Source organism: Mauremys mutica, chromosome 15 (assembly GCF_020497125.1).
Source record: "Mauremys mutica isolate MM-2020 ecotype Southern chromosome 15, ASM2049712v1, whole genome shotgun sequence".
In the NCBI taxonomy this organism is placed as follows: Eukaryota; Metazoa; Chordata; order Testudines; family Geoemydidae; genus Mauremys; species Mauremys mutica.
In genome coordinates this window covers 30117439-30173500 of record NC_059086.1, presented here as the reverse complement: position 1 = coordinate 30173500, position 56062 = coordinate 30117439, and the positions used below count along the sequence as shown (strand labels likewise).

Below are 56062 nucleotides of genomic sequence, written 5' to 3'. Positions count from 1 at the left end.
TGTCGAATAGAGGGGAATGATCACGTCCCTCGATCTGCTGGCAATGCCCCTACTTATACAGCCCCAAATGCCGTTAGCCTTCTTGGCAACCAAGGCACACTGCTGACTTAGCCCCAGCAGCAAGATGGGCCCCAGGCCTCTGGCCTGCTGTGCTGTTTGAAGTGGCTTGTGGGTAAGAAGTGGGGGTTGACCCCCCCTGCTCCCCAGCACAGCGGGTAGCTCCTCCCTCTCTGTGCACTTCTGCGGCTGGCTTAGAAACCGCCAAGCCTTGTTGGTGGGTGTTCGCTGCCCCGGGGCTGCCCAAGCAGGCCTGAGAGAAGGACAGATGTGCAATGGTGGAGGGGTAAAGCCATAATATGGGCTCATGAGATGCAACTGCTGCCCCCTCCTGGCTAGGAAGGGAAGGGCTGATCTCTGGTGCCAGGGTGAGACTCAAGTAGCCAAGAGGGGGCCCAGCTGCCTGGAAGTGGGGGATGGGTGTCCAGCCTCTGGATGAGTCACTGTTGCCTCTTCCCCTGCTGCGGAGCTGCCTGGGGCTCAGCATGGAGGGAGAATTCCCCATCAGAAGGAAAGTGTAGGGCGGGTGGGTGGCCTGTTCCTACAGCTGCCTGGCCTGTGGCAGCCAGTTCTGTCTGCATGTAATCTGCAGCCTGGGTGCTGCAGCAGCTTCTGTGGGGTCCTCTGCCCCTGTGTGCACCCTCGGAGGGGAGAGAGTGGAGCCAGCTGCACTAAGGGGGTGGTGGCTGGGGGATGTTTGCAATCTAAGCTCCTTTACCTGCTTCCTGCAGGTTCTGGGCCCTGCTGCCGACCCACCTTCCAGGCACCCTGGAGGACTGCCTTTGCTCCTCTCTGGCAGGGTGTGGACTGAGCTCTGATATGTGCCCTTGCCGAACCAGCACCGCGTGGGCGCCTTGGTGGGGGTGGCCATCCCTGTGGCAAGGAGGCTGCTAAGAAGCTGGGATCGGGCCTCCTCGCCAGGCCTGAGGCAGTGTGAAATGTTGTCTCCCCATGTCCCACAGGGGCTGAGCCATGGTGGCGGGGGGCTCGGTTCCGCATGGAGCAGGGCTGGCGGATGAGACGAAGGGGTGGGGGCTGTGAGGGCAGTTTCCTGCCCAGGAGCAGGGAAGTGTCACTTTGCTGTCCTGTTATCCCCCACGCTGGGCTGTTTGTGCTGGAGCCCCGCTTGCAGATGAAGTGATTTCCCCCCCCTGCCCTGACTGGGCAGCCCCTTGTCCCCTTTTCCTCACTGGGCTGGGGCTCCAGGGGTGCTAAGGTTGGACGGGATGGTTGTGATCATCTCGTCCCATCGCTGGCCAGCCCAGGCTGTCACGCCGCCGCTCCCCTGGGTGGCCTCTGGGGAGATGGGGGTTGGCCCTTGCATTGCTATGGCTGGTGTACTGCTTGTGTGTGCAGTCCTGATGCAAGGAAGGCCCAGTCCCTGCCCAGCGGGGCTTTTAGCCCTATGGATCCAGAGCCCTGGGGACCGCTGCTGTCACTGGGCCCTGGGATGAGGCTGTGTAGCAGCCAGGGGCCAGGTTGGGTGAGTGGGAGTACGGCCGCCCCAGAGGGATGCCAGGACCTGGTAGGGAGCCACATGCTTCAGAGGGCTGTGTGGGGAAGGGCCAGGGGATGACCCAAGAGTGTATATGGCCCAGGGACCACTTGGGAGAGGAAATGGGGTTTATAAGCCCCCACCTTGGGCAGGTGCAATGATCATGAGGCGAGAGGAACCAGGGGAGGGGGGTGTCAATTTTGATCCAGCAGTGACCCTGCAATAACAGCGTTTGGTTCCTGCAGCTCCCCACCCCCCATAGCCTTGCCCCAACTTGTCCCTTTCCCCCCCACTACCAACCCCACCCTGCTTCCCACACAATCTCCTCAATTGGGCTCCTCCTTCCCACCCTGCCCCCTGCTTCCCACACACATTTCTCAGCTGGGCTCCTGCTTCCCAGCCCTACCCATAGTCCCACCTCAACTTGTCCCCTTCCCCCCACACTCAGCACCCCCCACTAACCAGCCTCCTGCTTTCCACACCTTCTCAACTGAGCTCCTGCTTCTCCCTGCCCCCAGACCCCCTGCATCATAGCCCCACGCAGTCCTGTCCCCTTGACCCATTTCAACCCCCACTTAACCTGCCTCCCTGACTGACTGTAGTCCAATCCAACCACCCCCGCCTTCTCCAATGTATCCCCTGCCCTCACCTCCCTGCCATCCTGCCACCACCCCCTTCCCCTCTGCTCTATCCAGCCCCTTCCTCTGCCCCACCCTCCCCCAGACTTCTATCAGCTCCCTGCCCAATGCACCCCAGCTTCCGCACCCCTCCCCCTGCTCCCACTCCACTCACATCCCAGCCCCTCCCTCTGCCCCACCCTAGGATTGCAAGGTGTCCGGTTTTCAAGGGGAACTCCTAGTCAGAAAGGGACCCTGGTAACTCTGGTCAGTACTGCTGACTGGGAAGTTAAAAGCCCAGCTGGTGGTGCAGCAGGGCTCCTGGGAAGTGGCTTGCATGTCCCTCTGGCTCCTACACATAGGGGCAGCCACAGGGGCGTCATTTGCTGCTCCTGCCTGCAGGTGCCTCCCTGAGTGCTGGCTCCGCAGCTCCCATTGGCTGGGAGCTGCGGCCAATGGGAGCTGAGGGGGTAGTGTGCCCAACCCCTGGGTTGCCCCTCCGCCTAGGAGCTGGGGCCCGGAGGGACATGCCCGCGCTTCCTAGGAGCTGCCTGAGGTCAGTGCTGCCTGGAGCCCTCACTGGCTCCTGCACCCCAATCCCCTGCCCCAGCCAGGAGCCACCTCCTGCACCCTGAACCCCTCATTTCTGGCCCCGCCTGGCTCCAGCACCCCCGCTGGGGTGACCAGACAGCAAGGGTGAAAGGTGGGGGTGGGGGGTAATAGGAGCCTACATAAGACAAAGCCTGAAATATCGGGTCACAAGAGCAGGGCATTGGGTCACCCTACCCAGGTCAGAGCCCGCAGCCCCTCCCCCAGCCCCGGGAGGGGGATGGAGCGAGTGGGGGCGGGGCCTTGGGAAAGGGGCGGGGTAGGGGGCGGGGCTGAGGGTTCGGTTTTCTCCCATTACTAGGGTGACCAGACAGCAAAGGTGAAAAATCAGGACCGGGGTGGGGGGTAATAGGAGCCTATATAAGAAAAAGACCCCAAAATCGGGACGGTCCCTATAAAATCAGGACATCTGGTCACCCTACCCATTACAAAGGTGGCGCCTCACACTCCCCCCGGCCCCCACCGGCTCCCCGCCCACCCGCCATCACCCCCAATTCTGCCCCCACCCGCTCAGCCCCTCCCCGTGTCTCTCCTGCTGGGGGCGGGGCGCTAGAGCGCGGGGGTGCCTCTCTAGCCCGCCTCTCTGTGCTCTGCCGGGGGGCGCTCTGCACTTGCTCTCGATGGTGACTTCCGGGAGGGGGAAACACACACACACTCTCTCTCTCTGTGGTACCCGCGGGGGCGGGGCTCCGCCCACCACCACCGTCACCTGACGCCCCGCCCTTCGCGTGCTCTGTGACGTCATCGGGGCGAAGGCGGAAGTGAGAGAAGGAAACAGACTGACCGAGAGCGGCGGCGGCGGGTGAGACCCGGGGGGTCCCGGGAGGGGAGGGGCCCTGGGGGTTGTCTCCGCCTCCTTCATTTCCGTGGGGCGCGCGGGGTCAGCGCTGCCCCCCCCCCGACATGGGGCCCTCGCTGGGGGAGTCCGGCCCGGGGCCGCAGGGCAGAGCGGGTGGGGGGTTGGCCCACAGTGGTTGGGGGGGTGCAGGGAGGAGGAGTGGCGCATAGTGGGGTGGGGTGGGGTGGAGCGGGGGGGCTGGGGCGTAGGGCTTAGTGGGGGTGGGTGTAGGCGGGGGGGCAGGGTGCAGGGCAGAGGGGTGGGGAGGGTTGGGATATAGTGGGGGGGGGGTAGAGAGGCGGGCTCTGGAGGGATCAGCTGTGGGAGGGGACCAGGTGGCTTAATTGAAATCACCTCATGTGAAGCCTCTATTAAAACCATCGATTTTAATAAACTTTTCTCTTTGGGTGCCAGTTATTTTCCAAAGGGGGGAGGGATAGCTCAGTGGTTTGAGCATTGGCCTGCTAAACCCAGAGTTGTGAGTTCAATCCTTGAGGGGGCCATTTGGGGAACTGGGGTAAAAATCTGGGGATTGGTCCTGCTTTGAGCAGGGGGTTGGACTAGAACCTCCTGAGGTCCCTTCCAACCCTGAGATTCTATGATCTACCCCAGTTGGGGTCACTAGACCCATTTACACATATCAGTTTACAGCCAATGACAGAGCTTGGACACTGGAAGTGGGACATGTTTGTGCTACCTAGGAGGGCTCCCTATAATCATATACATTTAAGTAACTATGTAGCTTAATACTCTCAAATTCTTATGAATTAATTGGTCTTTTCCACTATGTTAGCAAATAGCAAATGCCAAATTGCTTATCTCCTAGAGAATTAACTGTTCACTCAGGATTTGTGTCAAGCTGCATTTGGATGGTAACTGGAGTTTAACTGCCTGCACAAAACATCTAAAATGTACTTTTATTAACCAAAACAACCCTAAATGCTTTAGATCCATAAATATCTCATATCAGAACAGTTTTCATGATTACCGCAAAATGATTCATTATTAACCGGAGGGTTTAATTGTCCTCAGTGAATTAAACCGATTATTTCAAATCATCCTGGGGGGAAATTTTCAGATGTCCCCAAGTGAAAGTAGAGTGAGCTTAAGTTCCTACTTCCCTCTCTTGAAAATGAGTCTCCTAAATAGCTGGTTTCAGAATAGCAGCCGTGTTAGTCTGTATCTGCAAAAAGAACACTGAGGAAGTGGGTTCTAGACCACGAAAGCTTATGCTCAAATAAATGTTAGTCTCTAGGGTGCCACAGGTACTCCTGTTCTTTTTCCTAAAGAGCTAGCAGCAAATATCTCCAACGGCTGGTGATGGGACACTACATGGGTAGGGAGTTACTACAGCAAAATCTTTCCCTGGTGTCTGGCTGGTGGTTCTTGCCCACATGCTCTGGGTCTAACTGATCGGCATATTTGGGGTTGGGAAGGAATTTTCCCCGGGGCCAGATTGGCAGAGACCCTAGGGGTTTTTTGCCTTCCTATGGGGCATGGGTCACATGCAGGGTTAAACTAGTGTATATGGTGGACTCTCTGGAACTTGAAGTCTCTAAATCATGACTTGAGGACTCCAGTAACTCAGGCAGAGGTTAGGGGTGTATTACAGGAGTGGGTGGGTGAGGTTCTGTGGCCTGCAATGGTTCCTTCTGACCTTGAAGTCTATGAGTCTGTGATTACTTTGATTGAGCCATTGGGCTGTATTTATAAAGCTTGACCTCAGGTGTTTGGTATCTCCCCCCCCCCCCAATTCTTTGTGTAGAAAAACCACCTTGAATGCAATGTTTTTGGCAGAGGCTCTTGGATTCAGCATAATTACTTTATATTTAAGCATTTGAAGAGATTATCATAAGTTCAGGCCTTAACATACTTGGTATTAAATTCAGATTTTGTTTTAAAAAGAAAAATATATAATAATTTATTATAATTATATTTTAACACAAAATAAAACAAATTCTGGTTTAAATTAAAAAAAAAATCTGATTTCAGCAAAACGTATTGGTTTTTATCCAGCCTGGCTTGGGGGTTTGGGGCCTGGAGCACTTTGATGGGAGCAGGGGGTCTTGGGGGCATAAGTCTTCCTAGGCCACCGAGGCTGTGCCTTCTCCTGCAGTGGCACTGGGCTCCATTCCCTCTGGCAGCGTGTCCCGCCAGAGCAGTGCCCCAAACCCAGGCCTCAGCGAGACCTTCCCATCACCACTAACCTTCCCCTCCTGTCTCTGCAGCTCGCTCTGTGTGTGCGTACTTGACTCCAGCGTTTCCTGCCTCCTCCAGCCGCCACTCCCTGTAACGAGCCTGCTTTCTCCCCTGGGTGAGTACTGTGCTGGCTGGCCCTGAGTGCCTCCCGGGGTTGGGGGTAGTGATTCCCCTTTGTTCTCGAGGGCAGTGCTGCCAGCAGCTGGGATCAGCTGTGGCCCCCAATCAATGGGGTGGGGTCTGTGCCCGGCTCGGCTCCTGCAGAGCAGGTTGTCCTGTCTGTGGAGGTGCGTGAATGGAGCATGGCGGGGGAGGGTCTCCCTGAGGTGAGGTCCAGGAGGTTCCCTCCCTCCAACAGAGCTGCCTGCTGCTCTGACACCTCTTCTCCCTTAGAGCCCCCTTCACTGTGCCTCCCCTGCCCAGGCTGGAGCAGGGGCTGCCTGGGGTTGTGCCCTGCCTTGCGGCGTCGCCAGGCAGGTCCCTATTGCATGTGCAGCCTGGAGTTGGGTCTGGCCCCTCTCCCAGGAGCCGCTGGGCCTGACCCCGGGACTGGCACAGCAGTGCCCTGGGTGTGTCGGGACAGGCTGGGATGCTGGTGGGAAATGCACAGAGGTTGTGGCAGGGTGGACCCAGAAAAGTGCTGTGGGAGGAGGGGGGAACGGGATAGAGGGAGCCGCCTGTGCACCCAAGACAGCCGTAGATGATGGAGCCAGCCCCACAGATACTCCTGCCTTGTTACCATTGCATGGCCTGGAGGGGGACAGCCTGGCCCAGCCAGCTTTGTGGGGAAGAGTCTGGGTCCAGAGAACCCAGATCTGAGCCCCCAAGGGGGTAGAGCTGCCCTGCCCCCTGGGGTGTGGGGCGGAGCCTAGCCCTGACCAGCTGCCTGCCCCACTCACTGTCCGATCCAGAGGATTCGCTCCCCATCTCCCAGCCTGGGCTGCTCAGGGCTCCCCTAGCTGTCCCCCTCCTGGCAAGTTCCTGAGCTGCTGCTGTCCCCCACGGCCACAGGCCGCCCCTTGTCCCGCTCAGCATGGATCTGCTGTTCGGGCGCCGGAAGACGCCGGAGGAGATGCTGCGGCAGAACCAGCGGGCCCTGAACCGGGCCATGCGGGACATGGACCGCGAGCGGCAGAAGCTGGAGACCCAGGAGAAGAAGATCATCGCCGACATCAAGAAGATGGCGAAGCAGGGGCAGATGGTGAGCGAGGGGCAGGGCCAGGGGGGAGCATCTCCAGCTTGAGCCCAACCTGCCCCCCCCCCCGCATGGCGGGGTGAAGGTTATGAGGGGCAGGGGGTGTCTCCAGCTGTAACCCACAGTGAAGGGCGTGGGGAAGGAAGGGTACATGGGGGTGTTCCTCGCTGTAACCCATCCCCCCAGCAGGAGGTGCTGAAGAGCAGGGGGGATGAGGGGTCTCTGGCTGTAACCCATCCCCCCCAGCAGGACGCGGTGAAGAGCAGGGGGGATGAGGGCTATGGGGGGAGGGGGTGTGGGGTCTCTGGCTGTAACCCATCCCCCCGGCAGGATGCGGTGAAGATCATGGCCAAGGACCTGGTGCGAACCCGGCGCTACGTCAAGAAATTCATCATGATGCGAGCGAACATCCAGGCCGTGTCGCTCAAGATCCAGACCCTCAAGTCCAACAACTCCATGGCCCAGGCCATGAAGGGCGTCACCAAGGCCATGGCCACCATGAACAGACAGGTACGTGGGCTTCCGCCAGCCGGGCCAGGCAGCGGGATCAGCTGTGGCCCCAAATCACACAGGTGGGGTCTGTGCCCGGCTCGGCTCCTGCAGAGCAGGTTGTCCTGTCTGTGGAGGTGCGTGAATGTAGCATGGCAGGGGAGGGTCTCCCTGAGGTGAGGTCCAGGAGGTTCCCTCCCTCCAACGGAGCTGCCTGCTGCTCTGACACCTCTCCTCCCTTAGAGCCCCTTTCACTGTGCCTCCCCTGCCCAGGCTGGAGCAGGGGCTGCCTGGGGTTGTGCCCTGCCTTGCAGGATCGCCAGGCAGGTCCCTATTGCATGTGCAGCCTGGAGTTGGGTCTGGCCCCTCTCCCAGGAGCTGCTAGGCCTGACCTAGGGACCATGGGGGAGCTGGCTACTCCAGCCAGGCCTCTCCCAGCAGGGGGTGCTGTGGGATGCGGGGCAAGGTTCTGAGCCATGTGTGGGTCCCTGGCTACTTCAGGCCCACTTGTCCCAGCAAGGGGTACTGTGGGGAGCAGGGGTACTGTGTGTGCTGGCCATGGTGTCGGGGCTCCTGGCTACTTCAGCCTGGCCTCTCCCAGCAGGGGGTGCTGTAGGGCCAGTCCACTCGATTTCCCCAAGGCAGTGACTGTATATTCCCCTTCCCCCTACCCCAGCTGAAGCTGCCCCAGATCCAGAAGATCATGATGGAGTTTGAGAAGCAGTCGGAGATCATGGACATGAAGGAGGAGATGATGAATGACGCCATCGATGACGCCATGGGGGACGAGGATGATGAGGAGGAGAGGTGCGGGGAGCAGGGCAGGGGCGACTGGTTGGCTGGGGGTGGGGGGGCAGGGAACGGGACACGTGGCCTTTCCCCCTCTACGGGGTGCCGGCTCCCATCTGGTCCCAGGGCCTATCAGCAGGACAGGTGACAGACTGAGCCCCCAGGGGGGGTTCCCCAGGCCGAGCGACACCCTTGGGGTGGGGATGAGCTCACCCAGCTGGTGCCCGCTCCAGGGATACACCCGGCACATTGTCCTGGCACGTTTCCCCAGGTGTGTGGGGACCCGGCTGCTGGGTGTGGGGCGCTGGCTCCTCTCTAGCCTGGTTATCTGGGGCGTGGCTCTTTCCTCTCCGGGTGTGGGGGGGCTTGGCCGTGTCCCTGCTCTCACCTGCCCATCTCTGCCCCCCAGCGATGCTGTGGTGTCCCAGGTGCTGGATGAGCTGGGCCTGACCCTGACGGATGAGCTCTCCAGTGAGTATCCCAGCTGTGGGTGTCGGGGGGGGGGGGGGGGGAAGGGCTCTGGCAGGCCCGGGGGGCTGGGAGCCAGGTCCCCTCTGTGGCTGGGCAGTGCGGGGGAGGCCTTTGCTGCCTGACCCTGCCAGTGCCTGGGAGATGGGGGGGCTGTGGGGTGCTCTGGGTGGACTGGCTCCCCCCCCGCTGTCCTGCCATTGACGGGGGCCTCGCTCAGTGGGGGGCTATGGGGTGCTCTGGGCGGGATGACCCCCCCCTCCCTGCCATCCTGCCCTTGACGAGGGCCCCACGCAGTGAGGGGCTGTGGGGTGCTCTGGGCGGGATGACCCCCCCTCCCTGCCGTCCTGCCCTTGGCGGGGGCCTCACTCAGTGGAGGGGCTGTGGGGTGCTCTGGGCAGGCTGATCCCCCTTCTCCGCAGACCTGCCCTTGATGGGGGTCCTTGCTCAGCGGGAGATGTGGGGGCTGTGGGGTGCTCCGGGCATCCTGACCCCCCTCTCCCCGCAGACCTGCCCTCGACTGGGGCCTCGCTCAGCGTCACGGCCGGGAAGAAGGCCGAGCCCTCCGCGGCGCTGGCGGATGCCGACGCCGACCTGGAGGAGCGGCTGAAGAACCTGCGCCGGGACTGAGGGGCTGGGGCTGCCCCTGTCCCTCCCCACACTGTGCTCCCCCAGGCACCCCACCCACCGCTGGCCTCTGCTCTCAACACCCCAGGGGCTGCGACTGCTGCCTCTGCCCTTCTCTGGGTACTTCCCCTCCCCCCACCCCTCTGCCTATGTGGGGGGCTAGATGGTGGGGTGGAGGGTCCCAGTTTGGGAGGGCAAGTCCCCACCCCAAGTTAATGGGGGGGTTGGCTATGGGGCTGCTGCGGCTGTCCGGGGGGCAGGGGAATCATTTCTGTGGGTGGGGGCTCTTAACCCTTTAGCTTCCAGCTCAAGTACACTACAGGTGGGGGTGTCTTTTCTGCAATGGCCGTCACCCCCCAGGAGCTGCCAGCTCAGGCTGGATTCATCCCCCCACAGAGAGGGGGAGGCTGGCTCTGGGGAGAAGCAGATTGGAAGATGCACCAGCCCAGGGATATATATATGTGTGTGTGTCTGTGTCTGTGCTGGTGCGGGGGCTGGGCTTATAGGATGGGGGCAGCTGGGCGCACTCACTAAAGCCTGGATCTGGGGGGCACAGGTTGGGAGCCCCCCTTCTCCCCTCCTGGCACAGAGCTCTCCTTCCTGTGCACAGCGATGGGGTGGGGGGGCTGCGCTCAGGCCCTCCTGCCTCCATCTGCTGGCTGGCTGGGGGAGGGGCTGTAATAAAGACTGTAGATTTGTATCCATGGTGCCTGCTGGCTGATTCTTGCCCCATAGATTGGGGGAGGGGGCAGAGGCCCTCCCCCATCTCCTCTGTGGTGAGCTGGGGGCTGAGGGGGAGCTGTCCTATGCGGTTGCCTCCCCCTGGCTTGGAACAGAGGAAGGGCCATGGGGATCTCCTGCTCTGCTGCTGGCTTCACCACATCTCCCTCCTCCAGGGGACCCTGGAGCCCTGCCCCCCTGCAGCTGGATGCATCATTGTTCCTGGGGGGAGGTAGGTGCCCCTTGCCTAGTGCTGGGCAGGAAGGGATTGACGGGGATGGGTCAGGAGTGGTGGCTGGGCTGAATGGGGTAGGAGGTTGGTGGCGGGGGCACTGGAGGCATGTTATGGGGGAGTGTTGAGTGGGGGTGGTGTATGGCTGGCATTCACTGATCACGCACACCCAGCCCAGGTAAAATGCTGCCAGTTTATTACCCTGCCCCCCCATTCTCCTGAATCCAGAGCAGCTGCCCCCTCCACGGCCGCTGGCGTGTCTTGGTGGCTCTTCGCCCTCACAGCCGGGCTCCCCTGGGTGACGCTGCACCCACTGGCCACACCAGCGCCTGCAAGAGAGGAGCAACCGCTGAGCCTGGTGGGAGGGGAAAGACCCTGGTCCCTTCATGTTCCCCATCTCTGCCTGCCACTTGGCTGGAGCGGCCCTCAGGGCAGGGCAGTGCCCTCCCCCGCACCAGGCCCCCTGCTCCCCACCACCCCCAGCCTGGTGCTCCGTTTCCCAACTCCCTTTAACCACAACGGGGCAAAACTGGACCCTGGGCTAGAAACTTGGGATAGAAAATGGGGGAACAAAATAATACAAAGTGTGAGACTTGGTCTAAAAAGAAAAATCCCTTTCTGCCCCCAAACAAGTCTGTGTGAACACACAGGAATCCAGCGCCGGCAGCTGGAGAGGGACGGAGGTTGCTCTGACTACACCTTACACGTGTGCATGAGGACTTCAACTTGTCTAGTCCTTCTCTGCACTTCCACACCATGTGGATGTGAACTAGGGGGTATAAATGTGATGTAGGGGTTTGTGTGTGTGTGTGTGTGTGTGTGTGTGTTTGAGAACCAGGGACAGTTGTAAGTGGGACCCAGGGGGTGTAAATTGAACCAGGGAGTATGGATGTGAATGACGGGGTGTGGCTGTGAATCACGGGTGTAAAGTCAAACTGGGGGTGTGGATGTGAGTGAGGGGGTGTGACTGTAGCTGCCTCTTAACGATTAAAAAAGTTAAATCAAAAGCAAATTGTCCCTTTAACACACAACGGTTCTCTTGCAAACTGGCACTCTCTCGGTGCAGCCAGCGGGACCAGCAGCCACGTGCCAAGCAGCTCCATTACCCGGGTACCTCCAATGCCATCACTGCGGAGACGGTCACCTGGCAACTACTGCTGGGGGCCTGAACCCACTGGGGTGCGGGAGCTGTCCTGCACCTCCGGGGGTGGGGGGTTGCTTTGGGGAGGCCAAGCCAAACTCAAGTACAGGCTGCTCCGGGGCAGAGAGGGGACCCAGCTGTGGACATGGGCCCTGGGCTGAGGCCGTGCCCCTGTGGGGCTGCCCAGAGAGGCAGCTGAGAAAAAGCAGGGGCTTACGGGTGTAGTGCAGGGTGGGGGACACAGCACTGCCCCCCTGCTATCCCAGCCCTGGGCTCCCCATGCCCCCATGAGGCTGGGGGAGGGGAACTCACCGTGGGGGAGGGCTGCTAGACCTTGATGCCCAGGGCACGGAGACACTCGTGGTACGATTCCATCAGCTCCTTGCACGACTCCTCCCCGTTCTCACGCACACTGCGAAGACATGGGGGGTGTCATTAAATGGGGAGGGGGACCTGCCTGGCTCTCACCCATGGGCCGATCTAGCCCAGTATCCTGCCCCCTCCCTGACCCCTGGATCAGACCCCCGGGCCCTTCTACCCTGGTATCCAGTCCCCTCCCTGGGTCAGACCCAAGGCCCATCTAGCCCAGTATCCTTTGTGTCCACCTCCCTAAAAGCTGAACCAAGAGGCTGGGAAACTGATAAGCCCCTCTTGTCTCAGCTCTCCCCTCCCTCCTACACCCGCCTCCCTCCAGTCAGACCCTTATCTGCAAGGGGTGCGTATGGGGAGGGCTGGCGGGTGGGTTAGATTAGTCAGACACACCCCACCCCCTGCAGCCTGTCCAGGGGTCCGGCATGGTGCCCATGTGGGGCTGGGGGAGCCGTGGTGCAGGGAGAGTGACAGGCTCGGGGTGCTGCGCACGGAGCAGGCCAGGGCCACGCGAGGACAGCAGGGTGCTGGCGCCGGCAGAGCTGGAGATGCCCCATTGCCAGGGCTGGTGGGAATGGGGAGCTTGGTGCTGCAAGGGGTGCCCCATGTAGGATCTTCTTGCTCCGTGCAGCGGGGTCCCTCCATGCGCCCCTGTTCCCTGGCTGTGAGATCCTGGCCCATGCTCAGGCTGCTGGGGGTTGGGGGAGAGGAGAGATCCTACTTCTGCCATAATACACCTAATAAATAATGTACAGTGCCTAGCGCAGTGGGGTCCTGGGCCATGACTGGAGCTCTTAGGCACTACCGTAATACCCCTAATAAATAATGTACAGCGCCCAGCACCAGGGGGGGCCATGACTGGGACTCTTAGGTGCTACCATAATACACCTAATATATTATAATAATCATAGTTTAGTGAGAGGCAGTATGGCCTAGTGGAGAGAGCACAGGACTGGGATTAACCTGCTGGGTGACAGTGGGTAAACCACCCCTGCCTCAGTTTCCCCATCTGTACAATGGGGAATAACTGACCTCCGTAAGGTGCTCTGAGATCTGCTGGTGGGCGGTGCTGCGCAAGCCCTAGGGCTGATAAGAGGGGACCCAGACCTGCAGGTTGGGTGAGCGGGGGCAGGCCGGGTTCCTTTTCATCCCAAAGCCAGGCTGCTTGGGAGGTGCGGCTGCCCCACCAGTCGGTTAGGGCTGCAGGTTGCAGATAAGGGGCAGCTGCAGAGCTGTGGGGAGGGGGAAGGGAGGTCACAGGGCAGGGGCGGGGTGCCGAGGAGCCACAATTGCAGGGGGCTGGAGCCTGGTGCTCTTTGGAGCTGATACAAACGCCCCCCCTCACCGTGCCTGCCCCCTCCCCCCAGCCATGAGCCAGGCTGTGCGGTTAAAGCCCTCAGCTGGGGCTCAGGACGCCAGGGATTGAGCCCCACTATACACATGTGTGGGGCCCGGGGATGGACCCGGGTGGGAATCAGGGAGTATCCAGTTGCCATCACCTCTGGGGCTGGGTGGGTGATGGGCCTGAATTGCCAGTGTCTCGGTTAGTGGTGGGGGAGGGCCAGAGAGGGGTTAATGGAGGGTGGAGGAGTGTTTCCACCCCAGCCACTGAGGGGTTAATGCCTGCCATGTGCCCGCACCCCCTTCCCGGCCTCCCCGTTACTCCCGCCTGGCTGCCCCGGCGGCTCCTTTCTCCGCAGCTAATGAGGCCGGGGCTGAATCAGCAGCACCGCGCCCTCCTGCCCCACGTCTGCCCGGCCCACACGCCCCAGCTCTGCTTGGCCCCACCAGCCCGTACCTGGGGGGCTGGCGAGGGCTCCAGTCACTCTGTAGGGGTAGTGGGGTGAAGGAGGTGTCGCTCTGAGACACTGGGGGGCAGACAGGGGTGGAAGGGGTGTCCCTAAGGGTCACTGTGGGGGTGGAAGAGGGGTCTCTCGGGGGCACGGTGGGGCAGGTGGGGGAGGAGGGGGTGTCCCTAGGGGTCACTCTGGGGCAGGTGGGGGTGGAAGAGGGGTCTTTTGGTGGCACCGTGGAGCTGGTGGGGGTGGAGGAGGTGTCCCTGAGGGTCACGGTGGGGCAGGTGGGGGTGGAAGAGGGGTCTCTCAGGGGCACTGTGGGGCAGGCAGGGGTGGAAGAGGGGTCTCTCGGGGTCACTGTGGGGCAGGTGGCGATGGAAGAGGGGTCTCTCAGGGGCACTGTGGGGCAGGCAGGAGTGTAAGAGGGGTCTCTCGGGGTCACTGTGGGGCAGGTGGGGGTGGAAGAGGGGTCTCTCGGGGTCACCATGGGGCAGGTAGGGGTGGAAGAGGGGTCTCTCGGGGTCACTGTGGAGCAGGCGGGGGTGGAGGAGGGGTCTCTCGGGGTCACTGTGGAGCAGGCGGGGGTGGAGGAGGTGTCCCTGGGGGTCACTGTGGGGCAGGTGGAGGTGTAAGGGGGGTCTCTCAGGGGCACTGTGGGGCAAGCTTCCATTCCCTCCCCCTCCTCTGGCATGCCCACTCCCTGCTGCCATGGGAACGGGGTGGCAGAGCTGAATGTAGGTCATTGGCAGCCGTGCTGGTAGCAGCTTAGCCAGCCCCACGTGTCCCGGCGGGTGCCAGCCGTAGGGGGCATCTGCCCCGTGGGGCCGTGTCTCAGCGTAGCCACTGCACCGGGGTCAAGGGGTTGCTGACACCAGGGATGGGGTGGGAGCAGTGTGTGTGTGTGTGAGCAGGAGTGGCCGTGGGTGGGGGCCTGGGAGCCAGGACTCCTGGGTTCAATCCCTGGCCCTGGGAGTGGGGTCTAGTGGTTAGAGGCAGGAGGGCTGGCAGCCAGGACTCCTGGGTTCTCTCCCCTGCTCTGGAGAGGAGGGGATCTAGCAGGTGGATAGGCAAGTGGAAGGCCGGACTCCTGGGTTCTATGGTGCCCCCGTCTCCCCTGTGTCCTTGGGCACATCCCAGGTGGAGCTGTGGGGATCAGGCCGGATGGGAGGAGGGCGCGATGGCCTCGCTAACCCCCTCGCACTAATTAACCAGCCTCCTCAGCGCCCGGCAGAGCAGGTGGTGCCAGGTGCTGGGTCACGGCACGCCCCTGTCAAGCTACATTAGCCAGGGCTGGGAGATGGAAGGTGCTGCCGGGGGAGGCATTGCCCAGTGGGCTCTGCGGCCTGCGTGCCAATGTGGGGTGGGGCGCAGTGGGGCGGAGTGTGGTGGAGTTGGCTGGGGGCACCCCATGGGGGAGAATGGGGTATGGCCTGGGCATAACCAGGGGGCACCCGGGGGTCACGCACAGCCTGTCAGCTGGATCAGCCCAGCCGCAGGAGACGTGAGCGGGAGATTTATAAATCATAGTAATAACTCCTGGCAGCACCGCCAGCAAAGCGCCTTACCCTGCGGGGGGCGCTCAGCCCCAATTACAACCCAAAGGGGGGGGCACGCACATGCCCAAGGTCACACGGGGGCAGAGGTAGGGAGAGAACCCAGGAGCCCTGGCTCCCAGCCTCCCCTGCTCTAACCACTAGCCCCCATTCCCCTCCCAGAGCCAGGGAGAGAACCCAGGAGTCCTGGCTCCCAGCCCCCCAGCTCTAACCACTAGACCCCATTCCCCTCCCAGAGCCAGGGAGAGAACCCAGGAGTCCTGGCTTCCAGCCCCCCCCCCGCTCTAACCACTAGCTCCCACTCCCCTCCCAGAGCTGGGGCCAGAACCCAGGAATCCTGGCTTGTCTCCCTGTGGGTCTCCACTGTTACTCTGGGGCCAGGAGAGGGGCACCTCATCTGCTGTGCCCCCCCTGTCCCACGAGGCCCTGGGCTCTGTTACCCCCTCATCCAGCACCCATAGGGTAGGTGTGTCCCTGCTCTAACCCCCCATGGCAGCTTTAGCTGTGGAGGTATTTGGGGGTGAGGATCTGGCAATGGGGTCTGCTCCCCTGCGGGGGGAGGGGGGAGCAGGGACGTGCTGGGGCCAGAGCTGGGCACGGCAGCCCAAGGCCAGCTGTGGGGATGGTGCCAACTCTTGGGGCGGAGGGTGAATGGGGACAGGGCATGGCTGGGGGGTGACAGCCACTGCACTGGGCTCGGGACCCCGAGGGACTGACTCCGGGGGATGGGAACGCCCTCGGTAACTGCCTGAGCCCCCTGCCCAACCCCCACAGATGCTCCGCCTCACCCCCACTGAGCCCTCTGCCCCACCCCCACTGAGCCCCCTGCCCTCTGCCTCACCCCTACTGAGACCCCTGCCCCCTGTCCAACCCCCACTGATCCCCCTGCCTCACCCCCACTGAGCCCCCTTCCCCCTGCCAACCCCCACTGAGCCCCCTGCCCAACCCCCACTGAGCCCCCAGCCCCTGCCCCACCCCCACAGAGCCTCCTGCCCCCTGCCAACCTCCATAGAGGCCCATGCCAACCCCCACAGATTCCCCTGCCCCACCCCCACTGAGCCCCCGCCCCCTGCCTCACCCCCACAGAGCCCCCTTCGCCCTGCCAACCCCCACAGAGGCCACTGCCAACCCCCACTGAGCCCCCTGCCCCCGCCTCACCTGGCACTGGGCTTGTGTCCCCGAGGGACTGACTCTGGGGGATGGGAATGCCCTCGGTAACTGCCTGAGCCCCCTGCACCCCTGTCTAACCCCACAGAGGCCCCTGCCCCACCCCCACTGAGACCCCTGCCCACCTGTCCAACCCCCACTGAGCCCTCCACCTCACCCCCACTGAGACCCCTGCCCCCTGTCCAACCCCACTGAGCCCTCTGCCGACCCCCACTGAGCCCCCAGCCCCTGCCCCACCCCCACAGAGCCTCCTGCCCCCTGCCAACCCCCATAGAGGCCCATGCCAACCCCCACTGATTCCCCTGCCCCACCCCCACTGAGCTCCCGCCCCCTGCCTCACCCCTACGGAGCCCTCCACCTCACCCCCTGCCCCCGCCTCACTCTGCACTGGGCTCGGGACCCCGAGGGACTGACTCTGGGGGATGGGAACGCCCTTGGTAACTGCCTGAGCCCCCTGCCCCCCTGCCCAACCCCCACAGAGGCCCCTGCCCCACCCCCACTGAGCCCCCTGCTCCCCTGCCTCACTCCTACTGAGCCCCCTGCCCTCCCTGCCTCACCCCTATTGAGCCCCCTGCCCCCTGCCTCATGCCCACTGAGACCCCTGCCCCCTGCCAACCCCCACAGAGGCCCCTGCCAACCCCCACTGAGCCCCCTGCCCCCTGCCTCACCCCTACTGAGCCCCCTGCCTCATGCCCACTGAGACCCCTGCCCCCTGCCAATCCCCACAGAGGCCCCTGCCCAACCTCCACTGATCCTCCTGCCCCACCCCACTGAGCCCCCTGCCCAATCCCCACTGAGCCCCCTGCCTCATCTCCACTGAGCTCCCTGCCCCTGGCTAAGCTTCCTCCCACACTGAGCCCCCTGTCCAATCCCTACTGAACCCCCAGCCCCACTGAGCCCCCTGCCTCCCACACTGAGCCCCCTGCCCCACCCCCACTGAGCCCCCGTCCAACCATCGCTGAGCCGTTCCCCACTGAGCCCCACCCCCATCTCTAGTTGACAGTGGGGTGGGGAACCAGTAGGGGGTGATGGGACTGACAGCACCTGGGGGGGGGGTGACCCACCCATCCCCATACACATCCCACCATCCATCCCCATAAACACCCCGCCATCCCCATACACACCCTGCCTCCATCCATCCCCATACACAACCCTCCGTCCAACCCAACCCCCCCCATTCTCATACACACCCCATCCCCATACACACCCCTGCATCCATCCCTGTACACACCCCTCCATTCCCATACATACTCCTCCATCCATCCCCATATGCACCCCTCCATCCCCATACATACCTTGCCATCTATCCCCATACACAACCCTCCATCCATCCCTATACACCCCCTTCCTCCACCCCCATACACACCCCTCCATCCCCATACACACCCTGCCATACCTCAGTCCCCATACACACCCACCCTCCATGCATCCCCATAAACACCCCATTCAGTCGTCCAACTCCAAATACACCACCGGGTCTATTACTGACTCCAGCTGCCTTCACTCCCCTCCCTGCGAGGCCCCCACATTCACACCTTGTAACAAGGCACCGCTCCCAATGCACACCCATGGCACCGGCTCCCCATTCACACCCCTCATTCACTGCTCTCTGTCAGCCTCCTTCACTAACCCCCCAACCAATCTATGTCACTACACGTCTCTCCCCGCCCCTCGTGCCCCGCATATCTGGGGCTGGATGGGTGGGGCGGGGTTTGGGCCTGGAACCGCTGGGTGGCTGGGGCTCATTCTCCCAAGTGGAAGGGCCTTTGCCCCACGGAAGCCCCTACGTTCCCCATGGAGTTGGTCGTGCTGGGAGGGGTGCTGGGCTGGCTGCTTCCTGAGGGTGACCTGAGGCCACAGAGCTTTCTCCAGGCCGGTTCCCCGAGGTCACGTCCTGCCGTTCCCTTCTGGTCCCTGCTCCACATGGCCAGCGCCGATGGCCCCTCTGCCTATCCCGGCCTGGGGAACTGCGGAGCCAAGACCCACCGGCTCCCACCCTTCTGCTTCACCTGGGCTGGGGGCACTGGGTATGGAGTGCATGGCACAGCTCCCTGCGCCCACCCCACTGAGACCCCCCTGTGTCCAATCCACTGAGACACTCTGCCCCACTGAGACCCCCACCGCACTGTGACCCCCACTAGGCTCCCCTGCCCCCACCCAACAGAGCTCCCAAGTAACCCCGATGAATCTCTCCACCCCGCTGAGCCCCTCAGCCCCACGAATGCCCCCAATCTCAACCCCACTGACCTCCACCTGCACCACTGAGTTCCCCACCCCACTGAGTCACCTGCCTCATGAAAACCTTGAACCCTCAACCCACTGAGCCCTCCCTGCCCCCCATCCCCTAACCCACTGAGCCCCTCTGCCCCACTGAGCTCCCTGACCCCACTCTACTGAGCTACCCTGCTGCCCCACTGACCGCAGACACACTGAGCCCTGCCTCCACTGCCTGGAGCCCCTGCCCCCCATTCCCTGTAGCAGCTACCTGTGAATCAGGTCGGCGGGATGCCAGACTCCCCCCAGCAGTGCTCCCCACCCCCCAACCCTGCATCGTGGCAGCTGCTCTGGGACTCACCATTTCTCCATGGCTGCTTTGAGCTCGGCGCAGGGAGGCTGCTCCTGGGGTTCATTGGGGGCCCCCTCTTCGGGGGCCCCTCCTGGGCTGGGGCCGTCGGACATGCTGAGCCGTGTGTCTGTCCGTCCGTCTGGGCGCGGGGCGGGAGCGGTACCCGGGCAGCGGCAGGGGGTGGAGGATCGCGCTTGGGTATTCGAGATATGTCATAACTGCTCCGGGGTTAATGCACAGCAGCTTAGCCTGGGCCAGACGCCTCCCCCCAGCCCTGCCCTCCCCTCTCACTGCCGGCTGAACCTAGCCGGGGACTGGGCTGGAGGTTTCATCATGCGACTTGATCTTTAATTAAAGATTAATCTTTAATTCCTGGAGACTCCAGGACAATCCTAGAGGGTGGCAACCCTAACGGGTCTCTGGGGACCTGCCCCCCAGATGCTCCTTCCCCCTCCATGGCCACCCCCTCACACACCTCCCCGCCCCAGAAACACAGAGCCCTGCGGGCCACGGATCCCAGCCATGGACTCGCTGGGTTGAAGTGGGGCAGCCTCTGCATTGTGGGAACAGGGACTGACGGTGTCGGGGTCAGGGGTGATGGACAGGGCACCCGCCTCATCAGAGGGTGTGCATATTTACTGGTGTGTGTGTGATTTTGTTAGTGTGTGCGCAGGGGTGTTGCAGTGTTGGGGGGGGTTGTGTGAGCATGTGGACAGGGGGTATTGGGGTGTGTGTGGGGTGTTGGGGTGTGCGTGTGCAGGGTATGTTGCAGGGCGTGTGTGTGTGTGTGTGTGTAGGGATTGTAGGGGTTTGTGAGTGTGTTTGCAGGGATTGTGTGCATAGACAGTGTTGCAGTGTGTGTGTGCAGGGAGTGTTGAGTGTGTATGTGCTTAGAGGGTGTTGCGGGGTGTGTGTGCAGGGGATGTTGGGGGGTGTGTGTGTGTGTGCAGCAGATTGTTTGCAAGGGTTTTAGCAAGGTGTGATGGGGCCCGGATGGCTCTCAGTGAGCTCTGAGGGATTCAGCCCAGGTCACTGGGGCTGGGTGGGTCACAGACAGGGCCGTGTGGAGCTCTGGGGCTGCACGCTCCAGTGGGCTGGGATTTGCTGGCTCATGGACCCCTCACACCGGGTCTCCCTCCCGCACTCCCCAGGGTGCTGCTCCACCAGGTACAGCAGGGTGCCCACCACCAGCCCCCAAACCAGCCCCCTCCCACACCCTACCAGCTCCAGCTGTGCCCAACCAGCGATGTGCTGCCCAGTGCCACCCCCTCTGCTCTGCTCCCCCCTGCCCTGCATCCCAGGTGGGGCCTTGGCACAGGCACGCCGCACCCCAGAGCCAGGCGCAGCAGGGGAGCGATCCTGGCACAGACAGGAAAGGCCTTGGCGCCCCCAGGCCAGAATGAATAGCTGAGTCATTTGGGGATTATGCAACACTGCCATCCACACAGCCACAGCTAATGTGGGGTGCAGTGCCCCCAGTGGCCATGCTGGGTACATGCAGTGTGAATGCTGCGTGTGCTAATGGGGACCTGCAGTGCCCCCCAGTGGCCATGCTGCTACATGCAGTGTAAATGCTGCATGTGCTAATGGGGAGCTGCAGTGCCCCCAGTAGCCATGCTGGTACATGCAGTGTAAATGCTGCGTGTGCTAATGGGTGAGGGGGCAGCAGTGCCCCCAGTGGTCATGATGGGTACATGGCATGTGAGACACACTTTGCTTGTTCCCTAGTTCTGACTCAGGCCAAAGCCTGTTCTAGCTGGATTCCCCTGGAAGTGGTCCCAGGGCTGAGGCTATGGATGGGGGGGGGAGGGAGAGGGGCTGTGCCCCCAAGCATGGTGTGAGACTCAGGAGCGAGGCCTTCTGGCCCCACAGTTCTTGATCCACCGTCACCACCGCAAGGGGCCGTTTATTTCCCAAGCTGCATTTGCAATGGGGGGGAAGGTCCATCCGGCAGGGATGCCCAGTGTCTGGAATGGTGCCCGCCCTGTCCCATTGGCCTCAGTGGGGGCCTGGCTCCCACACGCAGCCTCCCCGGGGCGTGGGCACTGGTTGGGCGCAGATGGGACATGCAGCCCAGTGGCTCCCCTGGTGGTTAAAGGCTCCGTGCCTCCCTCTCCTTGGCCACACGTCCAGCTGGTCCCCACGAGGCTGTCGCTGGCAGGGACGGCTCTGGGAGCCCCAGAGGGCGGGGACTGGCGGGGAACCCAGCCAGCGTCCTGCCCTCAGTGCGGGGTCCACGGGTAGGAGTAGGCTGGGGCTGTCCAGCCAGACTCCTGAGTCCTGGGCCTGTGCTCCCTGTGTCCAGCCCAGGCCTTGGGCATAGCCGGAGCGAGAGCAACAGGGAGCCCCAGTGATGGGGAATTGCCTCATCCCTCTGGGGAGCTGCCCCAGCCCCGATTCCCCCCGCTGGCCCCTGGGCACCTGGCTCCCCAAGGACTCAAGCACCCTGGAGCCCTGGCCAGCGGCTGTGGCCCTGCTCTGGCCGGCTGGGGGAAGGAGCCCTCAGGGGTCAAGGGAGGGTGTCTGGGTGCCTGGCACCTCCCAGACTTCCCTGGGTCGAGTTGTGGGGCTGCAGGGCAGACTGAGCAACACCTGCACAGCCTGGTCTCCCCTGTGCCCCCTCCTCTCCCCTGCGCCCCGTTCTGCCCCCTGCCTTGCCCAATGCCCCCTGCTTTCCCCTTTGCCCCCTGCTCTTCCCACTGCCCCTGGCCTCCCCGGTGACCCCTGCTCTCCCCCACCCACCAGAGACACCCTCGCTGCATCCCTCCTGGAGAAACCCTCGCTGTGCTGCTCCACCTCCCTCCTGCCCGCTGGAGACCCCGGCTCCGCCCTGCTTGGCGCCTCGTTCTAACCTGGATGCCAGCCGGATTCTCCCGTGGGGTCCCAGGGCTGGGGCCAGAGGAAGGGTGAGGGACTCAGGAGGAATGGAGGCCTCCACCTGCTCTACGCTCCCTGCTGAAGATGAAGCTGCCGGAGGCTGCTCCCGTGGGGGCTGGTGGCTGCTGACCTCACGGCTCTTGCACCATCATCTAGGCCGCAAGGAGCCGCTTATTTCTCAAGCCACGATTGTGCCAGCCAGATGCGGTGTGTGTGGGGGGGAGTGTCACACTCAGCCAGGCTGGGCTATAAACCCCCTCCCCAGGGCGAGCGCCTGCAGGGCCCAGGCACCAGCACAGCTGCCAAGGGGCAGGACCTGCTCTGCCCCATAGTCCCCAGGGGCACCACTTGGGCGCAGAAGGGGTGCGCAGACCATGATGGCTGTGTGATCCCCAAACCCTCCCCCCTCCCCGGGCTGTGCCTTCAGCCCCTCACTATGGGGCCGTTGCTCGCTGGGCAGCCCCCGAAGAACAGGGCTCACTGGCGTTTCTGGGATTCTGCAGCTGTCACCGCAGGCACATAAGGAATTTTCCCCACGTCCTGCGGATACCCCCTGAGAATAAGACGCAGGGGAGCCCACCCTGGGTGCAGCTTTCAGGAAGTCGTGGGCCACCGAGAGCGAAGAAACTTTCTGGAAAATCAGTCGACGACTCGCTCACTCGGCCCCACGAGAGCCGGCGCCTGAAAGATCTGTGCATGGTTCTGGGCATCAAAAAGCCGCCCGCCTGCCCTCGTCGCCTGCTGCCAGAACCAGTCACCCGCGCGCTGCTCGGCACGCTGGGTACCCCGGAGCCTCTGCGGAGGAAATGCTGGAGCCAGCCGGTGGCCAGCTGGCCGAGTCTATAACAGCATTTGGCCTGATGCCTCAGGCACACGCCACGGAGGCTGAAGTTTGGGCGAGACCCTGGATCTCTGCTGCAGGTGTCGTCAGCTGGGGCGCTCCCGGAATCGTATGTGGAGCATGTGACTCGCCTGAGGGATCGATCGAAGGAGGCAGATGGGATGAAACGAGCCCCGAGTCGCCTGAAGCAGCAGGCCAAAGCCCGACGTGACGGGCAGGCGAGGCTCGGCCACTGAGTGTGGGTTGGGTTTGTGGCTGGCAGGGAAAAGGTGACATTGCTGATGACTGGCGGTCGCAGCCGTATGTCCCCGGGGACCCACCCGTGTAGCAGATGTGCCCCGAGGGCTGTCACAGCCCCACCAGAGCTTCCCACTGGAATCATCTGTGACCCACGGGACAAGGATTGTTTCTCGACGAGGATCTTTCTCCAAATCCTGAGCTCCCCTGTCCTGTGTGTCAGATGCTCTCCCGTCACCCCCTGCTCCCCCTGACCCACCAGAGACACCCTCTCCACATCTGCCCCGGAGACACCCTCTCCTGCCCTCCTGCCCTGCTGAGAACCCCATTTTGCCCTGCTCCTCGTTCTAACCCGGATCCTGGCCAGTTTCCCCCAGGGGTCACAGGGCTGAGAGATGCCTTCACTCCCAGAGGAAGGGTGAAGGGATTGGGAGGGAGGTCTCCGCCTGCACCCCATTCCCTGCCCGGGACAAGGCCATCAGGGCTGCAAGGCCTGTTTATTTCTCAAGCTGTGGTTGTGGTTGCGGTAGCGGGGAAAGTTGGGCCGGAGCCGTTGGCAGCTCGGTGTGGGTGGGTGGAGCAGGGTGGGAGTGTCCCGCTCAGCCAGGCTGGGCTAGGACCCCCCTTCCCAGGGCTTGGCCTGGATCCACACTGGATGCAGCATTCACACTGGATAAACACCAGCTGGTTTGGCAAAGGCTGGTTGGGCACCTGGCTGCTGAGGGAGGACATCTGTGCTTGACAGAGCGGGGGGGATGGTGCTGGAGGTTCCCGTCTGGAGCAGGGGAGCCACGGGGGTCACCCTTGCGTGAGGATTCCCAGCTGGAGCAGGTCCACTGACATCAGGGCCGATTGGCACCCGCTGGGACCTGCCCGATGTCCTATTTCATTGCACAGTGCTGTTGGCACAGACAGTGGCAACCTGATCTCGCTGAGCAACAGATGGGCCCATTCGGCCTCCTGCCCCATCCCCAGCCCTCTGTGACCGACTGGACAGGTTGGGAGAGAGCTGGACACACAGACAGAAATGTGAGGCCCCAGGGTGCGCCGAAGCTTTGTGGCCCTTACTCACATGGTGGAAAAATCAGCAACTTCACCCCATCACTCCCAGGATAAGACAAACCAGGCCTACCCGGCTGGGGCCAACGAGTCTGCCCTGCCCTCATCACCTCCCATCCCTCGTCTGCTTGGTCCTCGCCATGCCCCCACGCCCCATCCCTCGATCCCACATCTACCCTGGCCCTCGCCACCTGCCATCCCTGTCCGTTGTCTGAGACAATCACGCCCAGACAAGTCAAATCCCCTGTGTGTGATGCATGCAGTGAAGCTGTCGGAGTCTGCAGAGAGCCTGAACCAGTTGCTGGGAAAGAGGTGAGCTGCCCCCTATGTTTAAGTGGGGCATTGTCTGCCGGCCTCACCCCAGCAGTTACAGCCTGGCAGCTGTGGATAATGCTAAGGCACCCCCCCCATCATTCTGGGGGGGGGGTCCCCGCTGCTGCCTTCTCCACCCCTCCTGGCTCAGCCCCATGGAGTTTCCTCTAAAGGCAATATTGAATAAGGCAGATGAGTGGCGCCTGGTGCCGCCTCCCCTGGGCTGGGCACAGGGACAGCAGGAGTGGGCACTGCCCCTCTCTAGAATGGGAGCGGGGAAGGGAGGGAGAATGGGGCTATAAAGAGAGGGGCTGGGAGCTGAGAGCCCATCACTGGCGATCTGGTGTGAGCCTCTGTCAGTGAGTGACGGCACCTCCTGCTCCTGCCCCATGGAAACCCTGGTGAGTACCCGCTGCCCCTAACCTCCTGCCCCATGGAAACCCTGGTGAGTCCCTCCCACCTTCTCCTGCCCCATGGAAACCCTGGTGAATCCTCCCCACCTCCTCCTGCCCCATGGAAACCCTAGTGAATCCCTCCCCCCACCATCTCCTGCCCCATGGAAACCCTGGTGTCTCCTTCCTGCCCAGGGGCACCCCCCTGCCCCCTCTCCTGTTGGTAACACATCAGGGGCTAGCGGATGTGGGTTGGTGGCTCTGTGTTGTGCCCAGGTTTGGGGGCACTGACACTGTGGGGTCCTGTGCAGGTGCCGGGACGGATGCCCAGGGCTGGACTCCTGCTGCTGCCCCGTCTCTGTGCTGCGCTGCGCGTGGCTGGCTCCAGCCGTGTGGCACGGCTGTAGCACCACCAGCCCCGGTGCTCCAGGCAGCGCTGTAAGGGGGCAGGGAACGGGGGGAGGGGTGTTGGATAGAGGGCAGGGGAGTTTGAGGGGGTGGTGGTCAGGGAGTGGGGGTGTGGATAGGGCTTGGAGCGGTCAGAGGATGAGGAACAGGGTGGCTGGATGGGGCAGGGGTCCCGGTGGGGCCCTCAGGAAGGAGTGGGGGGTTGGATGCGGTGGTGGGAGGCAGTCAGAGGCAGGGGTTCCGGGGCCAGTCAGGGAGAGGGGGTGGTTGGGTGGGGCAGGGGTCCTGGGGGGCAGTCAGGAAGGAGAAGGGGAGTTGGGTGGGGGTTCCGGGGGCGGTCAGGGGACTGGGAGTGGGGTGGTGGTGGATGGGACAGGGGTTGCAGGGGGGCAGTCATGGAACAGGGGGGTTAGATGGGGCAGAAATCCCAGGGGGGCATCAGGGGGCAAGAAACAGGGGAGGGGGCGGGGGCCGGGCCACGGCTAGCTGTTTGGGGAGGCACAGCCTCCCCTAACTGGCCCTCTATACCATTTCCGAAACCTAATGCAGCCCTCAAGCCAAAAAGTTTGCCTGCCCCTGCTGTAATGGGTTAAAAAGTCTCCCAGGTAAAGAAAAAAAAAAAGTAGGCACCTGACCAAAAGAGCCAATGGGAAGGCTAGAACATTTTAAAATGGGGGAAAAAAACTTTCCCTCGGTCTGTTCTGTGGGCTGCAGGGACAGAGCAGCAATGCTGTAAGCAGTGATGCTGTTTAAGGCTTGAACCAGGTATGAAAATTCATCAGATCAGACCCAGAATTACTTATTCTGCACAATATGTAAGTAAATTAGGGATGTTTAGCTAGACGCAATCAGGTTTATTTTTTTGTGGATCTCCTCTGTGCTAACCCCAGATACTTTTGTTTGCTTGTAACCTTCAAGCTGAACCCCCAGGAATGCTGTTCAGGTGCTTAATTTTTGTAATTGTTTCTTTTAGGGTTTAGCAAAAAACCTAAGTTCCAGATGTATTTTTTTCTCTTTTTGTTTTTAATAAAATTTACCTTTTTTAAGATGAGGATTGTAGTTTTGGTGTCCTAAGAGGTGTGTGAATGTTGTTTTATTAGCTGGTAGCCACAGCTAATTTCCTTTATTTTCTTTCTCCGCTGTTCCCCAGGGTGGGTGGGTGTGAGAAAGAAAGGGCTTGAGGGTACCCCACAGGGAGGAATTCCCAAGTGCTCCTTCCTGGGTTCAAAGGTTTTTTTTAATTTGCATTTTGGTGGTGGCAGCGTTTACCAAGCCAAGGTCAGAGAGAAGCTGTAACCCTGGGAGTTTAATAGAAGCCTGGAGTGGCCAGTATTAATTTTTAAAATCCTTGCGGGACCCCATCTTCTGCACTCGGAGTGATGGAGTGAACAAAGGGGTTCAGCCTTGACACCATCTGTCTGTCAACCCATCCATCCATGAACCCATCCATCCATGAACCCATCCATCCGTCAACCCGTCTGTCCATTGTCCTTCAACCCGTCCATCCATGAACCCATCTGTCTGTCAACCCATCCATCCACCCACCAATCCTTTCATCCGTCAGCCCATCCATCTGTCAGCCCATCTGTCCATACCTCTCCTTCAATTTTACAATCTCATTTCAAGGTGCCCAGCCCCATGGCATCTGGGCACTGGGTTTGCCCTGTGATCTCCCCTCCATCTCTCTCTGTATCTCATTTCCAGGGTGCTCATGGACCTGGTATCTGGGCTCTGAGTTTCTCCTGCAACTTGCCCGCCCCCCCCCGCACCCGCTTCCAGTCCAGCCAGGGAGTAGGGGGTGGGATTCTGGTCCGGAGCATGATGTGCAGGATGGGGGCAGAGGTTGGAGGGTTGTACCAGGGCAGATGCCAGAACCTATGTTGGGGGTCGGGTTTGGCTAACTCTGTGCCTGACAAACCCAGTTTTGGTCATTCTCTGCCTCGTGATCGACACCAATAAAGCTTCAGAGCAGCCCTTGGCCTCACGTCTCTGTGTTTGTCTCCTTCCTCGCCAGAGGTGCCAGCTCCTCTGGGATAACCTCTCTGTGGGCAGTGTCACCCACCCCAAACTGCAGCCCCTCATGCTCCATAGGCCTTGATAGAGTGTCACTTTTCCAGTGACACCTCACATGACATAATCTGTACAAGATTTACTGCAATTGTATAGCAGTGGTAATATCAATGAATAAATGGTCATATTCAATCCTACAGCATCCCAGGTGCCTTTTGCACTGCTGTGCTGTGGTAGCTACCACCCCTGGTCTGCTCAGATCAGCCTCCAGCAGGTAAGTCACTCCCAGGCCATGGCTACACTTGCAAATTTGCAGCGCTGCAGCAGGGTGTGAAAACACACCCTCTCCAGCGCTGCAAATTGCGGCGCTGCAAAGCGCCAGTGTGGTCAAAGCCCCAGCGCTGGGAGCGCGGCTCCCAGCGCTGTACGTTATTCCCCACAAGGAGGTGGAGTACGGACAGCGCTGGGAGAGCTCTCTCCCAGCGCTGGCGCTTTGACTACACTTAGCGCTTCAAAGCGCTGCCGCGGCAGCGCTGCCACGGTAGCACTTTGAAGTGCAAGTGTAGCCATAGCCTGGTTATATTGTGTGAGTGCTGCCAGCCACTCCTGGATTACACAGCAGAGTGACACCAGCACACTCCCAGTCCCAGACTTTCCCCAGAAATGTGAGTCTTGTACAGCCCGGCTCGCTCCTGGACAACACAAGCTCGTATAAAGTCTGTCATTTTATTAATAGAAAATGAAGTGCACCAATCCTGTTCTCTCAAATGGAGTTTCCCAAACACTTCAATCCAAACACACTGGTGTAGATAAAACAATGATACAAATGTATTAACTACAACGAGATCGATGTTAAGCGAGTACAAGTTCTGAGGCATAAAAATCAGACTCGGTTACAACAGGGGTCGGCAACCTTTCAGAAGTGGGGTGCCGAGTTTTCAGTTATTCACTCTAATTTAAGGTTTCCTGTGCCAGTAATACATTTTAATGTTTTAGAAGGTCTCTTTCTATAAGTCTATAATATATAACTAAACTATTGTTATATGTAAAGTAAAATAAAGATTTTAAAATGTTTAAGAAACTTCCTTTAAAATTAAATTAAAATGCAGAGCCCCCTGGACGGGTGGCCAGGACCCGGGCAGTGTGAGTGCCGCTGAAAATTAGCTCATGTGCCGCCTTCGGCACACGTGCCATAGGTTGCCTACCCCTGGGTTACAAGAAAAATAAAAGTAAAACATGACTAAGGCCCAACTTAACAAACTAGAGTGAATCCACAGCCAGGTCTCTCACCATATGTCCCAGCAGGTCCTATGGGCTGAACTTTGTTCAGTCAGGATCCCTCCCCCAGTCCAGTGCTGCTCCCATGGGCGAGCGAAAGGGAGGAATGATTTGAGGCTTCGGCCCTTCCTTATTACAGCTCTTTCCCTTCTTCGAGAAGCTCCAGCTGATGTCCAGGAGACACCACGTCTGAGTGGACGGGAATCCCAACCTGCTTCTTTTTAAGATGGAAATTTTTTGCCCCTGTCCCTTTTCCTGCCCATGAAGAGCCATTTAGCAGGTGATGGCCCAGTGGCCTTGTTTACACCTGGCTGAGGCATCAACTTGTCCCTCGTCCCCGAGGAACTGGTCTGGCCGCTCCCCAGATTGGGAATATGTCTCAGTCACACCATCCCGGGGAATCTGATAATTCCACGTACAATGTGGCCACACACATTTTATCAGGACAGTATTGACCAGCGGGTTATGAGTTCTCACACGATACCTCCCAAGGCATCTTTGTACAGAGTATTGTAATAGTGTGCAATGGGTGAATACAGGGGTACAGAGCACCACACCGGTGTCTCGCGACCTTCCCTTGCAGGGCAGAGTGTGCACCGCCCATGCCCCTTGTCTCCCCCACCCTCCTGCTCTCCCCTCTGCCCCCTGCTCTCTCCCACCCGCCACAGATCCCTCTCTGCATCCCCCCGAAGACGCCCTCGCCGTGCTGCTCTACCCCCTCCTGCCCCGCTGGGGACCCCCACCCTGCTCCCTCCTTCTAACCCGGATCCCAGCCGGATTCCCAGGGGGTCACAGGGCTGGGGCCAGGGGGAGGGAGGTCCCTTTGCCTCCACAGAAAGGATGAGGGGCTTGGAAGGGAGGCCCTCGCCCGCTCCCCACTCCCTGCCACAGACAAGGTTGCCAGAGGCTGGTCCCTCGTGGGCTGGAGGCTGCCAGCCCCATGGATCTTGTGCCACCATCACGGCTGAATGGGGCTGTTTATTTCTCAAGCCGCAGTTGTGCCAGTGGAGGAAGCTCAGCTGGGGCCGTTGGCAGCTCAGTGTGAGGGGGGAGCATCCGGATCAGCTGGGCTGGGCTATAAATCCCGTCCCTGGGTGAGCACCCATAGGGCCCAGGCACCAGCACAGCCACCAAGGGGCATGAACTGTCCTGCCCCATAGTCCCAGGGGGCACCACTGGGGCGCAGAAGGGACACGCAGACTGGCAGTCTCCCCATGTCTGTCAGACATTCAGTGGGTCCCTCCCAAGCACCGATGGATGTGTGACCGCCAAAAGCCCAGCTCCCCAGCCATACATTCAGCCCCGTTGCTATGGGGATGTCACTCGCTGGGCAGCGCCTGGAGCCCCAGTGTCAGACTACCCCGCTGTATTCACACCCTACACACTATTGTAACAATCTTCGTACTAAGTCTGGCTTGTAAGGACTCCCTTGAACAGCCATAAGTTTTGGTCATTATTGTCCTGGTAAAATATGTGTGGCAACACGGTATGTGCAGTTAGATCTGTATGGTGTTATTAACACACGTGCCAAACCCCAGAGTCCCAGACAGACAGTCGCCAAACAAATCTGTCCTAAGCAAAGGAATGTGTGTGCTGCATAATTTGCACTTAAGCAGTAAACAGAGTCATCAAGCAGGAAGGGAAGACAAAGGCAGGTCAAACAGGTGGAAACAAAACCAGCAGGGAATATCCTTCCACACAGATTTTTTGTCTCTTAGTGCCCAGCTTGGAATGTTTTTCATGAGGGGGACAGAAACTATAAAAAGGAGGGAAAAATATCCCAAGGACCCCGCTTTCTCTCCCTGCCCATCTCATTCACGGCACCGGAAGTGACAAAGGAAGCGTTTGTTGGACTCTGGGAGAGGGGTCCGGACCGGGGTTTGGGTCAGTAACACTGCCAAACGCATGCAGGGAGAAACTTTGCTTGAACCGGATATAGTTTATGTTAGGGATTAGTAAACGTCTTATCTATAGTTTTCTTATATCCAAGTCTGACTTGTACTCACTTACCATCTCTCTTTGTAGTTAATAAACTTTATTGTTTTAGCTGATCCAGTGTGTTTAAACTGAAGTGTTCAGGAAACTCCATTTGGGGTGACGAGTTGGGTGCATATTATTCTCTGGAAGGAACGATGGACTGAAGTAACTTGCGCTGTCCAGGAGAGGGCTGGGCGGCACAGGACGTAGCTTTCTGGGGGAAATATGAGACTGGGGGTGTGGCAGGGCCACCCTGCAGTATAACCCAGGCTGGTGAGAGCCAGGGTGTTGCTGGCAGGCGGCAGTTACACACAGACACTCAGGGGGAGCTTGTGTGCCGGAGGCTGTTTGTGAGTGGCCTGCGTGGGGGCTATTTCAGCAAGGCATTGTAAGGCACCCGAGGGTGCAGGGCAGGGGTGACACAGCTGCTGATTAGTCTGGATTGTACTTTGGTATGTCACAGCCCCTGAAGGACAGGGCAGTGCCTGGGAGCCCAGCCCCAGCTCTGATCCAGGCTGGCCCTTCCTGTGCTCTTACCCTTCCCAGCACCTACAATCTGCCCCACATTAACCCTGCATTAGAACAATATTGTGCCCGCTTGGGGCCCGATCCCTGTGTGCTGAGCCCCCATGGCCAGCCAGGTGCTGGAGAGAAGCCACTTGGTCATAGTGCAAGCTCTGCCAGCACAGACCCCTGTGGCCAGGCATGGCTCAGTGGATGAGCCCTGCCTCAGTTTCCCCTCACCTGGAAAGCAGACCTGCAGGTACCAAACAGCAACCCCTTGGAGGGGACCAACGCAAACTAAACCTTTGTCCCAGTGTCCCCCAGGAGGCTGGGGGGTGGGGGTGAGACACTGACGGTCTGGGGCGCTCACTTACCTGTCCCTGTCCCAGACCCACCCCAGCCCCTTCAGTCCTGGATCCTGGTGACTGATAAATGACGGCTGGCTTGGGAGGCCTGGGCTCAGGGGGAGCCCCAGACAAAAAGTGGGGGCCCAGGCCTGGGCCGATGGAGGGGGCACTGCCAGGGAGACTGGGAGGCCTCGCACACCCTGTGAAGCTGAGACACACAGACAGAGAGGAGGGAGCCAGAACACAGACGGAGACACGAGGGCCCAGGATGCTCTGACACTTGATTGTTGTTAATCACAATGGGAGGAGGGGGAGGAGTGGTGGACTTAGTAAAGCCACAAGTTGTAAGAAGAAAAGTGCCACCACCTCCATCCCTGGATCACCCCAAACACCCCGATGGTGCCCCCACCCCCATCCCCCATTGCCTCAACAGTGCCCCCTGCCCTGCTATCTCCCATCCTCCCGACAGTTCCCCCTACCCTGCCATCCACCCGACATTGCACCCCATCATCCCCTCAGTGGTGTCCCCTGCCCCACCATCCCCCCGATGGTGCCTTCCACCCCCATCCCCTCAATAGTGCCCCCTGCCACCCCCCATCCCTTCAGCGGTGCCCCCCACCCCGCTATCCCCCATCCCCGTGATGGTGCACCCACCCCACCATCCTCTATCCCCTCAATTGTGCCCTCGCCCTGCCATCCCCCTGACGGTGCCCCCTGCCATCCCCACCCAACTGTATCCCATCTTCCACCAATCCCCACCCCCCTGCACTGCCTGCCCCAGCACCCCCACTCCTCTAGGACATGATGGAGGCTGCTGGCAGGGAAGTCGCATGGTTGGTGCAGTCGCTGGCCCACGGCGCACATCCCGGCCAGGCAGGTCTTGGGGCTGGGGTTGTTCCCGCCGAAGTCCCGGCAGCCGTTGTTGTCGCAGCGCAGCAGGGGCACGTCATGCAGCCGGTTCCAGGCCTGCAGCCTCCTCTGGGGCGTCACGGCCTCCTGGTAGATCTGCTGGAAGACAAAGGCCTTGGAGTTGTTGTTGATGAGGCCACAGGTGTTGCTCACGATCTGTAGGATGTTGTAGGGCCTGTTCTCGATGCAGGGCGGGTCGAGGGGGAAGATCAGGCATCTGCTATTCTTGTAGGTCTGGGCCAGGAGCTTCTGCACGGGGCTCTTCCGGCCGCCCTGGAGCAGGTGCCACTCAGCGTCCTGCCCCACCCCGCTGAGCAGGCGGCTGACCCCGGCAGCCATGATGTTCCCCTGGCCTGGATTGTACAGGCTGTTGGGATTATTAATGGCCTCCGGCTCCAGCATGTTCTGCAGCTGCTCCTTGGGCCGCTGCCGATTCAGCTTTGCCGGCAGAGAGTTGAGAATTGAGCCCTCACCTCATACCTAAGGGAAGGCAAAGCAAAGGGCAGTGAGGGCACATGAGGCTCCGGATGGCTCTGCCCCCGGCCCTGAGCGGCAAATGGCTGCAGTGCAGGACACTTGGGCTGGGTCGCACATGGTGGCATCACTGGCTGGTTCTAGGCTCTCAGGGCTCCAGCCTGGGCCAGGACATGTTTGTGCCCTGGGAGAATGAAATACACTTGGAGAGCGGTTTTAAGAAGATCAGAAACTGCCACAGACGCCCCCCAGGGGACGGGGTCATCAGCCCGGTGTGAGCTTTGGTCCCTCAGCTCCACAGGGCTGAGTGTTACCACTTGAGCTCCAGGAGCAAGTCAGAGCTTTTACACGGAGCCACTCCAAGGCAGGGATGTGACACACAGTTGGCCGCTGGGATACACAGCGATTTGCTGGAGAGCTGAAGAATCCTGCAGATTGAGGCTCCTCGGTTCTCCCTCTGGCTCTGGGAGGGGACTGTGACTGTGGTTAAAGAGAGGCTAACAACAGCACAGATATATGGCACATTCCCTGTGAAAGGCTGTGTCTCAGGCTGGGGTCTGCCATGCTGGGTTCTCCTCCCACTTTTGCCTGAAGTGGCCTTTTGCAGCTGATTTGGAGCGGGTTGGGGGCTCATAGCTGCCTGCCAGCCAAGACTGAGAAACAGGGCCCTGCTAGTTACCAAGGTCTATGATGTGCACTAGACAGCAGACATGGGAGCAGAGCTCCTGGCTCCCAGCCCAGTGCACCTTCGCCTTTACTACGATCTACTGGGAGGGAATCTTGCTCTGGGCTGACACAACATGGGCTTGGGGGAGCACAGGTGTCACCTGTGGGGGCAGAGTTAACCCTGCAGACCCTTCATCCTCTAAGTATCAGGGGGTAGCCGTGTTAGTCTGTATCCACAAAAACAACGAGGAGTCCAGTGGCACCTTGAAGACTAACAGATTTATTTGGGCATAAGCTTTCATGGGTAAAAAACCCACTTCTTCAGATGCATGGAGTGAAAATTACAGATACAGGCATACATATATATTGGCACATGAAGAGAAGGGAGTTACCTTGCAAGTGGAGAACCTGTGTTGACAAGGCCAATTCAGTCAGGGTGGATGTGGTCCACTCCCAATAACTGATGAGGAGGTGTCAATACCAAGAGAGGGAAAATTACTTTTGTAGTGAGACAGCAACTCCCAGTCCCAAGAGGGCTGGGGCGGATGGGGGATGGGAGATGGCGAGGGGTGGAGAAGATGGGGGATGGGATGGGAGGTGGCGAGGGGTGGAGAAGATGGGGGATGGGATGGGAGGTGGTGAGGGGCAGGGAAGATGGGGCGGGGGATGGCTAATGTCGGATTGTCTCAAGAACGGCACAGCAGTTCGTATCTATATAATCAAAATGGGGCTTTCTCATAATTTTAAAATGCAGCTATCACAGTAATTAAATTAACACAATGTTGCATTCTGATCATTTTGAAAATTAAACGGTAATATACAGTAATATCTAGCTGTCATATTAAAATGCAGATTTCAATATAATGTAAGAGTTGAAATGACAAGAACCGAAATGATAAATTCAAAATGAACCATTTCCCCCTCCTTGGAAGGAAACGTGCCGAGTAGTAATTTGTAATAAAGTAAAATGTTTCAGTCCAATAATTACAAAATATTATACGGAGTTGGTGCCTCTGGTAGGGCGTCTTTCCCCCTTTGATCCTCTGGCTAAACCATAATAATCCCTTGCTCATATGCAGTAGATCTGCAGGCTCTTTGCAAAGGAGGTCAGAGTCATTATCCCCATTGTACAGATGGGGAAACCAAGGCAAGTTCCTGTAGCAGAGCCTCGGTCTTGTGCCCTCCCTCGTCTCTAGGCCGCCCCACATCCCTGCGGCCTGCTCTGGATTGACTCCGCTGAGCTCAGGCTCTGGCCCTGACCCCAGGGCAGTTCTGGGGGGTGAATTGGGGGTTTGAGTCAGTGGAGCTGAATGGGCAGTTCTGATCTGCAGGGCAGTCGCTGGGTTCCCTGCATCCCTCCTGCCCCTGGCTGGTCCCCCAGCTCTGTCTCCAGCCATGGCTCAGGACTTGGGCAGGGAGGAGGAGATGCCTTCCTGGTAGAACCTGCTCAGCAGGTTCCAGAGCTGACGCCCTGCGCCATGCGGCTGGGAGAGATAGAGACGGTGGCACTGGGGAGGCTGTAGCAGGTTCTGGGGAGGAGCAGCAGCATCTCTGGCTCAAGCGGGCTCGTGGGGGCAGCGTCTCTGGCTCTAGCAGTCTCGGGGTGGGGGGGCAGCATATCTGGCTCTAGCAGGCTTGTGGGGGCAGTGTCTCTGGCTCTAGCAGGCTCGGGGGGGGGGCAGCGTCTCTGGCTCTAGCAGGCTCGGGGTGGGGGGGCAGCGTATCTGGCTCTAGCAGGCTTGTGGGGGCAGTGTCTCTGGCTCTAGCAGGCTCGGGGAGGCAGCATCTCTGGCTTTAGCAGGCTTGTGGGGGCAGCGTCTCTGGCTTTAGCAGGCTCCGGGGGGGCAGTGTCTCTGGCTCTAGCAGGCTGCAGTGAGCAGAGTCTCTGGCTCTAGAAGGCTCGAGGGGGCAGTGTCTCTGGCTCTAGCAGGCTGCAGTGAGCAGAGACTCTGGCTCTAGCAGGCTCGAGGGGGCAGTGTCTCTGGCTCTAGCAGGCTGCAGTGAGCAGAGTTTCTGGCTCTAGCAGGCTCGGGGGGGCAGTGTCTCTGGCTCTAGCAGGCTGCAGTGAGCAGAGTCTCTGGCTCTAGCAGGCTCGGGGGGGCAGTGTCTCTGGCTCTAGCAGGCTCGAGGGGGGCAGTGTCTCTGGCTCTAGCAGGCTCGAGGGGGCAGAGTCTCTGGCTCTAGCAGGCTCAGGGGGGGCAGTGTCTCTGGCTCTAGCAGGCTCGAGGGGGCAGCGTCTCTGGCTCTAGCAGGCTCCATGCAGGCTGGGATGATGCCGGCTGGTGTCAGGCTCCTGGCCTGGGGCTGGCTGCTCCTGCCCGTCTGCAGGGCGCTGGAAGGTGAGACCCGGCTCTGTGGAGCTGTGTGATGCGGCGCCTGCAATGGAACCACCTGGGTGCAGTTGGGGCAGTGAGGGGGCAGCATGGGGGAGGGTGTCCTGCCCTTCATTGGCCATCGCTCCGGTGTGTGGGACCCTGGCATCCGGGTGCTCCCATGGAGGCAGGGCTGGGAGCAAGCGTGTTTCACGAGCAGATACGGGACCCTGGAGCACGGCTGAGTGGGGGGTGCAGGGGAGGGGCACAGTGCACGGGTGCTGGGCATGGGCAATGTAGGGCAGGGGCTATCGGGCGCAACTGCCAGTTGCATCCGGACCCTCTGCCTGCATCTTCCATCAGGCACCGACGGAGCCTCCTGCCCTGTCCTCCGAGATGCGCCTGGCACAACCCAGAGCCCCGCCATGATCCCTCTGGCACAGATTAGCCCCCCCCTTCTGTGTCTCTGACCCGCTCTCTTCCCATTTCAGACTGCGCCGCCTGCGTCTTCCCCTTCATCTACCAGGGGCAATCGTACCCCACGTGCACTCAGGACGGGAGCTGGGCCGGGTGGATGCTGTGGTGCGCCACCACCGCCAACTACGACCAGGACTCCCGCTGGAAGCGCTGCTATGAGACGGGTGAGGGCTGGGGCATTCCCCCTTCGGCCTGAGGTGGGGGGCACCCTCTGGCTCCCCGCGCTCCCTCTGCAGGGCCAGAACCCCAGGGCATCTGGCCACAGAACAGCCAGGAACCCACCACACGCGTCCCACACTCCTTTGCTGACACAAAGCATGGTGGGAGGTGCATCAATCGCAGAGCCCACGGGACTGGACTGAGGGGAACGAGGCTGTTTGCACCTCTCCCAGCTGTAGTTTCAGGCTCCCTGCAGATTCAGACAGGGTCAGTTACATTGGAGGTAGCTTCCCTCCCTCGGAGCAATGGGCTCAGGCTCTTGGCAGACTCAGGCAGCATCACTGCATTGGTCACACTTGGGGCAGCTCCCTCCTCTCACAGCAACAGGCTCAGTCTCTCTGCAGACTCAGGCAGCATCGCTGTGTCAGTCACACTCAGGGCAGCTCCCCCCCCTCACAGTGATGGGCTTAGGCTCTCAGCAGACTCTCTGCATTGGTCATACTCTGTTCATTATTTTGAGGTTCTCTCCACACCCATAAGGGTGGGAGGTGGGATTTTTTGTTGAAATGAAAAGGTGAGAAGCAGAGAGAAACAAAGCGAGCGGAGATGTCCCCGGGTGTGACCCTTGCGTCCCTCCACCTTCCGCTCAGGTTCTAGGCCAAAGAAACCTTCTTCCTACAAGGAAATTGTCTCAGCTCCAAAGAACATTTTTCTAGGACAATAGTTCACTGATTCCTAGAGATGCTGGACTCAATGATCTCTCGGTTGCTCTCTGTCTTTCCATGCATTGGAGCATCTATTGTTCCTTCATCGCCCCAAACTCAACAAAAAATTCCTCTTGGTCCATCCAAAAAAAGAAATGTTTGAAATTTTTGATGAATCAAAAAGTAAAAAAAAAAGAAAAAAATCCTGTCAGGTTGAACAAATTGTTTCTTTTCAATTTCAAGCATTTTAAAAACATTTTACTTTACAAAATAAAATGAAAGGAAATTTCTCAAGGGAAATGTTTTAGGTTTTTTTTGCCTGATGGAAACATCCCGCTGAGGTGGACGCGGATTTGTGAAACGTTTTGGTCGACCCTAATTCACAGAGATTTCGCAGAAAAAAAGATTCGTCAAAGAATTTTACCCAGATCCACTTCTACTATGTCTGTGCTGCGGCCACCAGCGCGGGGCCTGATCTCAGCTGGGCCTCTGGACACTAAGGCAATGCACGTCTGTAATAACCATGTGCATGGGTCCCCGGTGCTGTGTGTCCTGCCTGTGCCATGCAGCTGAGGGCAGCGGCTCTAACGAGGTGGGGACATGCTGCAGTTAATGGAACGGGCACAGTCCTGCCCTGCCGCAGCCTGTGATGCCCAGAGGTCGGCTGAGCAGGGAGGCAGTAGAGGGGATGTTGCTTAGGAATCTCAGCAGTGACCTCAGCGAGCGTCCCCAGAGCCCCGGGATCCCCGGGCGATGGGCTGTTCTCAGGTCCTGCCAGGGCTAGGCTCATGTGAGATGCAGCCACTGTCACGGAGGGGAGGGATAGCTCACTGGTTTGAGCATTGGCCTGCTGAACCCAGAGCTGTGACCTCAGTCCTTGAGGGGGCCATTTAGGGATCTGGGGCAAAAATCTGTCAGGGGATTGGTCTTGCTTTGAGCAGGGGGTTGGACTAGATACCTCCTGAGGTCCCTTCCAACCCTGATATTCTGTGCGTGAGGGGATGTCGATCAGTGGCAGAGTGGGCTCTGATGGGGATGCTCAAGTCCCTCCAGGTGGGCACTGCTGTGCTAATGGAGGGGAGGGTGGGTTGGTGATGAAGGCCTTTCCCCTCTCCATGCCTCAGTTTCCCCTCCTGCCCTTTGTTTGCTGCTCTCTGGGGCAGGGACAGTCTCTGGCTTTGTGTCTCTGTGGGGTTTCCCGGGGCGTAGCAATGAGAGCAGCCCTGCAGAGCCCGCCATGCAGCGGTGTCACCTCTTTGACTCTGTCTCTCCCCTCCCAGAGTATGGAGGCAACACAGATGGCCAGCCCTGCGTCTTCCCCTTCGTGTACCGGGGCCGGGCGTTCTACACCTGCACCGACGAGGCCGCCAAGCCACGCAGGTTCTGGTGCGCCACCACCGGGAGCTACGACCGGGATCGGCGCTGGAGCTACTGTCCCGACACCCGTAAGGATGGGCAGCGGGGGTGGGAGGAGGGGATCAGTGCAGGACGGTCGGGGGCCACTCATCTCACAACCACCCCAGGTGGAATCCCATCCAAGTTCCCTACCGCACCCTCCTCCTGGTGCAGGGGTGCCGGGGTGCCGCTGTCAGGGACATTTCAGCCCGAGACACTTGAGCAGAAACGTCAGACCCAGTTCCCAGCACTGGCAGTTCTAGCAGGTTTATCCTGAGTCTCCCCACACTTAACATTATTATTTATTAGGTGTGCTATGGTAGGGCCTAGAAACCCCACTCATGGCCAGGACCCTGTTAATTATTTATTAGGTGTGCTATGGTAGCACTGCGAGCCCCAGGACCTCATTGTGCTAGGCTCTGTACCTTATGTATTAGGTGTATTACGGTAGCACTGGAAGCCTCAGGACCTCATTGTGCTAGGTGATGTACCTTATGTATTAGGTGTATTATGATAGCACTAGGTGCCCCAGTCATGACCCAGGGCCCCATTGTGCTAGGTGCTGTACATTATATATTAGGGATATTAAGGTAGCACTGGGAGCCCCGGTAGCACTGGGAGCCCCAGCCATGGCCCAGAACCCCACCATGCTTGGCGCTGGGCATACCCAGAACATAAAGGCAGCTCCGTGTGTCAAACCCCAGCTCCTGGAATCCTGTGACTATGGGGGAAGCTCAACTTTCAGTTTAAACGTAGAAAGGAGGTTTCTGCCCCTTGGGGCTTCAGGGAGAAGCTGGGACTGGGAGAACGGCTCGGGAACCCTCCTGCTGATTGTTGACAACCTTGTGATTTTTGGGGCCAGAGTCCCCATGAACGTGTGGTTCTGGTGACACTGAATCTGCCTGACACAATACGGCCCCCTATCCCAAACTGTGCCCAGGAGCTCAGCGGGGTGAGGCAGACCTGTTGCCCCAGGCATGACACATAGGGCGGCTTTGGGGTGTTATAGGTGTAACAGCACAGGGGTCCCTCCCGGAGCAGGGTTTGCACTAGACATACAGGGGTCTGGGGCTGCGGACAGGCTGGTACAGCCTTGCACTCTCACACTGATGTAGTATTTGTTAACTTCCGGTGCAGAAGGACCTGAAACCAGAGCTCAGGGGCCCCATTGTGCCAGGCGCTGCACAGACCCTGATTGAGATCAGGGCCTCTGACAACCAACGGGGGTTCCCAGAACTGTGAGCCTCTCTGCTGCGGCTAAGCTGAGCGTCAGCTCCCCAGCCGGCTTATCTGCCCTGCCAGCAAACTCTTCAGGACTCTGCGAGTCCAAACCTCACAGCCTCTCATGGTAGCACGCACAAAACCTGATCCGTTTCGCTGCTCCGTCAAAGAGACAGCACCCAGCTGCTTATTGGCTGAACTGGGACTGACAAACCCTCCGTGTCAATCCAAACCCCGAGCTGGTCCGTGGTAAAAGTAAGACAAGTTTATGAAGTAAAGGACATGGGTTGAAGTGGTGGCAAGCCGCAGGAATAAGGACAGAAACGGTCACAAACACCAGTAGAAACATACTTCTCAGGCTAGCACTGAATGACAGCCAGTTATAATCTTTGCTGAAGCAGGTTTCTCACCTGTGCTCTGTTCCCTTTGGCTGAAGGATCCACAGATGTCCAGGAGCCCCAGCCTCTTGTGGCTGCCAGTCATGGATAACCCCAGGGGGTTCTTTCCCCTTCTTTTGACAGCCCTGAAAATCTTTGCAATGTGGGTCCAGCAGCGGCGTATTATCGCCTAGGCCAACAAGGCCTAGGCCTAGGGCGGCAAATTTGCAGGGGCGGCAAATTTGCTCACGCCCCCTCCCCAACTCTGCCCCTTCCCCAACTCCCCGGCCAGCCTCCTCCCCCCTCCCTCCCAGGCTTGCCGCGCAAAGGTGCTGGGAGGGAGGGAGAAGCGAGTAGCGGCACTCGGAGGAGGCGGAGCAGAAGTGAGCTGGGGCCCGGGGGCGCGGGGAGTAACCCGGGGGAGGAGGGGCCGGAACTGCTCCCCTCCACTGCACTGCTGCCCTCTCCCGAGTGCGCCGCGACTCCCCTTCTCCCCCCTCCCTCCCAGGCTTGCCGCGGAAAAGCGCTGGGCGGGAGGGAGGAGAAGCGAGTAGCGGCGCGCTCGGGGGATAGCGGAGGTGACCTGGGGCTGGCGGGCGCGGGGAGTAACTCTCTGGGGGGGGGCGGGGCAGGGAACAGCTCCCTGCCCCAGCTCGCCATCACTCCACCTCCGCCATCCCCCGAGAGCGCCACAACTCCCCTGCTCCCCCCTCCCTCCCAGGCTTGCCGCCAAGGGGAGGGGAGAGGCGGCAATTTTGTGAGGGCCTAGGAGCTGCAAATTCGTTAATCCGCCACTGGGGTCCAGCCAAAGTTTCTCTCTCCTGCAGAGGCCGGGCTGTCTTTTCCCCTGCTTGGGAGCTTGATGGCTTTGTTTACCTTAGATGTAAATGGACTGGCACTGTCTCCGCCTGAGGAGCAGCCTGCCAGAGAAGCAAAAGCCCGTTCCTTACTCTAGGGATTATTCGTTGCCTACCAAACACATCTGAGGAACATCATTCCAGCCCCTCCTTATAACTCTTTGTACACACCCCACGCAACCATTTTCGGAATCAGCGCGTTGTCCATTTGTACCTGATCCTCCCATGACACCGGTTAGCTGCAGATTCTGCCAGGTGTGTGAGGTGTAGTGAGTACGCCAGGCCTGACTGGCACTGCTGACCCACTGCGGTGCCTCCCCGATGGGCCTCTGTGTCACTGGGCCCCATTGCGCTGCACAGAGCCCGACCGAGGTCAGTGTCCCGTCGCTGCACAGACACCTAGTGAGCGCCAGTCCCTGCTGCAAAGAGCTCACAGTCTAACTTGCCTACGGGCAGGAGGGGTGACAGGCACAGAAAGGGGAAGTGACTTGCCCCAGATCACTGGCAGGGAACCCAGGAGTCCTGGCTCTGAATGCAGTGACTTAACCTCTGCCCCACGCTGTCCCCTTCCCTCTCTCTGTCTCTCCAGTACTGGCCGGCAATTCCACGGCTCCCTGCGCCTTCCCGTTCACCTACCAGAACCGGACCTACCTGGGCTGCACGGCACATGGGGATGCCAGCGGGAGGCCCTGGTGTTCTCTGACCAGAAACTACGACGTGGACCAGAAACGCATGTACTGTCTGGACTCAGGTAGGGGCCGGGGAGGAGCAGGGCAGAGCTACATGGGGCTTTGCTGCCTGGCTCGGCCTATGGGGACCCAGCATCCTCTAGGGCTGGTCGGCCCCAGGCAGCCCCACTGCAGCCTCGGACACTTGTCCAGGGTGTCCAGAGGGAGAGAGATGCCCAGTGCTGAGTTCAGTAGAGTTTCTGCACAGAACTGCAGTTGGCATCTTGCATGGACGGGTGGCCCAGTGGTTACATACCTAGCCCGGGACTTGGTCACTATGAGATGAATTCCCTACTCTGCCGCAGCATTCCTGTGCAACCTCAGAGAAGTCACATAGCAGCTCCGTGCCTCAGTTTCCCCACCCATGTAATGAGGATAATTGTCCTGCCTCACAGGGAGTTAGGAGGGTAAATATCTTGTGAGCTCCACCAATGGGGCCAGAGCAGTATGGTGAGTAGATAGACTGGAAATTGCAACTGGGGAGTGTCACATCCCAGGGCATTTGGGTGGCTGAGAACTGAGCTGTCAAACACAACAGGCCCGGCCTTGGGGCCGGGGTGAGAAAAAAACCACAGATGTTTCCCTGTTGTTCCTGTTTCGTAAGGTGAAAATGGGCTGGCTTTGGAGGGGGGCGGTTCCCCCAAAAGTTTTTGCAAAATGTTTTCATCACAACGTTCCTGGGAACGGTTCTTGACACTTACCGAAAGCCGGGCTTCCTGACCCGGGAAAAATGCCCATGTCCCGGTTTCCAATAACCGCGGGATCCCAGGAATATTTTCCATAGGAATCCCAATGGCAAAAGTTACCAAAGTTTTCATTGAAAAGGAAACTTTGGACAGTCCCAAGTGTCTTGTGAAAATAGCCATTTTTATGGGAGGAAAAAGGCCACTTTCGAGGGAGAAAAAACCCCTTTTGTTTGACAAACGTCCCCCACTTAGCTCCAGCATCCCCACAGCCCATGGAGTGAGTCTTCCCAGCCCTTGGGATCCCTTAGTGTAGCCAAACCTTTAGACAGAAGTGGGGAGATAACAGCCCCCCCACTTTGCCCCATTGCAATCATCTGGGGCAGCAAAACCCACCCGGGGGCAGCATGAGCGCCTCACTGTGCCCCCTGCTGCCCAGTGGGGGACGTGTAAACAGGGCCAGGGGAGGTGCAAGGATCCCCAGCCTGTGGGGCTGGGGCATCCTGGGCCAGAGCCCATGGGGGTGACTGGCCCAGCCCCCCCTGCTTGGCCGCACTGACGTCAAGGGTCCGGCCTGTGCGGGGTTGGGGCCTCCCTGCTTGTGGGCCCAAGGGGTCAGCACATCCCTGGTGTCCCCTCCCCTCCACTGTGGGGGTCACGGAGCCCCTTGGGTGGGTCCTGCACAGCTCGTCCCCATCAGCGGGAGGTGGCGGCCATCTTTGCCACCATCACGCACAAGCCCCGATGTGCCCGCCACTGACCCCAATGGAGGGGAGCAAACCGTGAGGTTCTAGGGGAGGGGGCTATGGGTTCGGGTGGGGGGGCACAGCTCCCTCAGCCCTGCTGACCCCCCCAGGGGCACAGTGGCACACTGGGGACCATGGCAGGGCAGGCTGCGGGAGGGCTCTGAGACAGCCTGGGCCCCGGGGCATGTGGGAGTGGGGCTGGAGTGGTCCGGGGTGGGGGTTTGTAGAGCAGGGGGCTGATGGGAGCTTCGGGGGGTGGGTGTGTTGATGGGGGGGTGCAGTGTGCTCTGGGGGGGTGTCATTGATTAGGGACGTCCCGGCTCCTTTTGACCCATTGTAACTTTGACCAAATTTCCCCCAAATGACCCAGGATTTTGGGCGCCCAACTTGAGAGGCCTCAGTGAGGCCGGACTGACAGAAAATGCTGCCTTAACTGTGATGCAGGACACATGGATTCTGCTCCCAGCTCTTCCACCCCCCACTCCCCCGCCGGATGAGCAGGGGCGTGTCCCTTCCCCAGCTGTGCCTCAGTTTCCCCTCCTGCCCAGTGTCAGTCTGGTCGATTTGGATTCTCAGCTGCTTGGGTCAGGGCCTGTCTGTTGTCATGGGTCTGTGCAGTGCCTGGTGCTGTGGGTCCTGGATCTCGGTTGCAGCCCTGGGCGCTGCCCTGATACAAATGCTGCCGTGTCTCACGTTGGGCTCCCAGGATCCCGAGTCTCGGCCGTAGCCCTGGTATGGGGCTGTAATTCCCTGGGGTGGGGCTCCCCGGACAGGCCGAACGCTGCACTAATCCAGCCTCCCTTCACTGGCTCGTTACAGATGGGCGCCCGGCTGACACAGTGGAGACCCCAGCCTTGGCCTCGCTCCCCCAACCTTTCTCCAGAGCCAGCAGGCGGGGAGCAGAGCAGGGCCGGCGGGGGAGGAAGAGACGCTGGGCGAGAAAGTCCATGGGCCAGTCGAGATCCAGCCATTAACACGTGACGTGGCTGCGTGGCTACTCCAGAACCTTCCCCCTGCACCCGGAGCCGCGAAAGCCTAGAGAAAAGGGTGTTAAAATCCAGCCCCTAGCGGCCTGCATTTTGCTGGGCTTTGCTCCTGTCTCTGTCCCCTTGCCTGTCCTGCTCCCACCGGCAGCCATACACCCCCTGCATCCAGCTCCCGCGCTCACACAGACCCTCGGAGCCTCCTGCTCTGTGGACAGCTGGGCCCTGCAGCCTGCATGTCTGGGGATGTGGCTCTGTCTGGGCAGACCTGAGGGCACTGTGAGGGGCTGGCGTGGACTGACTTGTGAACTCTGCTACTGCACTGGCATTGCCATGGCGAGGGCCTGGCTGATCATCCCGGCTCCCCCCAGCCCTGGGGCCTGTCCTGGGAATTCACCTGTGGAGGGAACTTCGAGTCACCGGTGGCTGCGCTCAGGGCCAGTGGCACTTGTACATCTCTGCCTCTGCTTCCCACGGCCAGTCACAGCAAAGGTCTCTGGCTGGAGGCACCTTTGCTCTGCCCCTTGCTGGTGTCAGCCCAAATCCCGTCCCAGAGCGATACCTGCACAGAGATGGAGGCCGTCCGGCAGCCGGCTCCTGCCAAGATACCAGTCGCCGGAGGGGAGAGAGTGAGGCACCGAGCCAAGCCCAGACACAGACAGAGCCCCCCACGGCGACCAAGGGGAGAGGGAGGCCCCGGTGGGTGAAGCCTGTCCTGTGTTTGTGGGGGAACCGATCAGCCCCCTGGCTAACAGGACAGAGGAAGCGGCAATTGCCCTCTGCTATGGGCGTGTAGATAGTCATAACCAATGTGGTTTCTGTGCTAGTCCATCTCCCCTGTGGCTGTCAGTGTCGCTGCCTTGTGGTGTGGCTAGCCCCCTCTGGACTCCCGTTTGCCCATTAAGGGACTGGCCCTGGGCTGTGTTCACCCCATGGTTTGATGCTGCAGACGATTTAACGCAGGTGTTGCTGAGTGCTCATGTCACCGGCCGTGCTTTGCCCTTGGTTTGGGGCTGGGCTGGTTGGACCCTTTGTTAGCTGGGGAAGGCTTGCAGGAGTTTCCCCTCCACACCGTGTCCTTCTGATTTGGTTTTTTTTTGCTCGTTAGCTGAATAAAATCTCCAGTGCACACGGCGCCACTTGGCTTCATAAGCAATTCAGGTTGGAACCAGAGAGAATCTTTGGCACGTTGCAGCCGACTCAGGAGCCCAGAGATTTCCCCCAGCTCACCTCCAAGTTCACCATTTGATTTTAACTGCTTGTCCGGGCCAGGATGTCCCCTGAACGGTGACTCTGCCCCAGTGCAGGCGTCCCTCTGGCCTGGCCCCGTGGCACAGGCAGCCCCGTCCCGCACAGCCTTAAGCAAGTGGCACCTGAGGCCCAGCTCCATGTGCAGCGTCTGTCCAGTGCCACGTGCCCCTTACCTATTTCAGGAGCAGGATAGTGAGCGACCTGGGGACTGGCCCAGCTCCCATCAGACGGGGGATCTGGCATCGGAGACTCACCCACAGAACCATGCGTTCCTCACCCCCTATGTCTCTTCGTCCTATTGCACGTGGCCACTAGGGGGCCTCCAGTGGAGCTGGGCTAATTGCCACCCACAGGGGCTCTGGCCCTGGCTATGCAATACCTCTGCTTCTTCCCACGCCAAGGGGGTGCGAACCAAACACAGACACAGCCCCGGCCTGCAGAAACCCAGTCTCCAGCTCAGCCCCTCCCCACGCCACACAAATGATGCCATGAGGACAGGGGTGGCTCCAGGCCCCAGCACGCCAAGCGCGTGCTGGGGCGGCAAGCTGCGGGGGGCGCTCCGCCGGTCGTCGCGGAGGCGGCAGGCAGGCTGCCTGCCGCGGTTTGCCTGCGGGAGGTCCGCTGCTCCCATGGCTTCAGCGGACCTCCCGCAGGCACGGCTGCGGGAGGTCCACCGAAGCCACGGGTCCAGCGGACCCTCCACAGGCAAGCCACGGCAGGCAGCCTGCCTACCGTGCTTGGGGCGGCGAAATGTCTAGAGCCGCCCCTGCATGAGGAGGGGAGCTGGGGGCCCATCCTGCACTTTATTCCCTGCAGCCCCAGGCAGGAGCCCTCCGCTCCCTGGGAAAATCTCCAATGAGTGTGACGGGGTCAGGCTCTGGGCCCCGATCCTGCGCTTGGGGAATCAGTCGGCGCAGGTCAGTGGGAGTCACTGGGGCGAGGAACATTGACCCAGCCTGGGATGGCTCCACGGGGAGCAATGGCGAGTGAACGGGGCTCGCTAGGAATGAGACCCCACCCCTGGGAGCAGGGGTGAGCTGCAGCGGGTTCGCACGGGTTCGCGGGAACCCGTTGTTAAATTTAGCAGCCATTTTAGAACCGCTTGTTAAGGGCTGCTAAATTTAACAAAAGTTCCCGCCCACTCCTCTCCTGCTCCGCCCCCTTCTCCTCCCCCTCCCCTGCTTCCCGCGAATTAGATGTTCGCGGGAAGCCTGAACAAGCAGCATGGAGGCAGCCAGCAGGTAAGCTGGGGCGCGGAGGGGGAGGGGAGGTGCGGCTGGCTCAGCAGCTCCCGGTCCCAGACCGCGGCTCCCTCCAGCCCAGCGCCGGCCCGGGGAGTCGGGCCCCGCGGCTGCTGCCGAGCGGCCGGGCCCTGGTGCCGGCCCGGCCCGGGGAGTCGGGCCGAGCGGCCGGGCCCCGGTGCCGGCCCGGCCCGGGGAGTCGGGCCGAGCGGCCGGGCCCCGGTGCCGGCCCGGCCCGGGGAGTCGGGCCGAGCGGCCCGGGGAGTCGGGCCCTGGTGCCGGGCCGGCCCGGGGAGTCGGGCCGAGCGGCCCGGGGAGTCGGGCCCCGGTGCCGGGCCGGCCCGGGGAGTCGGGCCGAGCGGCCCGGGGAGTCGGGCCCCGGTGCCGGGCCGGCCCGCGGAGTCGGGCCGAGCGGCCCGGGGAGTCGGGCCCCGGTGCCGGGCCGGCCCGCGGAGTCGGGCCGAGCGGCCCGGGGAGTCGGGCTGCGTGGCTCAGCCCCGGTGCCAGGCCGGCCCGGGGAGTCGGGCCGAGTGGCTCGGCCCCCGTGCCGGCCCGCCCGGGGTTTCGGCCCTGCCCGGGGAGTCGGCCCGAGCGGCCGGGGGAGACGGGCCGGCCCGCCTGGGGAGTCGGGCTTAGCGGCCGGGGGAGTCGGGCCCCGGTGCCGGGCCGGCCCGGGGTGTCGGCCCGAGCGGCCGGGGGAGTCGGGCCCCGGTGCCGGGCCGGCCCGGGGAGTCGGGCCGAGCGGCCCGGGGAGTCGGACCCCGGGGATGGGCCGGCCCAGGGAGTCGGGCCCCGCGGCGCCGGTCGTGGTCCTGGCAGAGTGGACCCGGTCCCCAGGCAGTGTGGTAAGGGGGCAGGGAGGGTGTGGGTTGTGGGGGGGTGGATAGGGGTCAGGGCAGTCAGAGGGCAGGGAACAGGGGGATTGAATGGGGGCAAGGGTCCCGGGGAGCAGTCAGGAAAGAGCAGGGTTGGATGAGGTGGTGGGGGCACTCAGGGACAGAGAGAAGGGGTAGTTGTATGGGGTAGGGGTTCTGGGGGGCCATTGAGAATGAGAGGAGGGGTTGGGTGGGGCGGCAAGGGGCAGTCAGGGGACAGGGAAGGGGGGGATGGGTCAGGGGTCTCGGAGTGTGTGTGTTAAGGAACATGAGGGGTTGGATGGGGCACGACCCCCCCCCCACGGAGGGGGGGGAAGGAGGGAACCCGTTGTTAAAATTTTGGAGGGAGGAGGGAACCGGTTGTTAAAAATTTGGCAGCTCATCACTGCCTGGGAGTGCAGCGAGCGGGAGAGTGGAGTCCTTGCTCAGGGGTTCAGGGGGCCCCTATGGGGGCATCATTCCCTCTGGCATCCAGTAGGGGGCACCATTCCCTATGACAGGGGTTCCCAAACTTCCCCCCTGGCTAAAGAACCTGAAAACCATCCACGTGTTTTCAAAAGCCGTGTGAAAAGGCGCAGTTCCCGCTCTCACCACACGGGTGCAGCCGAGCTCCAGTACTGCTCGCATCCTAATGGCAGAGCCCTCAAACTTTGCCCAGTGAAACCTGGGGCCGGTGCTGCAGCTCCCGCTGCACCCCTGGTTCCCAAGCCTGGGACACCCCGGCCGGGGGCCCCTATCGTGTGCCGGGTTCCATCTGCTAGTCCTGGCTGGGCTGGGCTGGGGCAGGACCGGCTTCCTCTTCCCCTGCGCCCTCTCCCGAAGCCAGATCAGACCCACCCTTGGGACCCTCTCCTGGCTGCAGGATGCTTCACAGCCTCCTCCCTGGCCAGGCTGCCATTTCCCTAAGGCCGACCCTGGTGCCGGCAGCAGCAGATGCTCGGGCAGGGCCTGACCATTTCCTTGTTGGTCCTGATCACCCACCACTGAGCCTGGACCCTAGGGGGCCTGACACTCCAGGGGGCCCGACAGCCACAGGGTGCAGGGTGCAGCGGCTCGGAGCGGGAGCAGCTGTGAACTATCCAGCCACACGCCACCTCTCAGGGCCGGCCCCTTCTCCTCACCCTCCACCCATCGCCTGGTAGCTCCGCTTCGCCCTCTGCCACCCACCAGGGCGCTGGGCTCCTCTGTCCCTGGGAGGGGGCCATCGCCAACTGCCACTCTGCCAACATGTGCCAATGTCCCCCCCGTGCCCCCCAACTCTGCCCACGGGGGACCAGCTGGGACTGTGTCGCAGCCCACAGTTTGGGAGCCCCTTCCCTATGGGATCCTATAATGGGGGTACAAATCCCAATGGATCCTATAGGGGGCACCATTCCCTAGGGATCCCATGGGGAGGTTTCCCGTAGAGCCCTTCCCCTCTGTGAAACAGGCAGCCGGACCCAGAGCTGGTGCTGGTCGGCTGGAGTCGTGCCAGTGACGGCAGCTGGAATCAGCCTCAGAACCTCATCTCAGGATTTATTATTAGAATGACCCCCTACTGAGATCAGGGCCCCACTGTGCCGGATGCTGCACGGACCCCAGCCAAGATCGAGGCCCCATTGTGCTAGTGGAAAAAACATGGGATGCCTCAGAGAGATTAAAATCCAAACAGATGAGATAGACAAGGTGTGTGGGGGGAAATTGAGGCACAGGGTGGTGATGTGACTGACCCCGGGTTACAGAGGAAGTCGTGTATTGGTCAGAGCTGAACCTCAGGTGTCCCGACCCCCGGGGCAGAGGCCTAGTCCTGCAGCAGGGATGAAGACTCACAATTAAAAATAACAAGCCCCGAGGATCCTGAATCATGCTCTCCAGTCTCTGAAGATCTGAGCTTCCCCCCTGCTGTGATGCTAGAATTGCGGTGGTAGCAGCAGCCGGGCTGAGTGTCTCTCTCTCTGTTTCCCCGCCTCTCTTTTTTTCTGTCTCTTTTTTCCCATTCACGGTATTTTCCCAGCCTTTGTTTTCCATCCTCAATCCTGTTTTCTTTCCCCCTGCCTCCCGTGTCTCCCACAGCCCCACTCTCTCTTCCCAAATGCAGCCGTTGCATTGGTTCCCCAGGAATGCTGCTTGGAGTTGGTCTAATGGCTGGAAGGTTTCCCAGGCAGAGATAGGAAGGCTTGGACCTGGCTGGGAGATTCAGCAGTATCTCCATGATTAAGCAGCACAAGTCCTAGGGGAAGTCACCCACTCCTGTATATTACACACTCCTGGAAACTTTGCTAAACTACCTCCCACCAGATGTGTGGCAGGGAGATACACAACGCTGGGGAGGGATGTGTGGGTGAGGTTTTGTCAGCATGGCTTCGGGATGAAAAGCACTAACTCCTGCCTCATCTTTCTGGACTAATGTGGCCAAATCAAATTTGTGTGGCTCAGACCTTTATAGATTCATAGATGTTAAGGCCAGAAGAGACCATTCTGGTCATCTCGTTGGCCCTGCTGTATAGCACAGTGGTTCCTGCATCCAGCCAGTAGCTTATAGTTGAGCTGGAGCAGATCTTTGAGAAAGATGCCCAGTCTCCAGATAAAGACACCTAGAGAGTCTCCATCATGTGGCAAGTTATTCCAGTGATTAATTACCCATCCTGAAACCTCCTTTCCGGTCAGAATTTGTGTAGCTTCAGCTGCCCACCACTGGATCTGGCTAAACCTTGGCCTGCTAGATTAGAGAGCCGTATTTCTGAATACCTTGATATCTGTGACACCACCACACATTCCCCGCCCCATCTCATTCCTTCTCTGTGTGTACCTGAATGGTATGGAATTGTAGGAGCTTCATTGTCTGATTGTGCTGAGTGGGTGCGACAGATATTCGTGCAAATGGAGAGAGGGAGAGAAGGCGAACGATTCTTAAACCCAACGCTGCTCGGAGAGGATTAAACTGGTGCCCCGGGAAAGCTTGGTGAATGGATTTGAAGCAGGGGCCGTTTCCTTGCAGCGAGGCTGTTTCCCTGGCATTACCACAGTGCAGAATGACGCTGTGCCCTGCAGGGGGAGGGAGCAGGAGGTGCGGACTGTGGGGCTGGCAAACCAGCTCAGGGTAAAATTAACAGGCTGATTCACGTGTGTATAATCCTTAAAGGCAGGCCAAGAGGCATTGTGGTGTAATCCAGCCCATTCACTTGTGTGATAAGAATCAAGAGCAGGTGCTAATTGTATTTGTTTGTATTCCCCGACTTCCTGTGTAATGTAGCCTGATGTCACTCTGCAGTTACCGCTACATGATGTATGCGATGTACACTCAATCGCCACTAGATCAAAAGGCCTGCACTTATCAGTTAGATGTTTACTAGAATGAGGATGTTATTGTCTTTCAGTGGTTCTCAGCCTGCGGCCTGTGGCTTGTGGCCCACTCAGCACACAGCTGTGGCCCATGTGACATCCTCAGGGCCATACAGGTGGTATATATATTGTGTGGTTGCAGCCCACATAACCCACAGAGAGTTGCAGATGAGGCCTGCAGTGGTAAGTAGGTGGAGAACCTCTGTCTTGGTCTATCTTGAAACATGTGATTTACATTGAAAACCCACCTGTAAACTAGCTTTGTAGTTTGAATGGCTGCCTGAGTTGGACTGAACACTAGCAAGGGTCATGGCGTTGACCAATGGGAACTCAAGCTGTGTGCACTGCTGCCTTCTTCATCAAAGCCAGTTCCCACGTGGAGGTGATGACAGTCAGCTTGTGGGCCTGCTTCAGCTATAAAAGAGAAGCCCTGGGCACCATCCTGCCATCACAGCTCACCTACATAGGGAGAGTTTGAGCCACTGGACCGAGATCCCCCAAATAATCATTTTGAGCTGCCCGGAAAGATGCATGCAGGGACTCTAAGAGACATACTGGGAATTAGCAGATGTTACGTCTCTGCTGACAGCTGGACTCATCTATTCTGATCCCACCATCATGTGTTTTATCGGTTTTTAACCTTGTAATAACTCTCATTTCTTTTTCTTAATTTATAAATCTTGAGTTAGTTTACTAAGGGTTGGCTGCCTGCGTTGTTCTTGGTGAGACCCTAAAGTATCCAGTGACCTGTGGTAAGTGACGAACCCCTTGGGGTTAGAAGAACCTATTGTATGGTGTTCGGGGTTTTAATAACCTTACACCATAAAGTCCAGTTTGTCTGGGTGATAAACGGGGGCTGGAGATTGTCTGTATTCTGTGGTAAAACTAGCCTAGTGATCCAGGCATGTGCCGTTATTACCGGCTTGGTGACTCTAATGAGAGACTAGCCCACCAGTTTGGGGGTGTCTGCTCTGTTCTCTGGTGATCTGGCCTGAGTCTGGGCGTTCTCAGCTGCGACCCGCTCTAGGCAGCACAGACACAAGGACTCACCCTTCCGGGTGCAGAACTTCCATTTGCCGTCCTTGTCGTAGTCGCTGGTGGTCGCACACCAGAGCCACCTGTCGGTGCTTCCATCCCTGGTGCAGGCCAAGGACGATTTCCCCTTGTACTTAAAGGGGAAGGTGCAGGGCAGAGAGTCTGGACCTGAGATTGAAATGGGGAGAGAGCAAGGAAAGGCAAGTGACAGGAGTGGTGTTAATCAGCCCCGCTCCACTGGAGCAAATGGGGCCAGATCCCAGCTGGCGTAAAGCAGCGCAGATCCAGTGAAACCCACAGAGTGATGCCAATTTACACCAGCTGAGGATCTGGCCCTAGGTAACATGCGGGTGGGGGAAGGAACCACCCAGATCCCCAGAGACAGCTACACTGCCACTCACAGGGAGTTCTCCATTCTCATTTAAGAATTGATCTGACCCTCCACTCCTCTCTGTCCTGTGCCAACTGGCTTTGATCTGGTTTGTTAGTGCAGATTATCTACCCTAGGGATTTAACTGCAGCTCGGCACAAGGGGCCAGAAGCTGAGCGCAGTGACTCTGGAATCAGTTTGCAGGCACCCCTGACTGCAATGGAGTCAGACCCACGTTCTGATCTCAGGATTTATTGTTACTGTCGTCCCTCTCCCCCCACAGTGGGGCCGTGTCATAAACAGATAGTTAAGGGTTAAAGTCTCTTTTACCTGTAAAGGGTTAACAAGCTCAGTAACCTAATGAACACCTGACCAGAGGACCAATCAAGGGACAGGATAATTTAAAATCTCTGTGGAGGGAAGGCTTTGTCTGTGTTCCTTGTTTGCTCTGTGTGCTCTTTTTGGATCTAAGAGAGGCCAGACATGTCTCTAAGTTCTCCTGGAGTATTTCCTATTATCCAGTATAGTGAGTATTAGTTAAAAAGGCGGATTAGTCTTTTGAGTTGCTTTCTATATTTGCAATTGTGTGTTTGCTGGAAGAATTCTTTATTTCTGTTGCTGTTACTGATTATTCTGAGGAGGAGGGAGGGGGAAGTCTCTCCAGTTTTTATAAGTTAGACCCTGTATTTTTGCATCCTGGTAATACAGAGAGAGTGTACTTTTTTTTCTTTCTTTAATAAAATCTTTTCTTTTTAAAACTTGATTGATTTCTTCCCTTGTTTGGATTTTCAGGGGAAGGGGAGGGGGAAAAAGTGAATCCCTCTTTGTTTGATTCAAGGAGTTTGAATCAAGGTATCTCTCTCCAGGACTAGGGAAGGAGAGGGGGAGGTGAGTCCCTCTTTGTGTTGAGTCAAGGATTTGACTCGGTGTGTAATCTCTCCGGAGCAGGCTGGAGAGAGGGAAGGGGGGGGAGGGGAACTGGCTGTTTCTCTCTCTCTGGTAAGATTCAAGGGGTTTGAATCTGGGTTCCCCAGGGGAAGCTTGGGGGACAGGCAGTGTGTTATCCACTTTAAATGTAACTGGTGGCAGCGAGAACCAAATCTAAACTAGGATTTTAGTTTAGAGGAGTCCATGCAGGCCCCCATCTTGGAACCCAAAAGCTCCAAGTGGGGGAGAAAACCTATGACAGGCCGACAATGGCTTTCCGATTCGCTGGCAGTTCTGAAAGTGTTTTGCAAAAGTTTCATTCTGGGTCGAACCCAAACCAACGTGTTTCAGATTTTTCGTCAGCCTGAAAAAAGTGGAAAAAGCGAATGGGAATGAAATAACCAGAGCACGGTCTCGAGTCTCCCACAGCCTCGGCAAGAGTCATTCTTGGGAGCTAGACACAAAATCGTGAATAGTTTTAGGTCAGCTGACACTGCTTTTTTTCAGCAACTAAACTGTCCACCAGGAAACCCACTGTGCCAGGCGCTTCCCAGACCCACAGGGAGAGACAGTCAATGATTCAGAAAGCTCACAGCCAAAATAGCTGAGTGAGACAGACAAAGGGTAGGAGGGGAAACTGAGGCATGAGGTGGGGCAGTGACTTACCCAGGGTTACAAGGAAGTCATTGAGTCTGTTGACCCGGGTTCTGAGATTTGCTGCTGCAGGGTTTGTTTTTGCTGGGTAGACGTACCCACAGCGTTTTAGGTGCCTACATCCCATTCTCCAAGTCATTTAGGCCCAGATTTTTACAGGCATTCAAAAGTGTTGCTGCACTCGGCATTGCAAAGCCGACTGAGGTGCGAGACTAAATCTCTTCCAAAGGGATTTAGGCACTTAGTAGACCAAAATCACATAGTCAATGTCAAAATGCTTTTTGGAAATGACATTTAGGATCTTTAAAAGCAGCAAAGAATCCTGTGGCACCTTATAGACTAACAGATGTTGGCTTTGGAACACTGAGGTAACAACTGCTAAATACCTTTGCATACCTGGACCTTAGTTGCCTGGGGCTAAATTTTCAAAGGTCTTTAGGCTCACAAAGGCAGGGGTGTTTCCAAGGCACCTTGCTCCAGCTGGAAGTTATGGTCTCAGAAAAGTCTGGCCAGTGGATTTGGAGCCGGGATGTTTCCTTGCAGCGAGTGGGACAGCTTCCCTGGTGTTAGGGCCCAGCGGAATGGCTGCTGTGCCAGGCAGAGGAAAAGACCGAGAAGCGAAGGCAGCCAGGCCTCACCCACCTCCACCGGCCGTCCTTGGCGTAGCTGCCGGTGGTTGCACACCAGAGCTTCTTGTCCCTTTGTCCGTCCATGGTGCACGAGGAGTACGATCTCCCCTTGTAAATAAAGGGGAAGGTGCAGCGGGGGGAGCCTGAGCCTATGAGGGAAGCAGAGAGAGATTGAGGAACAGACAAACGAGACGCTCTGCTCTCGTGAAGGCTCACACCAGCTTTCTGTCTAAAGCTCAACTCTAATTATGCTAAAATCTGCACAATTACTCAGATTGCCTTGAAACTTGGTGTGTCTCATGGGGGCAGGGGGTTTGGCTTCTGATCCATATTTGGTCCCACTTGACCAAGGGGTCCCCAAGTTACAGCCCCCCTGAGAAAAACCAGCTTGGCTTAAAGTTGACTTTTTTGGCAACTTTTTTTTTTTTGCACGCGGCTAGAGATGAAGCTGGGGCCCAGACCATTGCACCGGGGCCTCAGCCACTTGAGGCTCACTCCCAACCGAGGCCACGGCACCACTTAGCCCTCTGGGGAGAAATCTAAGTCCAGTGTCATTGGCCAAAGTCTGGGTCTCCAGTTAGTCGCGTGCTGAGCAGTTTTAAGGCTCATGCATGGAACACTTTGCAATGTGTGTGATTAGGTCAGCATGGACTATAGCAGCCACTGGATCTGTGCAACACAGAATTAGCACCATGAGTTCAAACCCAACCCAAGGCAGAAATCTGAAGTTAAACAAGGGGGCATCTTGCTACGCTCTGCCTCTGCCACAGTGGAGATGAAATCTGACCACAGCCGAATATCCAGGTAGTGCTGAACGGAGTTTTGAACGGAGAATAAAGTACAAGTGCAAATCCCCACTGGGAGGGGAGGGTGATTAGGGGTGGAAAAGCAAGTTGGAATAAAGAAGGATTTGGGGGGGGCAGCAAGGGGAGTGGGGATTGTGGGTGGGGGGTCAGGTGGAATGGGGCACTGGGAAGTGGACATGGTTTGAGGGACTGTAGGAGAATAGGTGCTGTCAACCCCACATTCTCCCCTCCCATGTGTGTGTCAGGATCTGGGGGTGGGATCTGATTCCCCTCTCCCTACCTTTGTGTGTGTGCTTGTATGTGGGGAACCCCTGTTCCCCTAAGGGGGGTCTGAGCCCCACTCCCTGCAACCCATTTGTGTGGCAGGCTCATGTGAGCAGGTTCTGGGTGATTTGCCCTTCTTGGGGTGTCTGAGCTCCTCTCCTTGCCCTCCCATGCAAACGAGTATGTGGGGGAGCCCCACCCCTCTGTATGGGGAACCAAGAACAGCCACCCTAGTATCATGCCCCAAGAACACACGGCTGACCAGGGGGTGAGGAGCTGAGGATGGGTGTGCTCAGTGCATCTCACAGGCTCTCTAGCACTGGGGTGGGGGAGGAGGACCACCCATGGAGATGAACAGAGCATCTCAGGGCTCTGGTATCCAGCTGTGTTCACCTCCAGGGGGCGTTCTCCTTCCGCTGACAACACCTCACCATGCTGAATGGGTCACATCACCTCCATGCCTCCAGGCTGACCCCGGGCTGGGGATCTGCAGAGAGCAAAGCAGTTGCTGCTAGTTAATTTAATCAGTATCATAGTGCAGTGCATCTGCACCAGCCCCGCCCCGGTGATGCTGGAGATGTTTTTCTGTTTAAAGGTTTTTTTTCCTAAGTGTTGCAAACTCCACATGCACATCCAGATTGTCCAGAACTTTGCCCTGCCTCCAGGAGGTGTGGAACAAGGCTAGAGAGCCAAGTCTGAGGTCATTTGAGCAAGAAGTTCCTGAGACATCACCCAAACAGCTTGTCTTAAAGTTCACAGATTCTCCCAGCATTTTGGGAGGCACACCTAGATTCCCAAATACAAATGGTTTAATGGGACGGGGGGAGGG

General features: G+C 59.2%; 2 protein-coding genes and 1 long non-coding RNA gene across 4 annotated transcripts; 2 read left to right on the top strand and 1 right to left on the bottom strand.

Moving 5' to 3' along the window:
• The first annotated feature begins 3507 nt into the window (after positions 1-3507).
• Positions 3508-10083, top strand: CHMP2A (charged multivesicular body protein 2A). 2 transcript variants are annotated; one of them, XM_044989348.1, is made up of 7 exons: positions 3508-3576; positions 5844-5930; positions 6827-7016; positions 7341-7520; positions 8176-8306; positions 8698-8759; positions 9265-10083. In XM_044989348.1, the coding sequence occupies exons 3-7, from the start codon at positions 6849-6851 to the stop codon at positions 9384-9386; spliced, it is 663 nt and encodes a 220-aa protein (XP_044845283.1). In that variant the 5' UTR covers positions 3508-3576; positions 5844-5930; positions 6827-6848; the 3' UTR covers positions 9387-10083. The 2 variants fall into 2 exon arrangements, with proteins under 2 accessions (XP_044845283.1, XP_044845284.1); XM_044989349.1 differs by having other exon boundaries at positions 3508-3580; positions 5845-5930.
• A 431-nt stretch (positions 10084-10514) lies between these two features.
• Positions 10515-19157, bottom strand: LOC123350676. The gene is made up of 3 exons (XR_006573791.1): positions 18937-19157; positions 11789-11888; positions 10515-10664 (listed from the first exon to the last, which is right to left on the bottom strand). It is a non-coding gene; the product is annotated as an uncharacterized LOC123350676 (long non-coding RNA).
• Positions 19158-35455: 16298 nt separating this feature from the next.
• Positions 35456-45384, top strand: LOC123350669 (matrix metalloproteinase-9-like). Its single transcript, XM_044989344.1, has 5 exons — positions 35456-35557; positions 36022-36171; positions 38151-38315; positions 41310-41471; positions 43697-45384. The coding sequence occupies exons 1-5, from the start codon at positions 35476-35478 to the stop codon at positions 43849-43851; spliced, it is 714 nt and encodes a 237-aa protein (XP_044845279.1). The 5' UTR covers positions 35456-35475; the 3' UTR covers positions 43852-45384.
• The last annotated feature ends 10678 nt before the right edge of the window (positions 45385-56062 follow it).

What these genes read in the sequence shown, in the direction of transcription:
- LOC123350669 (XM_044989344.1), top strand. Translation starts at nt 35,476, where the DNA reads ATGCAGGCTGGGATGATGCCGGCTGGTGTCAGGCTCCTGGCCTGGGGC. An exon ending in GAGCTACTGTCCCGACACCC is followed by an intron (nt 38,316 to 41,309) that starts GTAAGGATGGGC and finishes CTGTCTCTCCAG; the next exon opens with TACTGGCCGGCAATTCCACG. An exon ending in CATGTACTGTCTGGACTCAG is followed by an intron (nt 41,472 to 43,696) that starts GTAGGGGCCGGG and finishes GGCTCGTTACAG; the next exon opens with ATGGGCGCCCGGCTGACACA.
- CHMP2A (XM_044989348.1), top strand. Translation starts at nt 6,849, where the DNA reads ATGGATCTGCTGTTCGGGCGCCGGAAGACGCCGGAGGAGATGCTGCGG. An exon ending in TGGCCACCATGAACAGACAG is followed by an intron (nt 7,521 to 8,175) that starts GTACGTGGGCTT and finishes CCCCTACCCCAG; the next exon opens with CTGAAGCTGCCCCAGATCCA. An exon ending in GAGGATGATGAGGAGGAGAG is followed by an intron (nt 8,307 to 8,697) that starts GTGCGGGGAGCA and finishes TCTGCCCCCCAG; the next exon opens with CGATGCTGTGGTGTCCCAGG.